The following is a 70,801-nucleotide window of genomic DNA, read 5'->3' as shown; positions in this document are numbered from 1 at the left end:
CCATTGTCCTGCATTAGAAGATGATATGCAATACTGTGTTAGTTACTGTTTTTCCTCCTGTACTTAGCAGATCGAAAACAAATCCTCCTTTTGCTGTAGGCTCTCTTCAGGTGTTCAGTTAAGCCCAACACGCAGTCCATACAGGTTCCACAGCCTGGACATGGTGGATTTTTGTCAGGAATCATCACTGTTGGAATGTCCTAAGGCATCTGATTAATATGTTCCTGGCATGGGTGGGGATATTGCCAGCATGTTGTTCTCCAGCTGAGGAGGTGATGTTTCCATTGTGCTTTCTCTCTCATGCTCACCACTTTTTTCCCTGTGGTTAAGCACCAACAGCTCATTGGTCCTCTGGAGACAGTTGTCTTTTCCCACACTTCGATGACGTGTAAGATGTTCATACACCTCTGGCAGCCTGGTCAAATTCTCCCAACTTGTGGACAAGTGAACACATTCATTCGTTTCAAACACTCTCTAGTTATAAAATTCCTATGTCACCAGTTTGATTTCATTTTCCACCAAATCTAAGGGGGCAGATGGTAAATTTGCAGACAACAGGTGTACAAGGGGTCTAATTTCAAATGTCTAGATCCCAGATCTACTCAGTCAGAAAGGCTGGCCTGGGTGCAGGTTGATACCTGGAATAAGCATACCAATGGCCCCATTTTACAGGTCTAGAATTTTAGTTTGTCGCAAATTAAGGAGAGGAAGTATTAGATTGCTAGTGGAGCCCCTGACCACTTGATGGTCTTTGCCCAGTACAAACCCATGGGCCAGGTTTTGGGACAGAAGCTATGCAGCTCTTAAATTTGTTTCACTTCATATCTGGACATCATTGGCTGGTGATTCCAACAATACTTTCACAGACAGAATCACTAGGTTGGAAGAGACTTTTATGATCATGAAGTCCAACCCGTGCCCTAAAACTACCTCAACTAAATCCACAACACTGAGTGCTACATCCAGTCATTTTTAAACATATCCAGAGATGGTGACTCCACCACCTCCCTGGGCAGACAATTCCAGTACTTTATCACTCTTTCAGGAAAAAACTTTTTGTAACATCCAACCTAAATTTCCCTTGGTGCACCTTGAGACTGTGTCCTCCCATTCTGTGAGTTGTTGTTTGGAGAAAGAGACCAACTCCCACATGACTACAACCACCTTTTCAGGTAGCTGGTAAGAGTGGTAAGCTCACTTCTGAGTCTCCTTTTACTCCAGGCTAAACAACCCCATCTCCCTCAGTCGTTCCTCACAGGGCTTGTGTTCCCAACCCCTCACCAGCCTTGTTGCCCTCCTCTGGATGTGCTCCAGCATCTCAATGTCCTTCCTAAACTGAGGGCCCAGAGCTGGACACAGCACTCAAGGTGCAGCCTCAGCAGTGCCCAGTACAGGGGCAGAATGAGCTCCCTGCTCCTGCTGGCCACACCATTCCTGATCCAGGCCAGGAGCCATTGGCCTTCCTGGCCACCAGGGCACACTGCTGGCTCATGTTCAACCGGCTGTCACCAGCACCCCCAGGGCGCTTTCTGCCTGAACACTGTCCAGCCACACTGTCCCCAGCTTGGAACATTGTAGGGGGGTTATTGTGGCCAAAATGCAGGACTTGGCACTTGGACTGGTTAAACATCACTTTCTTGGACTCTGCCCATTCATCCAACCATTCCAGGTCTCTTTGCACAGCCCTCCTGCCTTCCAATAGCTTGACACACACTCCTCCCTTAGTGTCATCTACTAGCTGGCTAATGGTAGACTTAACACCCTCATCCATGTCATCAGTAAAGATATTGAACAGAACTGGCCCCAGTACAGACCCCTGAGGGACACCACTGGTGCCTGGCTGCCAGCTGGATGCAGCACTGCTCACCACCACTCTCTGGGCTAGGCCGCCCAGCCAGTTCTGAGCCCAGCACAGAGTGCTCCTGTCCAAGCCATGGGCAACAGCTTTTCCAGGAGTATGCTGTGGGAATGTCTCAGTTTGAAAAGACAGGTGTCTGCTGAGGAAAGCAGGAGCCTCTCTTGAAATGGAAAATGCAAACCCCCTCTCTCTGAATTATTATAATTTTGAAATTAAAGGGCTCTCAGGCAAAGATATGGCAATAGGAATAACAGCTACTTATTAGGAAAAATAAAAATAAAAATGCAGTAATACAAAACAACACTGTCAGAGCCAGAATACGACCTGACACCCTGTTGGCTCGCAGTGTTGGTAGCAGTCCTATTAAATGGTGGCTGAAGTCCTCCTGAAGTGACAGATGTGGTTCTGTTGGAGCAGTGAACCTGTAGAAGGGTGTAATTTTCCTCTGAAGATCCAGTGGTGGTGTAGATGGGCCTGGTCTTCCTCTGGGAATCCAGTGGAAAAGGCTGCCTGTCATGTTCCAAATTTCAGATTATACCCAGATAGGAATTCTTGGCTCCTCCTCCTGGGCAGAGCATCTCCCAATGGGATGATGTAATTTTTATCAGTCATGCAGTGAGACTCAATGGCCCATTAACAGAAGATACCTCCCTGGAGGGAGGATTGGGTTGGGAAGAGATAAAGAAAACTGCCTCACCTGATTTTAGCAGGTGGCCCATTAAGAGAGAATATCCCCTCCAGAGTTATGAGAGATGGGTCTGGAAGAGATAAAGAACACTGGCTCACCTGATTTCAACCGATGATGATAGAATAAATACTTCTGGTTACATCTTGCATTTCAGCCCAAGACACTCTGGGATACCAGGGATATCTCCTAAGGGGAATGGGCTGCACTGGTAATTTTCCTGTTCCTCTGCCTTGGAGCAGAATATTCTCTTCTCCCCATCATGACCTATGTCTGCTCTGTCTCCATCTGCAAAGCCTTGTGGTCACTCTGGTACCCTCCTGGGCAGCAGAGCTTGGCCCCACACAGCAGCAGCTGCCTGGGCCAGTGGGTTTCTCTCTGCTCTGCTGCTCATAGCCAGGACATTTTCCCTGCCCCTCTGCCAGGGCAATGCCCTGCACCAGTTCTGCTGTGAGGCTTCCCAGGGCGGTGCCAGTGGCAGCGGCTCCCTCAATGGAGTAACTGGAGGCACAGAAAACCAGCAAGCCCTTGGTTAGCATCTGTCACAGCCGGTGACAGCCGGTCTCCTTGCCCACTCTGAAACTGGTCCTAGTCCCACCAGAGCTGGGCAGAGCAGTGTTGCCACCCTCACATCTCTGTGTATGGCTGCAGCCACACCTGACCCAGGGACCGGGCAGGCCTTGCAGCCGGCCAGTACCACCCTCCCGAGCTGGGCACACCTGGGCCCCAAGGAACATCCAGATCAAGTAGACCTGGCATCCTTCTTCCACCCTAGACATGGGAAAACCCCAGAGTCCCATTCCACTACAGAACCGGGTAGACCCAGCAGCCCCATCCAACCCAGAATCAAATTTCAACATCAATAAATTTATTTTTGACAAAAATAAACTGTTTTAGTTTTTTTTTTAAATAGACACATTTCTACATTGAAGAAAGAAACTCCTTCAGAAATATATTTTGTAAACATTTTTTATATCGGACCCACAACACCACAGTGGTGATCACAGCCAGCATCTGCTCTTGACTCTGCCTGCACACCCACTCAAACTGCCACCACCAGACCCCACACAACCCACAGCAAACAACCTGGGTGGGGGGATGGTGTAGGGGCAGCAGAGCCTGGCATGAAGTGACCAGAACCTAGGCCGAGCTCCCCTGCACACCGGGAGAGAGAGGGAGAGCAGAAATCCAGACACAAGGACAAACGCACGGAGGGAGACATAGAGACATAAATACAGAACACAGCGTTGCTGACAGGCTTTTTTGATTATTCAGGGGAAATGACCGTGGGCTCAGAGGGATCCTCCAGGATCAATCATCTCCCCTTGCCACCGGAGGAGGACAGGACACAGATGTCAGCACCACTAGAATCCTAAAAGACAAAGCCCAAAACGTCAGCCCTCTGTTTCCACTGGGATGTGAGAGGGGTCTTGTCCCCACCCCTGTCCCTGCAGGCCCGGCTCACCTCCTCATCGGTCAGGCGGGTCCTGCTGCCCCAGAAAAGAACACACCTGCTTCAATACTTAACACAGAGTGGACTGGGAATAAAGACAGTGTTATAGACACACTCAGGGCATTGGACTGGACTGGGTGGCAGGGGAGAACAGGGGGGGCCTTGGGGAAGGGGCTGCAGCAGCAATGGGGTGCAGGAGCTGCTGTGCTGCTGCCCAGAAGCACTGGGCTCCTGGCCAAGAGGCACAGCTGGGGCAGGGGCTGCGTCCTGGCTCATCCAGGGGGTCCTGGGGTGACAGGGATGGAATGCAGCAGGGCCCTGGGCAAAGGCTTCCCTGGGGAGGAGCCCTGGGGCAGGGCATTGTCTGGGCTGTCAGGAGGCGTGCACTGGGCTGTGGTGGGACACACTGGGATGGCCTGGGCTGTGGTGGCCATGCAAGGGGAGGGTCTGACACCGGCAGAACTCGTGGTACCCAACAGAGGCATCTCCAGGACCGTGACATTGTCTAAATCCAACTGCAGAGAGACCAGGAGACCTCGCTGGTCACTGGGATGTCCCCAGTGCCAGCAAGGGATGGGAGGACACCACTGCCCCCCAGTTCCCTGAGGGGATGCCCTGCAATGCCAGCAGCCCACTCACCTCCCACAGATCATCTTGGGTTCCTTCCAGGAGTGCCTGGAAAGGAGAACAAAGGCTGGGTCCGGACTGGACCTTGTGGGGCTGGAGTGACACACAGGTGCAGGGAGCAGGGCGCAGGCAGAGGGATGGGAATTCAGGGCTTCCAAGGAGATCTGTTTGAGGTGGGGGGAGACCCAAAAACACTGATCTGGGGTCAATGGAGAGTCCAGGGGACAGGGCTGGGGGTGTGGAATGAGCAGCGTGTGAGGTACAGGGGAGGAGAAAGGAATTGAGGTGTAGGGACATGGGAGTGCAAGGGAGGGGCTTGGTGGGGACCGAAGAATGAGGACAGGTGGGGACAAAACCAACAGGACTGGGAGATGGTGTGGGAGTGGGGGGTGAGTCAGGGAATTGTACAGGGGGACCCCTCTGCAGTGGCCAGGAAGAAAGACAAAGGATTGAGGGGGGGACATGAAAGGAAAGGCCTCAGGAATGGTCAGTGGGAGGGCACTTGGGGACCCTGAATGGGACACAGAGGAGGGACCAAAAGGGTGGGATGGGAGGCCAGAAAGGGCAGTACTATAGATGCATATTATATGATTGGGTCTTTCCAAATATTTAAATGAATACTATATGTGTTATGTTGAGAAATTATGCAGTAATAATATCTTTTAAGTAATGCAGCATTAATTTCTTATAAGTAGTATGGTAAATACAGTTTTTGGCTATAGCATAATATAAAAATATAAACTATGTGATGTAAGATACTTTTTGAAACTAGCTCAAGGAATAGAAATGATAATCAAGAAATTCTTCTCATTATCCTATCTGGATAGATATAACAGCAACAGACACCAAGATCTCAAGAGAAAAATTATTGCCTCCTAATCGGGAAAGCTCAGACTTCGATGAATCAAGAAGACTGATTTACAAGATGAGGGAGGGAAGGTAAAATTAGGCAGAAACACCCTAGTTTGAAAAGAATGTTTGAATCTTGTATGCGATCTATGAATATGCAATAGGCTATTGCTTTTAAGGGGTAATCCTTTGTTAGCAAGGTAAGCTTTTCGGCAGAGTGCCAGAAACGTGCATTTCCATAATTCTTATAATTGTCTCTTATAGTCCTAATTTTTATTACTATTTTCATTACTATTAAATTCTAAAATTTTAACACAAGTGAATGCCATTTTTCACAGGCAGGATGTGGGGACAGCATTTGGCTGGTGCCTCACCTTGGCCTGTGCCGGGGGGCACAGCAGGATGGAGAAGAGCAGGGCCACGCTGAGCACAGCCACCTTCATCTTCCTCTGGCTCTGGGCAGCGCTGCCTGAGGCTGCAGCAGGTGAGGAGCACCTTTATCCCTGCCGGGACTCCTCCCTGCACCCTCCCTGCCAGCCCCCAGGCGAAAGCCCGGCTTGGCACAGCCCCCAGCCCTGGCCACAAGCCCAGCCCTGGCACAGAGCCCATCCCACCCGACCTGAGGCACGGATCCAGCCCCCTTGCCCGGCATCCCTCCAGCTTCCTGCACGGGGCAGCTGCCCCTGGAATGGCCCAGGCACCTGTGGGGCCAAGGGGGGCAGGCAGGGAGCCAAAGGCACCTGGGCACCCTGTGGGGACAACCCCCAGTCCAACACAATCCATCCTCCAACAGCCCCCAGTGCCAGATCCCCCATCTCCTACTGCCCCTCCCCTCCCAGAACTTTCCCTGGGGGACACCCCAGAGCTGAGCCCGGCCCCAAACCCTGCAGGGCTGAGCAGAATTGTCCCTGTTCCCATTCCAGTCTCACGGGGAAACTGGGGCTGGACTGACCCCACTTCTTGGGACACCAGCACCCCAGAATCAGGAGAATGGGGAGGGGGGGGCCAGTGTGTGACTGTCCCATGGGGACACCTGGGTGACTGGGATCTCCAGGCTCTGGAGGCACTGGGGAGCACTGGGTAATGGTGGCCCTGGGACACCAGGGCTGGGCTTGGGCTAGTGCTGGAGTGGTCACAGTGCACACCTCCAGCCCATTCTCAGCACTGCTGCCCCTAACAGCTCCAGGCCCCCGGGGGAAGATCCCCTGCCCATCTCCAATGTCCCACCCAGCCCCACGGTGTCCTGCTGGATCCCCCCAGTCCTGCTGGATCCCCCAATCCTGCTGGATCCCCCAGTCCTGCTGGGTCACCCCAGTCCTGCTCTGCTGAGCTGTCCCACACATCAGGTCCCAGCAGAGCTGTGGCTCCAGACTGGGCTGGCACTGGGACACAGCTCCCACAGAGTCCCTGGCCCCAGGGATTGCCCTGCCCTGCCCTCAGCCCAGCACTGGCCCTGAGCAGGGCTGACCTTCCTGCCCGAGGCTCCCGTGCTCCTGTCCCAGCTCAGAGCCCCTGTCAGGGTGACCCCCGAGGGCACAGAGCAGGGACAGTCCCTGGCAGGGCCTTCCGTGAGCTGCCAGTGCCTCCATTCTCCACTGACATTCCGTGACATTTCCAGGAGATGTTCCCTCCTCACGGGCCACTGACCACGCAGAAGGGACCTGTTGTGGCCACCTGGCAGAACCCGTCGAGCACCTGCCCTGACCGGGCACGCTGTGTTTGCCTCCAGAGCTGCCACTGACCTGGAGGATTTTCCTGCTGCCCTTTGTGTTTGGGCCTCCCTTGTTGGGGAACTGGGGGGTCTTGACCCAGGAGGGTCCAGGGGAGGTGGCCCACTCCAAGGGAGGAAAAGACCAGTCCCTGGACATCCAAGTTGCCATTGGGGACCTCCCAGCTGTCGGTTGGTGCTCAGGGTGCCCAGAGCAGCTGTGGCTGCCCCTGTGTTCCTCGTGGTGTCCAAGGCCAGGCTGGACATGAGGACTTGGAGCAGCCTGAGATATGGGAACGTGTCCCCTGCCCACGGAAGGAGTGGAATCGGATGTACTTTTTTCTTTTGTTCCTGCCTTTGCCCACCCAAACCATTCCAGTATTCCCAGATTCTGTGCTTAGAGCAGGCCAGGCCAGGTACTGTTCCCCAGCTGGTTCTCTCTGTCCAAACCAGTCCAACACATGGAGCCCCTTTCTGAGTCCCCTCTCCCCCAGCCCGCAGTTCCTGGGAATTAGGGGGCTCTGATGCCCATGATACCAAAAAGCAGGAAGAACAGGGCCTCCTTCCCTCCTCCCCTTTCCCTCTGTGACCCCCTCAGAAACCCTCCCTGAGAAGGGCCAGGCTCCAAATGGATTTGGAACCCCAGAGTGAGAGAAATCCCCTGCAAGAGGCTGCGGGAACAAGAGGGATTTCCCCAGGTGTTTGGTTTCTGGATGCTGAGAATTTTAGACTTTAGACTGTCTGTGCTGACAGACTCTGATCCCCAAGAAAGCACTGCATTTGACCTGAGGCCGTGGAGAAAGTTTCCAAAATTTAGTTACAGAACTAAGATTATAGGTGTGTAGTTTGATTAAAAGCATGTAATATCATGTAGTAGAAAACTTAAAGTTTTAGAATTTAGAAATATATATACAGCAAAATAGAAGTTATAAGACAGAAGCTAGTCCTTCTTCTTCATGAGTTTAGATAGTATTTTGTAATTAAACTAAAAAGGCCTCATTAGGAGACACAAATAATTAGTTATTAAGTTAAAAGTAAAAATAATTTAAGGATCATTTCTCAATTGGATAGTTTTTCCTTAAAAGACCTTGTAAAAATAGATACGAGGCCATTTTGTAGCTTATTAGTAAAATGTTACAAAACTCACAGCTTGTAAGACTATAATATTGATTAAAAAAACCAAACATCTAAGTCTAAACACGAAATACTGTCTCAAGCACTAACAATCACCCAGGACAGCTCCCTGAGAAGGGCCAGGCCCCAAATGGAGTTGGAATCCAAGAGGGGGAAAATCCCTTGGAAGGGGCTGCAGGAACAAGAGGAATTCCCTGAGATGCTGCCAGCCCCACTCGGGGAGGAAAGGGGGACACCCAGGTGGCACCTCAGCCTTGTGCCCCCGCAGCCCCAGTAACATCTCTGATGCCTCTCTCTGTCCAACATCAAAGTGGGGACATTTCCCCATTCCCAGGAGCTGCTGATCCGCAAACAGGAGCTTGGCCATGCCCAGCCTCTGGACCCACAACCGGCATGGTCCTCAATGGCAACTTGGATGTCCAGGATATGGACTTTTCCTCCCTTGGAGTGGGCCACCTCCCCTGGACCCTCCTGGGTCAAGACCCCCCAGTTCCCCAACAAAGGAGACCCAAACACAAAGGGGCAGCAGGAAAATCCTCCAGGTCAGCGGCAGCTCTGGAAGCAAACACAGCGTGCCCGGTCAGGGCAGGTGCTCGACGGGTTCTGCCAGGTGGCCACAACAGGTCCCTTCTGTGTGGTCAGTGGCCCGTGAGGAGGGAACATCTCCTGGAAATGTCACGGAATGTCAGTGGAGAATGGAGGCACTGGCAGCTCACGGAAGGCCCTGCCAGGGACTGTCCCTGCTCTGTGCCCTCGGGGGCCACTCTGACAGGGGCTCTGAGCTGGGACAGGAGCATGGGAGCCTCGGGCAGGAAGGTCAGCCCTGCTCAGGGCCAGCGCTGGGCTGAGGACAGGGCAGGGCAATCCCTGGGGCCAGGGACTCTGTGGGAGCTGTGTCCCAGTGCCAGCCCAGTCTGGAGCCACAGCTCTGCTGGGACCTGATGTGTGGGACAGCTCAGCAGAGCAGGACTGGGGTGACCCAGCAGGACTGGGGGATCCAGCAGGATTGGGGGATCCAGCAGGACTGGGGGGATCCAGCAGGACACCGTGGGGCTGGGTGGGACATTGGAGATGGGCAGGGGATCTTCCCCCGGGGGCCTGGAGCTGTTAGGGGCAGCAGTGCTGAGAATGGGCTGGAGGTGTGCACTGTGACCACCCCAGCACTGCCCCAAGCCCAGCCCTGGTGTCCCAGGGCCACCATTACCCAGTGCTCCCCAGTGCCTCCAGAGCCTGGAGATCCCAGTCACCCAGGTGTCCCCATGGGACAGTCACACACTGGCCCCCCCCTCCCCATTCTCCTGATTCTGGGGTGCTGGTGTCCCAAGAAGTGGGGTCAGTCCAGCCCCAGTTTCCCCGTGAGACTGGAATGGGAACAGGGACAATTCTGCTCAGCCCTGCAGGGTTTGGGGCCGGGCTCAGCTCTGGAGTGTCCCCCAGGGAAAGTTCTGGGAGGGGAGGGGCAGTAGGAGATGGGGGATCTGGCACTGGGGGCTGTTGGAGGATGGATTGTGTTGGACTGGGGGTTGTCCCCACAGGGTGCCCAGGTGCCTTTGGCTCCCTGCCTGCCCCCCTTGGCCCCACAGGTGCCTGGGCCATTCCAGGGGCAGCTGCCCCGTGCAGGAAGCTGGAGGGATGCCGGGCAAGGGGGCTGGATCCGTGCCTCAGGTCGGGTGGGATGGGCTCTGTGCCAGGGCTGGGCTTGTGGCCAGGGCTGGGGGCTGTGCCAAGCCGGGCTTTCGCCTGGGGGCTGGCAGGGAGGGTGCAGGGAGGAGTCCCGGCAGGGATAAAGGTGCTCCTCACCTGCTGCAGCCTCAGACAGCGCTGCCCAGAGCCAGAGGAAGATGAAGGTGGCTGTGCTCAGCGTGGCCCTGCTCTTCTCCATCCTGCTGTGCCCCCCGGCAGATGCTTGGCCTGGGAGACGATGTTCCCTGGACCTGAGACGGGGCTGGGTTTGCCACCATGACTTCGGCTCCGGTGGAGGGTTCCATCGCCACGGTGAGCGGGAGACCCCTTGGGTTGTGATATCTAGGATTTTCCTTTGGGTCAGAATCATTGGGATTTTCCCTTCTGGGATTGTCCTTTGGGTCAGAATCTCCGGGATTTTCCTTTTTGGGATTTTCCTTTCTGTGATTTTCCTTTGAGTCAGAATCTCTGGGATTTGCCTTCCTGGGATTTTCCAGCCATGGGATGGGGGTTTGGGGACCCTTTCTGCCACATAAGGTCCAACCTTGAGGTCCCTCTGCTCCCCTTCCCCAGGGCACCTTGGACGTGGTGGGTTGTTCCATCCTCGTGGTAAGATCTGGAATTTTGGGGGAACTGGGAACCAGTTTTTGCGGGAACTGTAGGAACTGGGAACCAGTTTGTCCAGCCCACTCCAGCGATGTGTCACCATCTCTCTGCAGGGGGGAGGCACAGTCAGGAAGAGCGAAGTGGGAACTGGGAACTGTGGGGCCAGACTTCCCCTCAGAGGGCAACTGCCCATCCCATTGCACCCCATAAATCCCAGTACACCCCAGTAAATCCTAGTACACTCTAGTACATTCCAGTGCTTCCCAGGGATTCCTCCTCATTTTATTCCCATGCATCCCAGTAAATCCCAGTACACCCCAGTATATCTCAGTGCTTCCCAGAGGGCCCCATTGTATTCCCAGTTGTCCCAGTGTCCCCCAGTAACCTCCACAGTGCATTGTTCCCCATCCATTCCCCGCCCTCTTTCTCACCTTGCCCATTCCTATTGCTCATCTGTATGATGTCCTCAAATCCCAACCCCAAATCCCAAACCCAAATCCCAAACCCAAAGCAAAATCCCAAACCCCTTACCAAGCCCAAATCCCAAACCCAACCCAAATCCCAACTCAAATCCCAAACTCAAATACCAAAGACAAATCCCAAACCGAAATCCCGAACACAAATCCCAAACCCAAATCCCCTTCCCAAACCCAACCCAACCCAACCCAAAACAAGAATCCCGAATCCCAAATCCCAAATCCCAAATCCCGAATCCCAAATCCCAAACCCAACCCTTTCCTTGTCCCCCTACTCCCATAGCCCTTCCCACAACCCTCAGATTTTTGGATTTTGTCCCCTGTCCCATTTTCTCCTGTCCCTGTCCACCCCAAGTTTCAGGCCCATGTCCTCCCCCATTGGAATTCCTTCCTCCTCCTCCTCCTCCTCCTCCTCCTCCTCCTCCCCCTCCTCCTCCTCCTCCTCCTTCTCCCTCATCCCACTCCCTTGGGGTGCCCAGTTCCCCATTTCCCCATCTCTGAGGGCCTCCCTTCACCCCAACCCTCCCATCCCTTACTGGAACTGGGGGCACCTTACTGGGAGGGGGGACTTTACTGGGAGGGGGGACCTTACTGGAAGGAGGGGACTCATTACTGGGAGTGACTGGGGGCACCTTACTGGGACTGAGGACACCCTGGTGACATCTCTGGGTCTCTCCACAGGGGACAGTGAGAGCCTCTCAAGCGAGGAGATCTGAGGTGAGCACCCTGAGTTCTGTGGGGCCTGGACCCTCCCCTGGCATGGACATCATCCTTGGGGTCACTCCAGAGTGCCCCAGTACACCCCATTGCCTCCCAGTCCCCCCCAGTACCACCCTGACCCCACCTCTTGGGGCAGCATCATCTGGCTGCTCTTGGGAGGCTCCATGGGGCCAGGACCAGCTCCAGGTCCTGGAGCTGGTGAATCTGTGGGGTCAGAAACTGCTCCAGATCCTTCCATGGGGTCAGGAACTGCTCAAGGACCATCCATGGGGTCAAGAACCTCTCCAGGTCACGGTTTGGGCTCTGGCTGTAGGATCGGGCCTGCTGGTGACACCCGTGTGCCGACCCCTCCAGTGGCAGGAGGAGATCGCCGTCCCTGGAGAAGCCCACCCCAAACTCCTGGGAACTCCCCTGGAACGATCAATAAACTCTCAGCAGAGCTTGGTGTCTGTGTGTGGGAATGGGACTCCAGGTCCATTCATGGGGTCAAGAACTCGTCCACGAGCTTCCATGGGGTCAGGAACTGCTCCAGGTTCATCCGTAGAGTCAGGAACTGCTCCATGTCCATCTGATGCCTTGTGAAGGCTGACGTAGAATAGAGACTGGATGGAGCTAAAGAATAAAGTAGGTATTTATTAAGAGGCCTCAGTGGATCCATCTTGGGCACCACAACCCAAAATGGCCACAAAACGGACAACTGGTCACAGGTCTCACACTTCTAGAAGTGTTGTTCCATTAACATATTGGAGCTAATTGTCCAATTACAACTTTGGCCCATGAAGTCCCATCCTTCTTGTTTTCTCTCTTCAGTCCACCATTGTTTGTGCTCTTGGGCCTGAGATCTGGATCATTTGTCCTTGGTCCCCAGCTAGAGAAGGAATTGTTTTGTCTCCCTACTCTGTGAAGAGAGCTTACTATCCCCTAATATGAAGCCTAGACTTACACAGTAAAGCAGAACAGAATCTGAAAAATATAAAAGCTAAAACCTGAGGCATCATTTCCCTCCTTTAGAGGCTTGACAAGGCCTTTACATTATTGAGTCTGTAGTCTAAATATTTACTAATAATAGGTATTTAATAACAGATGAGTATCTAACAATAATAAACAACTATCAATACAAACATCTAATAATAAGCAGAAAAATATCTAACAGTAAATGTCTAACAACAGTAATGTGTTGGACAGGCAGTTATCCTGCAAAGAATAATGATTATTGTGAACAGTTCTTTGGGCACAGCAAAGGAATAATTTAAACCAGGTTTTCGTCTGCATTTAGTCTCTCTCTTTACAGTTGTTTCAGGAGCAGATTTTTTAACTCTGGAGTAGTGAATCCAGAGTCCTTTGCCAGCGACTTTGACTGCAGTGAGGGTGATCAGCAGACCTTGGAATGGTCCTCTCCACTTGGCTTGTAGAGGATCACTGTCCCACCACTTAACATAGACCCAGTCCCCAGGTTGGAAGGGATGTGCAGGTGTGTCCAGTCCCATGGGTCTGGATAGCACAATGTAATTCTGGAGCTTCTGCAAAGTGGAACATAAAGTCATTAGATATTTCTGCAAATCAAGTTTTGCCTTCATGTGAATTTCACCCGGAATATGTGGAATCTGATAGGGCCTGCCACACAGTATTTCAGAGGGATGGATGTTATCCCTTCGCCTCAATTGAATGCAAATTCTTAGTAAAGCCATAGGTAAGGCCTGAACCCATCTCAGGGATGTTTCCTGACAAATTTTGCTAATTTTTGTTTTGAGAGTCCCATTCATATGTTCAACTTTACCACTCTCTTGGGGTCTATAAGGTGTATGCAGATCCCAAGAAATTCCCAAAATCCAGCTAACTTCCTTAACCACTGTTGTAACAAAGTGAGGTGCCCTACCTGATAACATTCGCAAGGGAACTCTGAACCTCAGAATTATATGATTGAGCAAAACTTTCATCACTTCCTTGGCTGCCTTAGTGCGACAGGGGTAAACCTCTGGCCATCCACTGAAGGTGTCAGCTAATACCAGTATGGACCAGTATCCCTCCTTGCATGGTAACTCTGCAAAATCTATCTGCCAGTAATCTCCAGGAAGATCCCCTGCTTTTGTTACTCCTAACACAACTCCTTTCCTCATGTCAGGTTGATTTTTAAAGCAGATTTCACATTTGCTCACTACTGATTGTATATCAGTAATTTCCTTTCCTATTACTACCTTTTTCAGATTTTCAGAAGATTTTCAACCTCAAAATGTGTATTTTCATGTTTCCTCTGGGCTAGCTCCTGAAGGATCAGGGGTGGGACTACAACTTGATTTGCTGGTGTGACAGCCCATCCACTCTCTGTGATCTCAGCTTTAGGGAACTTAATTAGTTGTGGTCTCCTTGGTCATATTTTGGAGTGAACCCTGACAATTCAACCTTTTTTTGTGGAATTACTGCAAGAATCTGTTTTTCTGCAATCCCTCTTGCTGCTTTATCAGCAAACTGATTTCCCAGTTCTGGAGTGGTTTTCCCTTTTTGGTGACCTTTACCATTTTGGTGACCTTTATACCATTTGGTGACTGACCATGATAGTTACCACTGTAGATTTCTTAATGCCTTCTAAGAGAGTGAGTATTTGTTCAGCATGTTTGATTTGATTACCTTGACTGTTCAGGAATCCTCTTTCGTTCCAGATGGCTCCATGGGCATGGACAACACTAAATGCATATTTAGAGTCAGTCCATGCATTTACCTTCTTTTCTTTGCTCAGACCTAGTGCTCTTGTCAGTGCAATCAGTTCAGCTTTCTGTGATGATACATCTGCTGGCAGGGCCTTTGTCTTGATGCCCTTGTACTGTGTAGTCACTTCATAGCCTGTCATCCTTTTGCCATTTTTCATGAAGCTGCTCCTATCTGTAAAAAGTTCCCAGGCTGGATTCTCCAGGGGCACGTCTTTTAGGTCTGACTGACTGGAATAGACTTCTTTGATTGTCTGTAAACAATCATGTTCAGGCTTACGATCAGTTATGGTGGAGGACAGAAACATGGCAGGGTTAACAACAGAAGTGGTTTTCAGAAGGCAGCATCATCCTGCTCTAATAACAGTGTCTTGTGGTTTGAGAGGAAGTGAGTTTTTTGGGATGCTGTGGTCAAATGAATGGGTGCTCAGATTTGAATATTGGCACCTAATGTCGCCACTAGGGACATTGGATATGCCTCTGAGAACACGGGGGTTAAAAGCAGAGAACTCCCAGGAAACCTTCGCTTGAGTTCCAGAGGGGAAATAGGTCAGAGCTCCCCTGGCCAGCTGCGGGCTGGGCAGGGGAGGGGAAGCCATGCGGCCAGGTGAGGTAGGGCCCTGGACAAGAGGGGAGATGAAGAGGCCCTTGAGGACAGAAGGGTGGAGGAGAACTGAGAGGGCATCAGGCAGCACCCCCCTCTCCCAGGAGAGAGAGAGAGAGAGAAACGGTGTCTGAATTTGATAGCGGCTGGCTGAGAAGGAGAAGGGGGTGGTGCGGCGAGCAGGTGCCCAGCAGGGCATCTGTGGGAGTTCTGGAAAGGCAGAGACTGAGATTTTTAACCCTTTTCTTGGATGATGAAAACCTGACAAGTGTTGATCCTCCTGGAGCTGAATAAGGAGATAAGAGATGAGATAGGAGAAAAAGGGCCATGAGAGAAGTGGAGAAGAATCTTGTCACCAACATCTTTTCATAAAAATCCTTTCTTTAGGATTTTTCCCCCTTTCTGAGAAGCTGCGGCCTCAGCAACAAAATGTAAACAATGGTTATCTGCTGCTGTGGAATGCAACAGGTCGATCCGTGATTGGTCTTGGGTGAATGTTTGGATTTACTGACCACTCAAGGCAGAGCTGTTCTTGCTTTCTGCCTGGACACAGAACTTTGTTATTGATTCCTTTTCTATTCTTAGCTGGCAAGCTTCTGAGAACTTTTGTCTCTATTCCTATTAGTATAGTTATAATGTAATATATATCATAAAATATTAAATCAAGCCTTCTGAACATGAGGTCAACATTCTCGTCTCTTTCTTCACCCTGAAAAACCCTTGCAAGCCTTGTAAAAGAATCTTAGGTGGGAGGAGATGATGGAATGGCCTTTGGGCTGGACTTCTCTTGTATAGCCATGGACGGAACCATTTATTTTCCCTGTGACACAGAGACTGCATTTAGGGGGGAGGCAATGGCTTGGAGCCAAGAGGGTGCAGTGATGTATAGGAGTGCATGAACAGAGACAGAGGATGAGGAGGGTGGTGTCTGGTGTCCTTGATCTTCAGTGGAGAAGATCCCTGTTCTTGAGACCCGTCGGGCCCAGGGGGTGAATTTGGGGGCAACAGGCCCCCAAAAGTCCCAAAAGTGAGAGACTGTGCTTTTTTGGAACTGGGCAAAGCATCCTTAAAAGGAGAGCCCTAGAGCAGCTCAGGTCCATGTGCAGTGGTGAGAGCACTGGGCATGGAAAGAAGATGTCACCATGGCAAATGATCTCTGGGTGGTGCCACGTGTAACATGGAAACACAAGAGGTCTCAACTGTGTTTCCGGGGGAAGCCTATGGCACAAGAGGGACTCCTCACCCCTTGATGAACTGAGAATTGATTATCTAAGGGGTGGTGATGGACTGAGAGTTGGTGATCTGAGGGGTGGTAACTGAATTGAGAATCCAAGGTTTTGCTTACTGTGATGTATTGGAAATTTGGTCAGGGGAGGAGGAATGTTTGGAAGGTTTTCATCCTGAGTTCTGTGTGTTTCTTTTATATATTGTAAGTTAATAAAGTTTTTTTTTCCCTTTTATTCCTAAGCTGGAGCCTGCTTTGCTCTATTCCTGGTCACATCTCACAGCTGACACCAGGGAGAATGTATTTTCATGGGGGCATTGGCATTGTGCCAGCTTCAAACCGGGACACCTTTGTAGCAGATGCCTGGCCCGTCTATAACTCAGAGCTCCTCTGCACCACAGGTAAGAGACCCAGCCTGGCAGATACTTGGGACAGGTGGACAAAAATGCTGCCCAATGCTCTAGAGGAATCCCAAGAACTGGACCTGTTGGGGTCCTCCAAGGCCACATCCTGTGTCAAATTTTACTTTAGACGTCTGAAAAACAATTGGCCAGAAACTGACCAGACACAAAACACATACCAAAAAGACATATCAGCAATTAACAAAGCCTGTAACTATCCCTATGGATAACTATCAACTATATTGAAAAGTGGTAAATGCAATACCTTATTAACTATCAAATTTTAACATGGTCTGATTTCTTTAAAAAGAATGCTAACAAATGTGCCATATAAAATGATGCCAGATACAGTCACAAAAAGCTGTTAGGTTGTTCAGCAATATGTTAAATTGCACATTATTATATTTATTTTCCAGTAAGCCTGCACTTTAAAAAGTCTTACTGAATTTCTCTTTCCATGGAATTTGCAGTTACCATGGGTTTTTTCTCATAACTGATTTACTTATAATTCTAATATGCTTGTTACAACTTGAATCCCTCCAGTGCACCATTATGCTGTTATTTCACTTATGGCTTATACACCTTGAAGTGGTCTTTTTGTGTTAATAACCTTGGACAAAATTACATCATGTCATATCTATAACTTTTAAGGATGTTCATTTTAATTCTGTTAAATTAAAGCCCAATATTGTGATCCTCAGTTACCTTCTGTTAAATTAAATAAGGCAAAGTTTTATTTGGTTAATTTTGGTAGATTTTATTTCTGTTAGGTTTCAGTATTACTAAGTTTGAACAATGTTCTATTCCAGGTTTTATGGATCCAGTTATGTTTGATATTAATAGGAATTAACTTTGAGTTCTCTTGAGTGCGCTTTTTGTTCTACCAAGGTGATAATGAGATTATGTTTATTAACTTGAAATCCTTTTAGGGCTGAGTTTAAGTTCCTCTTGTTAAAATCTAGCGCTGTCCCAATAAATTTCTATCAGGTTTGAGTGTTATTTAATCTGATTTTACTAGTGAGATGTTCAGTGTTTTCCTTTGATGCATTTATTCTGTCATAAATACATAAATCTTTGTATTACTGTTTTTATAGCCAGCTTTTAATAAGCCTTACCATCTTTTGGTGTAATTATCTACAAGACACATGTCATTTCAGGATCCTCCTTTTGTTCCCTAGCTACTTATGTATCTCTCAGACCAGACTACCCCTCTAGCTGGGCTTCACACTGTGGCTCTATGGTTTGACCCAGTGCTGTCTCATCATTTTTAAGTATTTTTCAGAGTTCCAAGAAATGAGATCTCAGCTTTGTGGGAAGCCTCCTCTAAACTGAAGGTATTGTGACATCTACTCTCACTAATCAGATGCAGCCCCAATTATTATTAAAGAACCACTCCAACAGTTTGCTGGGTTTAAAGCATCTCTCTGCTGAGGGAATTTTGGAGGAGACAGCTCTTGGATGGTTCATTAGTCTGTCACCCCTAGAACTTTACTCCTAAGTGCTATTCCCAAGAGCCTTGTTTTAAATTACGTTTAAGGAATTCTCTCCCACTTAGAGCTTGGGTGGTGGCCAGGCCTCAGCTCTACCTGGATGGGAATTTGCCAACAGACCCAGATGTTTTCTGCATCAAAGCTAGATTTGAGTTGCTTTGACTTGGCAATTTGACCCTCTAGACATGACAGTTGGACTATTTTTAAAGGGAGCTTGGGACTTATTATCTGGAAATAATCATCCAAGTCCCCACTGACTCAAGGTTTGTCAGCTGTTTGCAGACTCTGGGATGATGGTACATTATTTCAGAGATTGCAATTTACCTAATTCCACCTATGTTGTCAGCTTTGTCTGCTATTTGAAATATTCCTGATTGTTGTATCCAAATTATTCCTAATTGCTGTAAGTTTCTTGTCCACTGCATGTATTATTTTGCTATGATATTTCGTCATACTCATAACAAAAGACATGCATCTCATTCTAAGAAAACAAAAAAGAAGAGGAATGAACACCTTAAGAACTTTCAAGTAATGCAATATGTACATGAGAAATTTGGACAACTAATCATTTTGAATAATGCAATATTTACATGAGAAATTTGGAAAAAAGATCATCACATCTAAATCCCAATTGAGTGTACCACAGTGAAGCCTCATTGATTCATTAACTTCAGGAGAAGGTGTGCCTGTATTTAACATCAGCAGCTCAAAGCAGTCACCTGTTTATTCCATCAGATACTGATCAGCTCTGAAAAAATGAGGCCCAGTGAAAGGAGAAATAACCTCATCACCTTGAAGCCTTTGTGGCCAGAGCAGGAGCAGAAGGAGGACTGCCAAGAGATGGCTGTGGCTGGAAACTGACAGAGGCAATTTGCCAACAAAAGCCTCATGCCATCCTCATGGTACAGTGCTCCTACGAACCTTCTGCAGTTATTCCCTGTTCCAGCTCCCAGGAGGACATTCAGTGATGTCAAAGATCAACATTTCCAGCTCACAGATTTTCTCATACTTCTCAACTCATTGGAAACAATGGTCATTTCTTTCCATTTCCCTAAGAGACACTGGATATTATTCTTTTGTTTTCTCATACTGCAAAACCCTTGTGTCAATGAATTGATAGAATTTGCTAAGTTTTGTTGATTGTAATTGCTCTTTTATCTATTTTATCCCATATCTAACAGATAACCAGTGATAACCTTGATGAGATAATACCTTCACAAGAGTGAGCTGTTTCAACATCAGAACATAGGAGCCATTTTTAAACTAACGAAAAGGGGGAGATGTAATAAACAGGTAGAATAATGATAAAAGAAAGGCCTTTTGAAATCAGGCCTTGTTCTGCCTTATTAATAGCTGGCCTGTCATCTCTTCTGAGTGCAGCTAAACAGTTACAAGTTCCCATGTGAAGATATTTTGAGAATGAGAATTTGTGACCAATCTATTCTGAGGGTGAAAAACAAATGCACCTGCAACAACAAGGGATTTGTCCCATGAGAATCAGTGAAGAGGTAAACAATACAATAGAGAGATTTGATGCAAAAGCAAAATCTATTTTATTAACCAATAACAGAATTACAGGCAAGAAATCTCTGAACTAACTAAAGTGGAACACGAGGTCTGTTAAACTGTGTAAAATGAGTTGTATGAATAAAGAATAAAGAGTTCTCCATCTAAGCTGTGTCCTCTGGGATTTGAGTTCCCCCCTTCGTTGGGGCTTGTGTTCCCCCTTCTTTGGGGCTTTGGGTTCCTTCTTCTGTGGGATTTTGGGTTCCCTCTTCTCAGGGATTTTGGTTTCCTTCCTCTCTGATGATTTGGTTTCCTTCCTTTCTGATGCTTTGCTTACCTTCCTTTCTGATGCTCTGCTTTCCTTCTTTACCAGGATTTTGGTTTCCTTCTTCTGTGAGATTTTAGTTTACTTCCTCTCTGATGCTTTTGTTTTCTTCTCCTCTGGGATTTTGGTTGCTTTCTTCTCTGGGATTTTGGTTTCCTTCTTCTCTGGGACCTTGATTTCCTTCTTCTCTGAGATTTTGGTTTCCTTCCTCTCTGATGCTTTAGTTTCCTTCTTCTCTGGGATTTTGGTTTCCTTCCTCTCTGGGGATTTGGTTTCCATTTTGGGGATTTTTGTTTCCTTATTCTTTCTGGTCTTGGTTTTCCCCTTTGCACGTTTTGGAGGTTGCTTCCCAACAGAGACACCCTTCTTTTCCTTCTTCAGCCTCTCTTTCTCCTTCCCCCTCTCTTCCTCCTCTAAGACTTTTGCCTCCTCCTCGACCTTTTGAGGTGGCTGCTTCAGCTGCCTTCTGCAGACAAAATAGAAAACAAGGCTGAGAGTCCCCACCAGAAACTTGGGCTCCCTAGTCCTGGCTGGCCCTGCACTTCATTCCTTGACCCTGAGGCCATTTCCGTGAATTCTCCTCAACCCACAAAGGTTGGGAAAATCCCAAGTGAAGACATTGGTTCAAGGGGACCTCCAGGGCCAGCCACACCTCAGCTTTGCCATCATAAGGTCTTGACTGTGCAAGCTCCCTCTGAAGGCACAGCCAGACCCCTCCAGCCCCTGCCAAAGGCTGATCCAGCAGCTCTCTGCACTGGCGCCTGGAAACGCCCTTTGTCTCTTGGCTTCCCAGTTTAAAGCAGAGCACAGATTGCTGACATCTGCTTAGCTCTCCTACAGTTCTTACTCAGCTCATTCAGCCCCTTCTCCCTGGGCATAGCTGAAAGATGATTTTAAAGAGTTCAGATTTCAGCTGAGGGTTAGAAGAAATTCTCATTGATGAGGATGTAAGTTAGATAGGCAGACCATTGGTTAATGATTATGAGATGCTTCAGCTGGAGCTGATTGTTCTATTGCTTACCATTAGGAGCTTGTTTGTAGAAGGAAGTGGAGGAAGTGAACTGTTATAAGAACATCTTGAAACCAGTAGAACAATGGTTAGCACCTGGGCTTGATGTCAATCAATCACTAAGCAGGGGACCTTGGATGGTGCCAGAGGGTCACAGAGACCTGATGAAGACATTCCTGACTTTATCCCTAAAGACCACTGACCCAATTTGAGACCATGGACCCAATTCAAGGGAGGAATTGCACAGGAGTGAAGGACCAATGACCTCATTTGAATACAGAGCAGGGATGGGAGGTGTTGGGGTTGTGCAGATGTATTGTATGTAAGATCTTGGGAAATAAAGAGAGGGCAAAGAATCTTGGATAGCGTGGTCACGCCTTGTAGGGATGGCTCTGATGCCGCCCGTCGGTATTAATAAACATCCCACTGTCTAACTTTAATTAGTTAGAGAGTCTTTGTCCGTGATCTTCGGTTTTAACGACTCCTAGCCTGCTCCTTCATGAGAACAATCCTATCAGTCAGAAAGCAAAGGCTGCAGGAACTCCTCTCCTGCAAGACAGGCTCTTGTCAGGCAGATTTCCTGCTGGAACCCAGCTGGGACCAAGCAAACCAGTGCTGGCTGCCATGGAGACCATTGGAAGCAGCCTCGTCCATCTCCTCCCCATGAAACCAACTTCAGCCTGGCCTGAAGAAGTCCTGATGCAGAGGCTTGCTTTAAGCAGCCTCCACTCCCAGCTCCACACTTGGCCTGTGTGTCCTGAGCTGGGCTGCCTTGCTGGAGCTGAGCTTCTCCTGTGCTTGCCTACGGCTGCAGCTGCAGGGGAGCCTAAAGGACAGGAGCTTTTCTGGCTGCTGTGCCACCATAAGGAGAACCCTGGCAGATCAGCAGTGCAAGGACTTCATCTGTGGCAGGAGCAGGACCCAAAGCAAGGTTTGCTCTGTGCCCCACGCCTGCCCACACCACAATCCCACTGTTCTGGTGAAGAAGGCAGATGACGAAGAAGATGCCACTCAACACCATGGACTTTCAGACTCCTCTAGAGGGGGTGCCAAGGCAAGCCCAGAGCCCAGCTCCCTGCAGACAGCAGCTAAGCCAGCAGGGCTCAGCACTCAAATAGAGAAGGAGAGGTTCTGTCTCAACAGAAGAAAGTCCTTCCTCTCTTGGCAGCCAGGGAGCTCAGAGTGGCCATCTCTGTGTTGCTGCTGGCCTTTGCTCTGCAGCTCCTCTAAACTCAGAGGCCTTGGAGCAGGCAAGCCCTGCAGGGACAATTGTGGGTGACGGGACAGGTATAAGTCCAATGGTGTCAGGAACCCACGCCTTAAAAAAGGAACCCACTAGGCCGTGGCAAAATATCCAAATATGGATAACATTGTAACCAGAGCAGTAAAGAGATTTTTGCTTTTATTTCCAGCACATCAGTCTCAAAATACAAAATGGAGACATGACAGCTCACTGATCCACACCAAAAAAAATGTCTCCTCCAACAGGGCTCATACAGCAATACATAAAATCATCTCAGACTAGAATTCAACTAATCAGACACAGAAAACACATATTGACAAGCATTCTATCCAATCTTATAAAACATACGTAATCGTAGCTAAAACAAAGACTAGTTCATAAGAGATAAAGAACAGAGTTCTATTCATGCTAACCTTCTAAAGAGATACATTAAATAACCTTGTTGCCATCCTAAAGCCAGTTCCACAGAGACCTATTGTTATTTTGTCATGTCTACTGCTTGGGAAACTTTTCTGCTTGCATGGGAAACTTTTCTGCTGTATTTGCAATGCTAACAAAACTTCAGTCTGAGGCCTACATACTTTTTTTAACCATTTCTTAAAAATCCTCTAACCTTATGGATTCCAACATTTCCCCCTCTCTGTTTGACCCCGAAGCTTTCATTTTCTTGTCGCTTGCTACTTGTGTTTCATAGCTCTATTGCAAAATTTCTGCTTATCATCTGTTGAAGACCTATTTTCACTAAACTGAAGCATTGCTATATTATGGCACAGCAACTTAATGCTGTGAAGACCCAATCCCTGAAAGAGATATGAATCACGTTTGACAACAGTCACAAGTCATCGTTCAAAAAACTCTGGTCGATTCCAAGGCCTTAATTCAAAACCTTCGTTCATGTCAATACCCTCATCTACTGCTTTTGTGAGATTTCGTACACTCTCTGTGCTTCTACTTCCTAATTCTCCTGCTTGTATGACAAAAACTTCTCGGACTGTTTTGTTCATCATTCGCCGAACACAACAGAGTATACAAGGTACCACTATCAATATCAGTATTAGAACACCTAATATGTAAAGACCTATCTTGCAAAGTTGCCTTAGCCAAGGTGCCAAACTCCAATTTTGAAACAAATCATCCAACCAGGAACCTCCATCTTCTTTGATTTGGGCTGTCAGATCCTTTAATTTTTGAATGCTTTTGTGAATGGATTCAGAATGATCAGACAAATTCATACAACACAATCCTTCAAATTCCTCACAACCATGTCCTTGTGCCAGTAAAAGAAAATCAATGGCTGCTCTGTTTTGAAGAGTAGCATGTCTAATACTATCAACATTGGTCAACATATCACTGATTGCGGAGGATGTGGCATTAGCTTGTTTGCTCAGCCAACATCCAACACGACCTAATTGTCTCCATGCCACAGCTGAAGCCAATTGGGGTAAAAATATACCTGCTGAAACCCTTCTGGCGGCATTCCAAGGCATAAAATCACTTTGACAGTTCTCATCATAATGAGGAACAGCTCTCGTTTTCCTTTGTTTCTTTTTCATCACTGCTTTGGCAGTGGGGGCAATTATGGTGAGCATACCAATGCTACAAGGACCACCTTCAAGGTGGGCTGGAATGCCTTGCCAAGCTCTGTCTCCACAAATGAACCAATACCCTTTTGGCAATTGCCATGGATATTGATCCGTTTCCGGAACCACATCCCAACTGTTTGAAACATTACACCAAAAACTCAAATTTTTATATGCAAAATAATGAGGAGTAACACTGAACTTTGGGGAATCACCTTTTCGCTAGGCACGAGTCATGAAAGTAAAACAAAAATCCATGGTCAAAGAACCAAGGATTTCTAATTCTTGAGGTTCAGATGCTGCCCTAAGGAGTTTTTTGGAGCAAATGTTCCAATTGAAGGAAGGACTGTTTCCTTTGTAAATTCCACCTGGTTTACCATTGGATTGTTTTTTGACCAAAGGCAACTCTTTCACTGGCACACCAACCAGACAGGTTGAAAAAGGCTTTTCTGGTTCTGAATTAGACAGACATATAGTATCCGATCCGGCAGCCTTGGCTAAGGTCACCCAAACATTCGTTTTCAGTTGATCCACAGGCAAATCTGCACGACAAAAAACAATTAAAATCAAGCAAAACAAGTATACCATTTGAATTTGCCCCATCTCTTTCAGGAACTAAGTTTTGGCAGAATTCTTTCTAAGCAAAAACAATAACCTAAGTTTTCAGCCAATAATTAGCTTTGTTAAACAAACATTCAGCATTCAATTAGTATACTCATAAATAACATTGGCACAAAATCAGAGTTCATGGGTTCCACCGATGCACAAAGAACGTCAGGCACAAGAGGCGTCAGGCGAGACCTGGGATCCTTCGATTCAGTTCACGTCTGTGTACTTGCTTCCTCGGTTCTGGGCTCGACAACAGGTTCTGAAGTGCGATACGGTTTGACATTTTTGGCAGGAACCCATTTAATTCCAGCACCTGTGGAGACAAAAGCATATCCTTTCCCCAAATTATTAATCAAAATGGACCTTCACTTGAACTGTTTAGAAAATTAAAAACATACAGAGCCTTGCTCAGTCTCATCTGTGGGGTGATCTCTGTTCCCCCTCTCTGTTGATCTAATATGCATTTTAGGGTTTGATGTGTTCTTTCAATGATTGCTTGGCTTGTGGGAGAGTGGGGAATACCAAAAATGTGTCGACATTTTTAAATGTGGCCAATTTTTGAGATATATATGCGGGACCGTTGTCAGTTTTTACTTCTTGGGGTACACCCAAGGAAGCAAAAGCTTACAGGAAATGATGACAGGCATGGCTGCCAGTTTCACCTGTGGGGAGGGAAGCAAAAACTGCACCAGAGAACGTGTCCACGGAAACATGAATACCCTAATGGGAGAAACAAAGCATGGATTAATTATATATTGCAAAGTTGTAAAAAGACAGGAAATCCAACGTTGTAAAGTTTCATTACTAACATCCTTTAAAACTGAACTTTCTATTCATTAAATTAAATTAAAAGATTGAGGGAAAAGCTGAAAAACTCGAACCACGGTCAGAGTCCAGTGATGAGGTTGTCTTCTTTGAAGAGTTGATGGTCTTCTTTGAAGAATTGATGTCTCAGTCTTGAATCTTTGTTGCATCCTTGGAATTTAGTTGTAGAAATGTCAAGTCCAGCACTTTTGGATTTCAGTCCCAACACCAGCACAGGTTTGCTGCATCTTTGTCTGCGTTGAGGCTGTGATGAGCAGATCATCCATGTAGTAGTAGAATCTTGAATCCTGGAAAATTCTGTGAACTGAGGACAAAACTTGTACAACAAGATAGTAGCATATTATATATATCATGACAATCACATCCTATGACAGGTAAAAAGTCACTTTGATTGGAATCTTTACACATGACAATCGTTTTGTGACATGACCAGCCCAGTGAGAGTATTCACCCATTGCCAGCAGGTACCACAAGTTGTGTCTGAGCGCGGTGGAATGCGCTGTTTCTGAAGTTTAACGACAGTGGGTTGCCATTGATATCAAATAGTGAGTGACAGAATATAGCAAGATGCCTTTCTTTTCAGCCTCGAGGGCAAATAGAAATTTGATTTGATGCCCCATGACAATCCTTTTTAAGGTGCCCTAGTTTACCACAACCAAAGCAGACAGGCTTTTTATTAGGATCTACTTGTACAGCATTAACAGAATTTTCCCAACGTTTTTCTTGTTTTTCTAAAAGCTTTTCAATTTTATCCATTCGTTGTGTCAAATTGTGTTCCAGTGTTTTTTCCAAAGCATTGACCTGTGAATTTGCAGCATTTTGTGAACCCATAAGTCTACTGCAAGCTGTTAGCATCTGTGTAATTGTTGGAGGCTGATCAGGCAAAGCTAAAATAATTTTTCTACATTCATTATTAGCATTTACAGAAGCAAGATTTTGAATAATATAAGAGTGGGCTTGTTCATTTGGACATTGCCTTTCAACTGCTTGAGTTAATCTATCCAAAAAAGAACCATAAGATTCAGTTTCACCTTGTTTGATCAGTGGATAAGACTTCAAATGTGAGCCAGGAGGCTCAAGTGAAAACAAGGCCTTTCTAGCAGCATCTTTAATGTCTGTTAACACAGGCCGAGGCAGTTCAGCTTCTTAATTTTCAGGCCTATTGTAAGGTGAATCACCAGCTAGTTGAGCAACATCTAGATTGGCATAATCAGTATTTGCATATCCTTCAACCAACTTGTTAAGTAGTTTTTTCCATTGTAATTCCCATAGTAAGTACTGTGAATTGGTTAAGATCGGAGAAGCCACATTCCTGCAATCAGCAGGAACTAAGTCATAAGAGTTAAAAGTATTTTTCAACACACTATTAAAATAGGGAGAAGAAAATCCACTCTCTTTCAAAGCCTGTCGCAACTCCTTTATATCATGATGATCAAGTCTTTCATATTTTGGATTTCTATCATTTCTTCCATATTATACTGGTAAAGCAAGGTATTGTTCCTTTAAATCCGAATCTTTTTCCAGTTTCTGATTAATGTATGAGCAATCAGGTAAATTTAATGGAAAATCAAAATTGTCACTTCTATCAATGACAGATTGACCTTTACTTCTAACCAATATATTTTCTGATTCTGAAAAATCACTAAATCCAAACCTTCCAGGCACTCTGCCCAAATCCAAATTCCTGACAGGGACACTGTACTCTTGTCCAGGAGTTCTGCCAACTCTGGGAACTCGGCCAGTTCTGGGAACTCGGCCAGCTCCGGGAACTCGGCCATAAAAAGCAGGGGTGGACTCCCACAAACAACACGCCTCCTCTGAAGCCCGACCCAAAGGGGCCGGGACAGAGGCATGTTCCTCTCTTCTGGGAACAGTGCCATTTAACCTTGATTTCGATACTTTACTAGAAGTTTCACATTGTCTCCCTGCCAAGAAAAACTCAGCTTGGGAGTCCCCAAATCTAGGTTTTAAACTTACATGGTTTCGTTTTAAAATACAAGAATTAGGATCATGACATTTTAAAAACTCAACCCGTGTTTTTTCAGGTTTTTGAGAGTTATCCATCCTTTCAAAGGACTCCACCATTAAAGCCAATTTTTCTTTCTCTGTATCTATAGATTGACAAACACCAGAACAACCATGTTTTTGCTTAACTGAAAAAGAGTTCCCCGGAACCACAATTTCCCAAGTGGAAGCAGCCACCTCAGCCTCCACCCCAGGCCCAACAGAATCCAATTCAGGTTTCAGTGTCCCTACACAAACAATTTTAGGAAGTACAGTCACTTTTCCATTCCCATCTTTTACACATTTTTTCCCATCCCCCTTACAAGAGCCACATATTTTTACATTAACAGAACAACGCGAAGAAAAGTCCAAAAGAGTCTCATTTTTTCCCAGAGAGACAGAAGGAAAATTTTTTTCAACAGAGTTCAAAGCAATACTTTCAGCATTTGCAACAACACTTGCAACATTCTCCAATACACACACACAGTCTCCGGTTTACTGGAATTTAATGAGACAAAGCCAGAAGCTTTGTTTTCTGAGTCCAAGTTGATCTTATTATTATCAGTTTGTTTAAAACACTCCAACAGCGCTCTACAAACCGGCATAAATTCTCTTAAGCTTTCATCTTTTTTGAGAGAGACTAGATTATAGATTCTCCAGTTTATCTGATCCCAAAAATGAAAAGTAAAAGCAGACTGCAGATTTAAATCTTGCGTATTTGCTTTAACCCAGACAAGTAAGTTTTTAAGCTCCGTTTTTGAAATTTCAGAGTGACCTTTTTTCTTGTAACATTGTCTCTAATTGATGAAAAACATCCCATTCAACTTTTGATAAATTCGTTCCCATTTTTGTGTTCTTTTAATAATTTTCTTTTTCTCTATTTTTCCTCCCAACGTCACCCAAGCGCTCTCCCGAGATAAGTTACTTACAATTTTCTTGGCTTTGGCAGGAGAGATGATACAGTGTCCTCCTTGCTAACACTTGGGTCTCCGCGGCCGGGACATCCACGATTTTTCTTTTTTTCTTCTATTCTACATCCTCGGACGGGGCACCAAATGCGGCGGACGGGACGGGTATAAGTCCAATGGTGTCAGGAACCCACGCCTTAAAAAAGGAACCCACTAGGCCGTGGCAAAATATCCAAATATGGATAACATTGTAACCAGAGCAGTAAAGAGATTTTTGCTTTTATTTCCAGCACATCAGTCTCAAAATACAAAATGGAGACATGACAGCTCACTGATCCACACCAAAAAAATGTCTCCTCCAACAGGGCTCATACAGCAATACATAAAATCATCTCAGGCTAGAATTCAGCCAATCAGACACAGAAAACACATATTGACAAGCATTCTATCCAATCTTATAAAACATACGTAATCGTAGCTAAAACAAAGACTAGTTCATAAGAGACAAAGAACAGAGTTCTATTCATGCTAACCTTCTAAAGAGATACATTAAATAACCTTGTTGCCATCCTAAAGCCAATTCCACAGAGACCTATTGTTATTTTGTCATGTCTACTGCTTGGGAAACTTTTCTGCTTGCATGGGAAACTTTTCTGCTGTATTTGCAATGCTAACAAAACTTCAGTCTGAGGCCTACATACTTTTTTTAACCATTTCTTAAAAATCCTCTAACCTTATGGATTCCAACAGACAATTACGCATGGCAGAGCAGGAACCGATGGAAGGCTGACTCACCTGTCCCTGAGAGGGGCCTGAGAGCCACAGTTGATCTCCTGGGGGCTCAGGGAGGAGCTGACACGTGAGGCCTCCCCGGGCACCAGCACCTTGGAGGTGGAGCCTCCCTCCACATGGCACAGCTCCGGGACATTGCAGGTAGTGGTGAGGTGGCCAGAGAAGGTGGAGGAGACCTGCTGGCTCTCTCCTGGTGCAGCACACCTGGCAGTGGCAGGATACTGAAAGCCTGGATGGAAGACAGGAGAGATTGAGATGCTGAGCATGGAAATGGATGCAGAAGAGCATCTTGGGGCAAAGTGCAGCTGTAGACAGATGGGCCTATTCCCCAAACACTGCCAGAATCACCCTCACCTCATCCTGCATCCATGCCTGTCGCAGACATTTTTTCATAGAAATCCTTTCTTTGGGATTTGTTCATCTTCTGGGAAGCTGAGGCCCCAGAAGAAGAATGTAAACAATTGTTATCGGCTGGTGTGAAATGTAGCAGGTGCAGTGGTGATTGGGCTTCTGTGAGTGTTTGGATTTGCTAACCACTCACAGAAGAGTTTGTCCTTGCTTTTTGCTGGACACAGAACTTTGTTGTGCACTCTCTTCTATGCTATTCTTAGGTTAGCAGCCTCTGCAACTTCTCTCTCCTTATTCTTTTTAGTATAGTTATAATGTATTATATATCATATATCAATAAATCCAGCCTTCTGATCATCAAACAAGATTCTCGTCCACTTCTCTCACCCATGAAGATCTCATCAGGTCGCTGTAATACATGCCACTGACAAGTGCAGGGACCATGGGGAAAATCTTCTCCCACACTCACGGGGCAATGGGTTAATTAGTACATGATATGAAAGTCAACTGGGATGGCTCCTGGCCGTAGGAATTCTCTCTGATGCACAACTTGACTTTAAAAAGTTTCAAAACTTCCTGCTTTTAGAAAAGGAGGAGACTCAGAGTGAGAGATCTTGGAGCTGAGGGAAGGAGTCCAGCCCAGCTCATCTGACTCCTGAGGCTCTTCCCCTCTCTCTCTGATTTAAATGCTGCTTTCTCAAGGTGCTACAGCAAAAGCTCCTGCCAAAATTTCCTGTGGAGCACCTGAGGAGTTCCAGGGGGAGCAGTGCCCTCCACAGGTGCTGCACAGCGTCCTTGGACAGCCCTTCAACATGCCCTGCATGGCCTCTCCAACAAGCAGCTGCTCCAGCAGCACTTTGTGATGGGCCTGCAGGGATGGGAGGCCCCTCTACGGCCAATGCTGAGGGCCCCCAGTGGCACTGGCAGCTCCAGCCCTGCTTGCCACACTGACAATGGGCAAGGGAGACAGATTCCCTCTTGCCTTCTCCGCTCCTAGGGCAGTGTGCGCCATGTCCAGGGAGCACCTGAATCCCTCCAAGCCTCGCAGCAGGTGAGGGTGCTCAGCAGTTGGTGCTGGCACCCGAAAAACAAGCCACTTTCTGTGCTGGGAGGAAGAGACAGCCCCTCTGCAAAGTCTGCCTTTGTCAGACAGCTCCAGGGCCAGCAGTGCAACAGCAGCTCTGGGTGAAAGCAGAGCCCTGCAAACAGGGAGTCTGGCTGCTTTGGGAAGAGGGTCCATGGAGATCAGGATCATCCCAGCTTGCTCTGGGAGGGAAGCTGGAGGTGTTACCATGATGATGCAGAGAAAAGCCTCATCTTACATTGGGAAGGAAACAAGGCAAAAAATCCCACACTCAGCACAGGCCTGTAGGATCTGAGTCAGCTTCTCCAAGGAAAACTCTCCTATTTCTCCCTCCCCCTCAGCCCATGTCCAGCCACTGGCCCTGCTGCCCAGCCCACTGTCAGGGCACAGCACAGCAGGGCAGCAAAAAGGGAGCTCAGCATGAGCAGGACTTGGTGCTGGCAGGCTGGGGAGGCAAAGCAAGCAGTAGGTGTACAAGAAAATCTACCTCTGCTCCTGAAGATTGGCTAAAATCCTGCACTTGTTTCAGGGCTGTCCTGGGTTGACCATATGATGCTTTTATCCCCAATTGTCTCATTCTGTTTATGTTGAATAATAAGTTTTGCACCTTTAAGAGTGTTCCAGAGAGTGAAGGGGGGGAGAGAAGAAGCGCACAGTTTTTTTTCAGACACTGCACTCCACTCCCCCACATTCCTCCTCCTGGACTGTTGTTGTCTGCGGACGGACAGACAGCAGGACAGAGCTCCTCTTTTGCTTTTTAGTTAGTGTTAGCTAGCTGAGGCAAAGAAGTTCCCTGGACTGTGTATTTTCTTTTCTTTGGACCTCTTGAAACCTGCTCTGGACTGAACACCCAAGAGTGCACTGGCAGCTGCACCTGAGGCCCACCGGGCCGGGCCTGGCCTGAGACAATTCCAGCACCGGAGGGACTGATCAGAGACTGAGTGAGCTGAAACCCAGGGACGGGCTTTTCTCAGTTTGTCATCTCTTTTAGAGTGGCAAGGGGTCTCATTGTTTGATATTGTTATGGCTTTATTGTTTAATAAACAGTTGTTTTCCACCTTTCTCCAAGGAGGTATTTTTTCCTCCTGGACCAGTTGGGGGGAGGGGCCAATTGGATCTGCTTTTTTCCCACCGGAGCTCCTTTGGGGAATTATTCCACAAATTTGCTCGAAACCTGGACAAATATATGGATTGGTGCCCAATGCAGGGCTGGAAAAGGTGGAAAAAAGCTCTATTAATTGTGTGTTTGTTGTTGTTAAAGCAGTCAGTAGCCATGCTGCTGGAATCCATAATGTCTCTGGGGGTGAAAGCCTTTGCGTGGCTCTGGGCTCTAGACCTTTTTGAGGTTTCAATACCTTTCTGGTCACTAGGATTATTGTCCGTAACACGCAATTTTTACGGTAGAGGGGTATGGATTGGAATAGCTGTTGTGCTGACCTTGGGGATAATGATTTATAAAGCGTTTACAAAGATACTGGCGTCTGTTTACGATATGTATGGTTTATGGTTTCTTCATACTACCCTGCATCCCAATTCCAGTAGTACGTTTTGGGAATTTATTTGTAAATGCACCCAGTTTGTCAGAGGAGGAGCCGAGAATGAGGCTTTCCAGGCGTTCTTTTCCTTCTTCTCCTTTGGATCTGCTATGTCACTTTTTGAGAATGTTCAGTTTCCCCTGAATGTTAAAGAGACCATCTTTCTGGTATTTAATCTTGTAAGCTTCCTCTATGTGGTCTGCAGCTTCTCTAGAATGAGGGCTGAGATATCCAGAGGAGGTGGTGAGACCCCTGGTCCAGAAGCAGATGCAGGCGTGAAAAATCCTGAGTGGTGTGGAAAATGGGAAAATATAGGCCAAACCCTGAAGGAATTTTTTGATCCTGTAGACTGGGATTTTCCATGGGAACAAATTCAGAACCCAGCTGAGGTGGGGAAATACCTAAAAGAGAAGTACCATGACGATTCTAAGGAGAAAAGGCTCATTGCAATAAGCTGGGCCCTGGCCTATGCTTATCCCACTCTGTTAGATAGTGTAGGACAGCAGAAAGAGGCAGGGGGGCAGGGAGATAAATCAGCTATCCCAGTCACTCAAGCTGTAGCCAACAGCCCAGGCTTGAAGCCAGCACCCAGACCAGATAGTGAGCCTAAGCCAGCATCTAAACCCATGGCTGTTGCTACCAGTACTAGAAGTGGGAAATGCACGGAAAAAACTGATCGACCAGTGGATGATGATGATGATGGTGATACAGGAGAAGAAACCTTGATGCCTCCTGACATAAAATCAGGAGTCAAAGCAGCAGGTGCAAGATCAGATGCAAATATTGAGTCCTTTTCCCTGAAGGACCTTCGTGGCTTACGGAAAGATTACACCCGACGACCTGATAAATCCATAATTAGTTGGCTGGTCCATCTCTGGGGTGCTGCAGGCGAGGCTACAATTCTGGATGTCACTGAAGCCAGGCATTTGAGATCCCCGTCACAGGATCCTGTCATTGACCAAGAAATGATGAGGGGGGCTAATCCACACAGCCTCTGGGAACGGGTCCTAAGAAGTGTAGCACAAAGATACCTGTGCACAGACGACCTCTATATGCAGCAAACCCAGTGGAAAACCATAGAACAAGGGATTCAATGCTTGAGAGAAACGGCAGTAGCTGAGATTGTCTTCTCAGATGATGGAAACACTGTAAATCCAGACTTGGTACCATGCACATCTCTGATGTGGAGAAAACTTGTACGACTTGGGCCATGAGAATATGCTTCTGCTTTAGCCATAATGAAGCGGGATGATGGTGAGGAGACTGTGCTGGATAGGGCAAGGAAGCTCCGAGCATATGCAGACACTGTGCATGGCCCAACACATGCCAGAATCACAGCGGTGGAAACATGGCTGCAAAAATTAGAAGACAAGATGGAGGAGGGTCACAAGAAACTGAGGGAGGAGATTGAAGAGGGCTTTCTCCAAATCTCGGCAGTACAGATCAGAGGTTCTGGTACCCAACGCAGACGTTCCCCCGATGGCGAGAGAAGGTACATCCCATGAGCTGAGCTGTGGTTCTACCTGCGTGATTGTGGAGAAGACATGGGGAGATGGCATAGAAAACCTACCGCTGCTCTGGCACAACGGGTGCGTGCACTGAAGATTTAGAGAGGAAGTTCCAAAAGGGAAGCAGCTCCGGTGGCCAGTAACCGAACTGTCACATATGACGATAATGACAATATTTTTGATCCCCTTGAAAGACCCTCCAAGACATATGCCCAGGGAAAGAAGGATAACCAGGCTTAGAGAGGCCCTGCCTCTAGCCAGGTAGAGGCTGGGGAAAACTGTATTTTCTGTACTTTGTGGATTCGTCGGCCTGGCACATCTGAACCACAAGAATACAAAGCTTTGGTTGACACTGGTGCACAATGTACATTAATCCCATCGAGACATGTGGGGACAGAGTCTGTTTGTATTGCTGGTGTGACAGGGGGATCACAGGATTTTACTTTGGTGGAAGCTGAGGTGAGCCTGGCTGGAAATGAGTGGAAGAAACATTCTATTGTGACTGGCCCAGAGGCCCCATGTATTTTAGGCATAGACTTCCTCCGAAGTGGGTATTTCAAAGACCCAAAAGGACTTAGAGGGGCATTTGGAATAGCTGCTGTAGAGAGAGAGGGTGTCAAGCAGTTGAACAGCTTGCCTGGACTGTCACAAAGCCCATCTGCAGTAGGTCTCCTGAAGGTGGAAGGGCAACAAGTGCCAATTGCCACCTCAACAGTGCACCATTGACAGTACCGAACAAATCGAGATGCTGTGATCCCCATCCACAAAATGATCCGTGAGCTGGAGAGCCAAGGGGTGGTCAGCAAGACCCACTCACCCTTCAACAGTCCCATTTGGCCTGTGTGAAAATCTGAAGGAGAATGGAGATTGACAGTGGACTATCGTGCATTGAATGAAGTGACTCCACTGCTGAGCGCTCCTGTGCCGGACAGGCTGGAACTCCAGTACGAGCTGGAGTCCAAGGCAGCAAAGTGGTATGCCACTATAGACATTGCCAATGCATTTTTCTCCATTCCTCTGGCAGCAGAATGCAGGCCTCAGTTTGCTTTCACCTGGAGGGGCGTGCAGTACACCTGGAACCGACTGCCCCAGGGGTAGAAGCACAGCCCCACCATCTGCCATGGACTGATCCAGGCTGCACTGGAAAAGGGTGAGGCTCCAGAACATCTGCAATATATTGATGACATCATTGTGTGGGAGAAGACAGCAGCAGAAGTGTTCAAGAAAGGGGAGAAAATCATCCAGGTTCTCCTAAAAGCTGCCTTCGCCATGAAGAAAAGCAAAGTCAAGGGACCTGCTGGAGAGATCCAGTTTCTAAGAGTGAAGTGGCAAGATGGACGGCGTCAGGTTCCCACCGATGTCATCAACAAGATCACAGCAATGTCTCCACCATCCAGCAAGAAAGAAACGCAAGCTTTGCCATAGGTTTCTGGAAAATGCACATTCCCAAATACAGTCAGATCGTGAGCCCTCTCTACCTGGTCACCCGTAAGAAGAACACTTTCCACTCGGGCCCTGAGCAGCAACAAGCCTTTGCACAGATCAAGCAGGAGATTGCTCATGGAGTAGCCCTTGTCCCAGTCAGGACAGGACCAGAGGTGAAGAACATGCTCTACTCTGCAGCCCGGAACAGTGGCTTGTCCTGGAGCCTTTGGCAGAAGGTGCCTGGGGAGACTCAACGCCGACCACTGGGATTTTGGAGTCGAAGCTACAGAGGGTCTGAAGCCAACTACACTCCCACACAGAAAGAAATCTTGGCTGCCTATGAAGGAGTCCAGGCTGCCTCAGAGGTAACAGGCACTGAAGCACAACTCCTCCTGGCACCCCGACTACCAGTACTGGGGTGGATGTTCAAAGCAAAAGTTCCCTCTACGCACCATGCCACTAATGCTACATGGAGCAAATCTATTGCTGTTATCACACAGCGCGCCTGTATAGGAAACCTGAATCACCCTGGGATTCTGGAAATAATTACAAACTGACCGGAAGGTGAAAACTTTGGTCTCGCTGATGAAGCGGAGCAAGAAGTGACACGGGCTGAGGAAGCTCCACCATACAACCAACTGCCAGCAGAAGATACACGATACGCTCTCTTTACTGATGGTTCTTGCCGCATTGTGGGAATGAACCGGAAGTGGAAAGCAGCCGTATGGAGCCCCACACGACAGGTGGCAGAGGCCACTGAAGGAGAAGATAGATCAAGCCAACTTGCTGAACTCAAAGCTCTTCAACTGGCCCTGGACATTGCTGAGAGAGAGAAGTGGCCAAAGCTCTACCTCTACACTGATTCATGGATGGTAGCCAATGCTCTGTGGGGATGGCTGGAGAGGTGGAAAGAGGCTAACTGGCAATGTAGAGGGAAACCAATTTGGGCTGCTGATGAGTGGAAAGACATTGCTACCAGGGTAGGGAGGCTACCTGTGAAGGTCCGCCATGTGGATGCTCATGTTCCCAAAAGTAGAGCTAATGAGGAGAACCAAAACAATGAGCAAGTAGACCAGGCTGCAAAGATAGGGGTGTCAAAGATAGACTTAGATTGGCAACATAAAAGAGAATTATTCCTAGCTCGATGGGCCCACGATGCCTCAGGCCACCAGGGCAGAGATGCCACCTATAAGTGGGCACGAGACCGAGGGGTGGATTTAACCATGGACAGTATTGCTCAGGTTATCCATGACTGTAAGACGTGTGCTGCCATCAAGCAGGCCAAGCGAGTGAAGCCCCTGTGGTACGGTGGGCGGTGGTCCAAGTACAAGTATGGGGAGGCCTGGCAGATTGACTACATCGCACTGCCCCAGACACGCCAGGGCAAACGCTACGTGCTGACCATGGTGGAAGCCACCACTGGATGGTTGGAAACCTACCCTGTGTCTCATGCTATGGCCTGGAACACCATCCTAGCCCTTGAAAAGCAAATCCTGTGGAGACATGGTACCCCTGAGAGGACTGAGTCTGACAATGGGACTCATTTCAAGAACAGCCTTACAAACACCTGGGCTAGGGAACATGGCATTGAGTGGGTGTACCATATTCCCTACCATGCACCAGCTGCAGGCAAAGTAGCGAGGTACAACGGACTGTTAAAAACCACATTGAAAGCATTAGGTGGGGGAGCTTTCAAAAACTGGGAGCAGCATCTGGCAAAAGCCACCTGGTTAGTAAACACCTGAGGCTCTACTAACCGAGTGGACCCTTGTCGCAGACATTTCTTCACAGAAATCCTTTCTTTCGGATTTCTGTGTCTTCTGGAGGCCAGAGGCCTCGGAAGACAAGGTAAACAATTATTATCAGCTGCTGTGGAATGTAATGGGACGCACCTTGATTGGCTCATTTTCTTTGTTTATAATTAAGGGCCAATCACAAAGTGTAAGCCAGGGACTCAGTCCTTGAACACAACTTTGTTGTGGATTTCTTTCTATCTATTCTTAGCCTAGCCTAGCTGCTCTGCAAACCTCTCTCTATATTCTATTAGTATAGTAATAATGTATTATATATAATATCTTAATAAATCAAGCCTTCTGATTCAAGAAACAAGATTCACCGTCTCTCTCTCACCAGCTGCGACCCACTCAGGTGCAGTAATAGACCCTGCCCAATCTGAGCCTTTGCAGAGAGTAGATGGAGACAAAGTCCCAGTGGTACATGTCAGAGGTTTATTAGGGAAGACAGTTTGCATTATTCCTGCCTCGAATACAGACAAACCCATTCGTGGGTTGTTTTTGCTCAGGGACCAGGTTGCACATGGTCGATAATGCAAAAAGATGGAAGAACATGACGTGTACCTCAGGGAGATCTGATTGTTGGATAAAACCTGTGTAAATATCACTGTTTGCTGAATGTTATTACCATTGTCTGTGTATAGCTGTATAATGGAGGTATCATGTATCTACTTGTAGAGTTAGAATTTATATTAGTTTTAGTAGTAGGCAGACGATATGGGGATAAGGGGTGGAATGTCCTGGGTTGACCATATGATGCTTTTATCCCCAATTGTCTCATTCTGTTTATGTTGAATAATAAGTTTTGCACCTTTAAGAGTGTTCCAGAGAGTGAAGGGGGGGAGAGAAGAAAAGCGCAGTTTGTTTTCAGACACTGCACTCCACTCCCCCACATTCCTCCTCCTGGACTGTTGTTGTCTGCGGACGGACAGACAGCAGGACAGAGCTCTTCTTTTGCTTTTTAGTTAGTGTTAGCTAGCTGAGGCAAAGAAGTTCCCTGGACTGTGTATTTTCTTTTCTTTGGACCTCTTGAAACCTGCTCTGGACTGAACACCCAGGAGAGCACCTGCAGCTGCACCTGAGGCCCACCGGGCCGGGCCTGGCCTGTGACAATTCCAGCACCGGAGGGACTGATCAGAGACTGAGTGAGCTGAAACCCAGGGACGGGCTTTTCTCAGTTTGTCATCTCTTTTAGAGTGGCAAGGGGTCTCATTGTTTGATATTGTTATGGTTTTATTGTTTAACAAACAGGTTGTTTTCCACCTTTCTCCAAGGAGGTATTTTTTCCTCCTGGACCAGTTGGGGGGAGGGGCCGACTGGATCTGCTTTTTTCTTACCAGAGCTGCTTCGGGGGATTCTTCCCCAAATTTGCTCTAAACCTTGACAGGCCTCTGGCTGCCTCCTCCTGTCCAGTCCTGAAGTGCCTCCATCGAGTTGCCGGGCAATCCAGACTGGTTCTCATCTCCTTTGGTGGTTGGGGTTTAAATTTAGGTGGGTGGAGCTCATCTCTGGAAAATAAATAACTATGAACAGGGACCTGCAGTGGGAGGGAGGGAGGGACACCTGCACCAGCAGCTCCTGGCCAGGATGCAGCCCCTGGCTGGGTGCTGGCTCGTTGAACTGAGAAATGGTTTGATCCAGCACTTCCCAATCCAGGCTGGGGCAGGTCTGTTCTAAAGGCAGCCCAGGGATGGCACTGAGATGCTGCAGCAGCTGCAACTGCTTGCACTGAGCAACTACAGAGGACAGGCATTAACACCTGGTGGGGATGCAAAAAGCACAGTGGGAGAGGAAAAGACAGAGAAGGCAGCAAAAAGGTGAGATTTGAGACACCGAGGGGCAGACCCAGCCAGTGCCCAGCCAGCACAGCCCACCCAGTGCCCAAGGCCAGAAACTCTGCAGCTCCACCAGGGATTTATCAGGAATGTTCCCCTGACACTGCTGGGAGGTTGGTTGACATTTTACAACACTCCCAGGTGACTCAGGTCACATTCCCCATCCATCCATCCATCCATCCATCCATCCATCCATCCATCCATCCATCCATCCATCCATCCATCCATCCATCCATCCATCCATCCATCCATCCATCCTTCCATCTGTACATACACAGGCTGTGGTGCTGGGATCCTGCCAAGCTCTGCCAGCCTTGGGCTTGGGGAGATTTCTGCCAGCCGTCCTGAGCTCCGTAATTGTGCTCTCTGTTCCAGGAAGCAAGCAAGAAAGATTTAAAAAAACCCAAAACAAACCACAACAGAGAAACCTAAAAAACCTTCAACAGCTCAACCCTGCTCAAGTGATTTCTTTAGGGACAGCTACCACTCTCCAGCTGCAATGCTGGGCTTTTGGGAAAAAAGAAAATTACATGTTCACCTCCAAATTGAAAAGGATTAAGGTAAGAGAACCTTTCAAACTAAAAATTATTGTCCCAAAGCTTTTATCTTTGCAAGAAATCTCTAGGTAAGACCAGCCTGACAATTAAACAACTGGTTCTTCTGGTGGGGAGAAACCCTCCTCTTTAAGGGAAGCAGCCTGATAGGTAAAAGCAACTGTTTGCTCAAACTTCAGGCTCCCTGGCACAGCCTGCATTGCCTTTCCTTCCTGTTCACTGATTTACAGGCAGTGCCACGATGGCCCAGGTTCAGATATTTGGTGCCATCCAGGGAATTTGGCATTGCCATTTCCATATGTTTTAATCGAAGTTTCAGTCCTTGCAAACACTCTTCAAATGCCAGCTTTCCTTTCTTTTACAGAAAGCTCAAGGTTCTCACAAGTCTTCTGACATCCTCTTTTGTGCTCAGAGAGATGACATTTTCAAACAGATGTTTCCAAAGTTAACAGCATAAGAATAATGACCTCAAATGCCCCTGGATTCCAGCTTAGCCCAACTCCATTCTGTGTCAGACACTGAGATTCCCACCTTTAAGGCAGGAGCTGTTTGTGCCCCCCATCCCTCCTGTCCTTCTCCCCAGCAGCCTGTGCCTGTTTTCCCCGGCAGAATCCCTGTCCCCGTGCACCCTGCCAGGAGCAGCTGCACACAGGCTCACAGCTCCCCTTGCCCTCACCAGGGGGTTTCTCTCATCCCCGAACACGCCGATGAGAACGTCGGTGCGATGAGTGCCCAGGGCCTGCACTGCCACCACAACTGGGATCTCTGCTGTGCTCTGGGGCTGCACAATCCCACAGGGCTTGGGGCTGGAGTAGAGCACAGCAGAGTCCTCCTTGCGTTTCTGGAAGGGACACAATGAAACGCAGATTCAGAGGGACCTCTCAAGAAACTTTAGGCTCCTTAACATCCACCACAACAGCAACCTACACACACCTTTAAAACTCCCCAGGACAAAGGTCAAAGGCACAAACAAGATGCAAGAATTGTAGGTTTAGCACTCCCAGGGCATCCTGCAAGGAGGCTGCCAACACAGGCACTGGTGTCTGTGGGTGCAGCAGCTTTTCACAACCCTCTAAGATCTCCCACAGGAAAACACCCTGAGGATTAGAACATCAACTGTTTTCCTCAGGAGCTTAAACTGCCTTCTCAAGTTTACAGTTGGGTAGGATCCTGTTCTCAGCAGATCTTTAAGACTGAATAGAAACCAGCAAGGTCTTATCCAAACTCTTTTCCCCCCTAATAATCTCCTCAGGAATATTTGACAGGAGGAGGTGGATGTGATGCCAAACCTGGGGAATAAGCCCGTAGCAGCCAGGAAGGTGGCTGGGATTCCTAATGAGGATCTTCCTCTCATATGGCACCTTCAGGTGGCACTCATCACACAGTAGCACTGGGGAGGACACTTGGAGCTCAGGAACGAGACACCTGGGCAAAGAGATGAGCCCAGGACAATCAGAGATACTGAGAGAATGGAGAATGCTTACCCCCAAAGATTGTGAAATGGAGCAGAACACATTGGTCACTGTCAAATGCACACTGAAGAGCCCTACAGGGATAAATTGCCTTCTACCTCTTCCCACTCCCACATGTCTTGTCAAGGAGGGGCAAACCCTGAGAGGCAGCACCCAGAGGCTGCCAAGTGCCCCAGGCAGAGCGCTTTGCCCCACAGCTGCCTCAGCCCCTCCTTTACCCAAGAAGGTTTGCAAGGACTCCTGGAACAGTGCCAGTGACCCATGAGCTCTGGGGAAGCCTTCCCAACAAGGATCAGTGCTCCCTAAGGCTCAAGGAACACACAGCTCCAGTGTCTCAATAAAAATGACTCCCTTCTCTGCCATGGTGCTGTTGCCCTGCCTGAGAACTCAGCTCTTTGCCCCAGCCCTGGAGGGCACGAGACAGCAGCTGCCCCACAGAGGGGCTGATCAGCCCCTGCCAGGCCCTGCAGCTCCCTGGCTCCTTCACTGCACAGCTCCAGGCACTGCCTGGCCCCAGCTCCACCTGCTGTACACAGTGGCAGCCCAGGCACTGCCTGGATGGCTCTGCCTGGCACAGGGAACAGCACCAGGGAGCTGCATCCCTTTGGGCATCACACTGACACCCACAGCAGCACAGCAGCATGGAATTCTGCTGCAGCAACAACGACTTTTGCTCTCAACTCTGACAACATTAAAGCTCAAAATGGGAAGCAGAGGGAAGGAGAAAAACTGGAGCTGACCTGCCACATCAAGGGCTGCTTTCCCCTTGTCAGACCTTGCCCTCCCCACTCTTGCTGGGAGCCACTTCCCCCCTGCCATGTGCCCTCATGGACAGAGCCAGAGCCTGACTCTCAGCAGCTGCTTGGTGTGGCCCAAACCATGCACGGTGCTCACAGCCAGCACAACTCCACCTCTTGCAGCCAGAAGGAGAGGAGGCCCTCAGGAAATTTGTTCCACCTCAAGCACCAAAAACCAGGCCAATCAATGATATCATTCCTGGTGCCTTTAGAAGAGGGCCCAGGACCGTGCTGGGCTGTGAGCAAACGTGCTTTTCACCATGGGCTGCTGCCCAAGCACTGCTGTTCTCGTGTCCAGCTGGCACAACATGAGGGCATTCAGCAGCACTTCTCCTTGGCAGCTGCAGCCAGCACAGCCTGGGCAAGGCAGTGCCTGGGGGAGGCCAGGCAAGGGCTGGTACCTGGCTGTGATGATCAGGGCTGCCACTCCCTTGCCAATACCCTCCAGGTCCACCAGCAATCTCCGGTAGAACTCCATCACCGTGTTGGAGCACAGGGTCACCTGGTGGAAGAGAAGAACAGTCAATGCTTCCTTCCAAAAGCTCATTACCCACGGGTGATATCCTCCAGTTCCTGAGGGAGGATTTGGCCTTAATTCTTCTACTGCTCCATGTGTAGAGCACAGTCTCAGAGTAACAAAAGCCTTCTGGCAAAACCACATTTGTTAAACACACCTTGCTATCAGGGCACAGGTCAGCTACATTAAAACATTAGACTACAGCTCCATGCACCACTGCATTCAAATTAAGGGGCCAATTTCTCATCTCATTACAAAGACATCCATGCAGAGGAAATCTGACTTAAACACAATGAGTTCAACTTTACAGCAGGAGGCTGAGGGCAAAGTGTGGCCCAGCAGGTGCTGGGCAGTTCATGGCTGCCCTGGGACCCCGAGCCCGGGCTGGCTCTGAGAACTCCAGCCCCATGCCAGGAGTGGGGAACTGCCCCAGGCTGGGCATTGACCACAGGCAGAACCCTCAGAGCCAGAACTGCCCCAGGGTGGGCATTGACCAGAGGCAGAACCCTCAGAGCCAGAACTGCCCCAGGGTGGGCATTGACCAGAGGCAGAACCATCAGAACTGCCCCAGGCTGGGCATTGACCACAGGCAGAACCCTCAGAATTGCCCCAGGGTGGGCACTGACCACAGGCAGAACCCTCAGAGCCAGAACTGCCCCAGGGTGGGCATTGACCAGAGGCAGAACCCTCAGAGCCAGAACTGCCCCAGGGTGGGCATTGACCAGAGGCAGAACCCTCAGAACTGCCCCAGGCTGGGCATTGACCAGAAGCAGAACCATCAGAACTGCCCCAGGCTGGGCATTGACCACAGGCAGAACCCTCAGAACTGCCCCAGGGTGGGCACTGACCAGAGGCAGAACCCTCAGAGCCAGAACTGCCCCAGGCTGGGCAATGACCACCGGCAGAACCCTCAGAACTGGCCCAGGGTGGGCATTGACCACAGGCAGAACCCTCAGAGCCTCTTGCTCTATGCTGCAAGAGACAAGCCACCAACGGGACCAGGCAGAGGAGAAAGGAGGAGGATCTCTGTCTTGAAGTTCCACAAGGAAGGGTTTATTCCAAGCAAAAGGATCAGAGCCAAAAGAGCCCTGTACACTCCTGTGCAAGGGCTTTTGTACAGACACAAATCAGGGGGTGAATACAAACAGCAAACCAAAAGGGAATCCTCAGGGGAGCACTGAGGGGATTACATCAAGTGTCTGGGGCCTCTTTGGGTAGGAGGGTGGGGAGGATGGCTCACTTGGGCCAATGGGGCCTCCAGGAACAGGGGAATTCCAAAGGGGCGTTGCAGACAGGGATTGGCTCCAGGTTAAATTGGCAAAGAAGGTTGGGGAACAAAAGGGGCTGGTTTGACAGGCAGGGAAAGAGCTGGAACAAGGGGCAGGGAATGGCATGAGGGACAGCTTTGAGGGAGGGTAAAACCCAGGGGTAAACTAACTCGGGGACAACACGGGGTACAACAGAACAAACCACTTAACAAGGAATCAATACAATAAATTTGAACCACTACACATGGCTGCAGATTTTTTTGTCTCCACTGGAGCTTCCTGCAGTGAACACAAATCATTCTGCTCCCCAGGAGGGGGGAAATGAGACCAAGAAGAAAAGCTAACTGCTTGATACAATGACATCTCTCTAACAGCCACCTTCTGCCCTCATCCTTGCTCTGCCCCGTTGCAATCAAATCAATCACTCTCAAAAACACAAGAATGGTTTCACGCCTTGACCATAAGGTCTGTGAGCTCAGCATATGATTTTGGAAAGCAAACAGTGCTCCTTGAGGAACATCCCGACTAAGCCAGCCAGCAGAGGCCTCCCAGCAGGGCAGATCTCTCAGTGCCAGGATGCTCCAAGCTGGCACCAGAGCTAAAGCCCTCCCACCCTGCAGTGCAGCTCCAGCCCTGGTGCTGCAGTGGCTGTGGCTGGGCTCTTGCCGTACCTCGATGTCCTGGTGTCTCTGGGGGAGGATGGTGCCTCCGCTGGGATTGATGGTGAACTCCCTGGGATCCACATGGAAATGGATTCCCTTGCTCCAGGCCGGGTCAGTGTCCCTGCGGATCTGATCCACGCTGTCCACAGCCGGCTGCGTGCCATCGTCCAACATGCGGAGCTGGAACATCAGGGGCACCGCGGAGCTGTTGGTGAGGCAGCAGCGCTGTGTGTAGGGAAAGCCTGGGCAAGGACACAAACAGCCATTCAGGCACCCAGCAGGGCATGATCCTGGGGGCAAGTTCCTGGCAGGATCAAAGTGGGATTGGAGTTGAGCTCTTTATGATCTGAACTACAGCTCACCCAGAAGCTGCGTGAGGAATTAATCGTCACTTAGTTCCCTTTGACACAGATTCCAGACTGCAGCCTTGAAAATGCCCACTCCTAGCCCTGCTGAACACTGCAAGCTTCTCTCTTTGTGATGGGGACGAGCTCCCTCACCTGCCCCAAACCAGCACCAGTTCTCTCTCAGTGAAGAGTGTGCACCCAGACCCAGAATTTACTCTGAGAATTCAAGCTGTCCAATTCCCTGCTCAGCCTGCCAACATTCCCACCTTTTTCAAGACATATAAAGAGCGAATTGTCAGTGAGAAGAAACTACAGCAAAAGAAAGTGAGGATGGAATCAGGAACTAGAACGTGATGCAAAGCACCCTAATGCAGCTTCTCTCTGCAGGATTGATGCCGAATTTTGCCCCAAAAGGCGAGAATAACTGCTTAAGAGACTCAGTCTAAGTCAGATAAGCAGGAGGTATTTTATTGCGACGCGTCGGAGAAATCACAAAATGGATTTCTGAGCTATGCACAGCAAAAGCGGGTTTTTATACAATTTTAAACAAGGATTACATCATTTGTTACATGCATATTCATAGGCAGGCGGGGTCTTCCGGGAATTCCTGGTCTTCCTTAGTTAAATTTTAAGCTTTTCCTAATTTGGACTTCTTCCTGTTATCCTTGGCATGTTTTTCCATGGCTTGGCTGAAGTTACTGTTGTACTTGGCTTGATCCTAACGGCTTGGCAGGTCACTTTAACTTATTGGCTTCCACTTCTGCTTCTTCAAATACTCTAATTCCAAAGTTTCTTCTGTGAGTGTATTTTAGATTACCTTATCCAAATATTGTGAGTGTATTTTACATTGCCTTATCTAAATATCTGATCAAAGTTCTTCCTGAAAGTGTATTTTAGGTTATTTATTAACTGCTGCGATTCCCTTGATGTATTTTTGAGTGTCTTTTAATTCTTTTATTTTTCAGAAGCTATTAGCCATTATAATAAATGGCTTCAGGATCCTTAAGGCATCTCTTGCTTTGGGCCAAACAGACTGAGCACATGACAGCTCAGAGCCCACTCAGCTGGGGGCACAGCCAAGCCTTGCTTTGAGATTAGCAATTAGGAACCAGGTCCCACCTCACCCAACAAACAGGGACATCACAGCCATGATGCTCACTGCGAGTGCTGCCTGCAAGCGTTTACCCCACTTTGGCTCTGAGATTTGCTTTCCATCCTGCAAAGCCAGAGATACAGCCACTCATGGTGGGGATGTCCTGCAGAGCCCACAGAGCAGCCACAGCCTGCTCTGCACTGCACATCTGGCTGGGCTGGCCAGCTCTGTGGGGAGGAGACTTCTCCCCAGGCCTGCTCACCAAGAGTCACTGGGACACAGATGGGGAGGAAAAACAACTGCAGCTGCAGCCCAGAGCTTATCTGTGCCCATCCAAGTGACCACTGCCAGCTCCAGCAGGGACTCCAGCAGGGAGGCAAGAGAGGCACAAAAAGGACAAACCCAGATGTCAAAACCTCCAACGTGACTGAGGCCAGCACATGCAGACAACAGTCAACAGTTACAAAGAAGCAAAGATACAACAGCTGCCTTCAGCCGAAGAGCCCTTAGGCAAGAAATTGGATTCAGCAGGATCAATCTCCTGCTTCAGAACCATATTTCCATCTGTTGCCTTTTGTGTTTCATTCCTTCCAAAGTCAACTTGACAAGTGCCTCCGTGGTGATGCAGGCTGGGGAAGAAGCAGCTCAAGAAAGGCAATGAGTTTCCTTCAGAAGTTCATAAACTTCATTGTTCTGGCTTTAGGCTTGACAGTGAACGTTGCCCTTGGTCTGGGAAGGGGGACAGGGGTTCTGGGGGGTTTTGGGCGGTTTTGGCCCTGGGCTGGGCTTTTCCCTTGGGGGTTTTTGGGAGTTGTGGCGTGATGCCGTGGGCGGCTGTGCAGTGGGAGCTGAGGCTGGGCAGGGAGCGGAGCTTCCCTTCCTCCCGCTCGGGGGTCGCAGCTCGGCCGCTGCTGCTGCGGGAGGGTTTGTGCTTGGCCCGGGGCTGCCCTGGCTGCAGTTCAGCGCTAGCACCAACCCTGCCTGCCTGCCCCGCTGCTGCTGCGGCTGCTGGGCACTGCCCGCATCCCCCTGCCCTCTGGGGCTTTGCAAAAGGAGCATTTCCTCCTTCCCTTCCCTTCCCTTCCCTTCCCTTCCCTTCCCTTCCCTTCCCTTCCCTTCCCTTCCCTTCCCTTCCCTTCCCTTCCCTTCCCTTCCCTTCCCTTCCCTTCCCTTCCCTTCCCTTCCCTTCCCTTCCCTTCCCTTCCCTTCCCTTCCCTTCCCTTCCCTTCCCTTCCCTTCCCTTCCCGCACCGGCTGGGGGGGGGATCACTGCCCTGCCAGAGCCCACAGCTCCTCCTGCTGTGACCAGAACTCCACCAAAGGGGAAAAACAGGACTTGGCATCTGGGAAATGTCTGTTCTTGCCTTCTTGTCTGTGCTCTCCTGAGATAGTCTAGCAAAGAACTGCTATTCCTTTTCCCACAGTTTTGCCTGGGAGCCCTGTCATTTCAAAGGGATAATCATTTGGAGGGAGGGGCTCATCTTTCCATTGCAGGAAGATTCCCCCCTTCCTTGGCAGACATCTGTCTTTTAAAGCAGCACAGACACACCAGAAAATACTGCCTTTCTATTCCTTGCTTCCATTGGATCTCACAATGGCAAAATGCCCCCTGAGGCAGCAGCAGCAGCCCTGCAGTTCACAGCCTGAAGAGGCTGCTGGGGCAGAGCAGGAGTGAGGGATGCTTTTCTGTTGGAAGGCACACATCCCTGAGGCTGTGTCCCAGCCCAGGGAACATTCACCAAAGGAGATGTCCCCGAAGTCGAGCTCAGCGAGGTCGAAGTGAAAACTCGGTGCAGTGACGCTGCCCCTGCAGGCCGAGGACAGAGCAGGCAATGGCTCGGTTAAAGGCATTGCAATGGTCTGGCTGTTGTGGCTCGGGGGCACAAAACCCGGGCTCGGGGCACCCGGGGTTTCAAACCAACACAGCCCCGTGTGCTCAGCACAGGGCCCTGGGCACAGGAGGCAGCTCCAGCCAAGGGGCAGCAGCCAACAGCCCCTGATGGGCTCTGGGCCCAGGGCAGGCAGGAGAAGACCCCGGGTTGCTGGGGGTCCCATGAAGGACCCTGAACACACACCCAGACATGGCTCCGTGCCTCAGTTTCCCCATCTGCAATGGCATGGACATCAAGGTGTCCGCACAAACTTCTGTAAGCAGCCCTTCCAGCCACAGTTTCCCTGCTTTGCTCCTTCTGAGCTGCAACTGCTGTTCCCATGCAGGAGCTTTCTCAAGAGAGTTTGACCCACAAATTCATTACAGACACAGTTCTGAGACACAAGTCCAGGGCATTCCCAAACATCCTCTGAAAAGAGCAGCAACAGTTCTACCCAGGGCACAGATGAATCCTAAAGGAAAGGACCAGCTTGTCAGCAGTGCACCAGCTGGCACAGCCAAGAGCAAGAGCTTCAACAACCAAACTTGGCTGTCCTGAATCTAGCACAGCACCTCACCTGCCCTTGAACTCAGCAGACTGTAGAAGTCCATCCGAAAATCCTTCATTTTTTGCCTCACAATTGTCATGAGAAAAGACTACCGAAGGGTTAAAGCTGCTGAGCCGGTTGGGAAAGAAAGTCTCCTGCTTATCTAGTGTGTTCACAAGTGATGTTTGCAGAACACGCCATGCTGTACTCGGAGGGGGCATGCTGTCCTTTTCTGGACAATTGAACTGGACTTTCTTCCAAACTCCTGACCTGGCTAGACTGAGCTCTGGGGTGGTTCCCCTCCGCTCCATGAGAAGACCCCTCTTGCCTGTCTTCAACCACCATGACGGACCAACAGAGATGCGAATCCCCTCATCAAGGAACCAAGAACCCCTCTGGCACCCTATTGACACCCCCATGGCACCCCCATGGCACCCCCCCTGGCAACCTCCTTCCAGAGACTGGGACTGTACTCCCTCCCAACTCAGGGAGGGGGAAAAACCCTAACGTACCTGTGAGCATTCGGCCATGAAAACAATGGACTTCTCCCCTCCATGGAAACCTAATTTCAGTTACCTTCCCCCAACCAAGAACAGTATATATATTTGGGTTCGGCCCGACTGTCCTTTGAGATCTCCCCAAGACGTGTACCAGCGAGTTTCGGCGGCGGGACCCTGAAGACATCACGTTTTGGTAGCTATACCCCATTCCCTGACCTTCTTTCCTCCCCTTTTCCTTGTCTTACCCTTCTCTTCCCCGGATCCCTTAACCAAATGCATATTTAGCTGTGGTTATAATCAATAAAACTGCACCTTGTTGATTTGTTACTGCAAAACCCCTGTGCCTCTTGTTGGTTATTTTTGCACCCAAAAATCATTCGTCACCCATTTATTTCGGGCGGACCTTCACATAATTGGCGTCACGGACAAGGATTCCAGCAGCCAGTGAGATTTTTCAGGTTTTGTGTAGTTTTTAACCTCTCACAGACTACACACGCCAAAGCCAAATCTCACGCTCGATTGAGCACAGAGGCTCCAGAATTGACACAAAAGATTTTTCGGTGCAAAAGCAGGGGAAATTGTTACTGTCATTTCTGATACTGATTTTACCGGCACGGACACTGACACTGATACTTCTCCTGATCATGATATTGATGCTGTTACTGATATTGATACTGATATTGATACTGTTGTTGTTGTTGTTGTTGTATTTGAATTTAATCTGAACCTGTTACTTTTGTTTTTGAGCTGAATTTGAACCTGTTACTGTTTTTTTTTACTGCTTTATTTTGTGTACCTGGACTGTCTAAAAGGGAAGGGGCAGACTTGAAGTAATTAAGCAGTGCCTTTTAGACAGATATTGTCCCTTCACCTACACAGGGAGCGAGGGGCGGCCCAGCGAAGGCTGAGTGGCTTTTCCCTGTTCTAGGTTTCTGGTCCCCTCACAGAGAAAACATTTGTGTGTGTGTGAGTGTGTGCGTCTAGACTGTCTGGAAAGGAAGGGACAAACTGAAGCAATTAAAATAGTGCCCTCCAGACAGATTTGGTTTCTTCAGCTATCTAGGGAGACAGAGTGGAACAGAACTCTGTAGGATTGTGTAACTTGAGTTCACAAATCAGCTCCCTGGTATAGTCCTAGTCCATTCACACAAAATGAGTGAAAATCTCAATCCTAAAGCAAAAGCTGACTTTTACACGTTGCTTGCTAAATACCATGCCAAACGGTCATCTGGAGGAGAAACTTGGGCAGAGAACAATTGGTTTAATTTGGAAAATGTCATTGATAGAATATGTTCTCTGCATATGAATCAAAATTTAAAATGGGTAAAAATAAAAACATTCTTTGCTCAGTTCTTGGAGCATGTCTTACTGCAGCCATAGAAAACCGCTGTAAACGGAGAACTGAGGAAATGGTAATTATAGATTCCCTTCAAAATTTGGTTGAAATTTTGCAAAAACAGTTAAATGAGGACAGAAATGAAATTTACATGCTGCAAGCTGCTCTTAGGGAAGAACACACCAAAGCCATACACAAAATCAACTCCTCTACAGAGGAGGAAGAAAAAGTAACACCTTACATTAAAAAGATTTATCCTTACAAAGAACTCGAGGCAGTAAAACAAAAAGAATCTGAAACAGCTAAAAATTGTGGGGAAAAATTGTTGTCCTCATTTGAGACCTTTTATTAAAACTGAATATAATTACATTAATGATGAAGACATGGATCCCCACATAACAACCAAACAAACACCATTCAGTGCTACCGAATTAGCTAAATTGAAAAAGGAATTCGGTCGCCTTCCCCACGAATCAGAAATGGAATATGTGTTCCATGTGTCCCTCACTGGCGGAGACCAGATTAAGTTAACTGAACAAGAAGCCAGTGGTTACTGGGGACACGGTGTTTTCCTAACAACAGGAGATAAGCGTGACTCCTGGTCTCTAACACAACGTGCAGCCTATTGGGCCGGGGGAATAAATCCCCTGGAAAGGGGTGATCCCTTAGCAATTGCCGCTACCCCTGACCAAATCCTAGAAAGTGTACAAAAAGCTGCATGTTTGCAAATGATTCATGAGAAAAAATTAATTCCTGGTTTTGAATCCCCAATGCAATTGCCTGTGAAGCCTGAAATTATGACCCCTTTAATTCGTGGGCTTCCAGAAACATTGAAATCAACCGCAATCACTATTCAGAAAACAGTTATGGCTCTAAGCCCAACAGATAGATTAGAAAGACTTCTTAACAACTCCACTGATCAGTCTGAGTCCACTGACACTGCACCTTCACCCTACACACCAACACAGACTCACACAACACCATCTGATACATCTAACAGTAACCGCAAGACTTGGACATGGAGTGAGGTAGCAGTTGATTTAATAAACTATTGTAGACAGTATAGGCCTGTAAAAACCCTGGAAGAAAAATCTGAAAAAACAAAAGATGTCCAGTTTATGGGAACCCCTAACACTGAAAACATAGAACCAAGAAAACAGATTTCCAACAGACAACGCTGGTGGATGCTGGGAATAAAGAAAGGGGTTCCCCGGGACATAATGGATGGTTTACCACTTGAAAAATTGCAGAAAATCATAACTAACTGGAATTTTATGAGATCAAATACCCAGCCCAGTGCACCGATCCCCCTCCCTCACCAGAAATTAACAAACACTCCTACTAATACACAGTTCAGTACACAAAATACATCACAGTCTTTCACACAGAACACAGGCAATGAGCCAAAGTTAACCCTGCCTCGGAATCTGGGCAGTGAGGCTGCATCTCAGCCTCTCCCTCAGAACACAGCCAGTGAACCAAAATTAACTCTTTCTCAGCTTCTTTCACAGAACTTGGACAGTGAAACCCTGGCTGCGTGTCTCCTGAAAAGCACCAGCAGTAAGCCAGAAGTAACTCTTTCGCAACTTCTTTCACAGAATCTAAGCAACATAACTGCCCACCCGCCCATACCCCAAAACACAAACAGTGAATCTTCACCAACAGAGCTTTCAGGAAACTAATATCTCCACCACTTACAGGTGAGCGAAGGGGTGGAGGTTGGGTTTACTTACGAAGGCTCACAAAAAATAAATCAGGAGACATGTTAATCACAGCAATCACGGGTCCCAAAAAAGTTCTGATAACCTACATTGTTGATACGGGAGCCCAGATCTCTGCGCTAACACATAGAGATGCCCAGAAGTGTGGAGTTGTTCCAACAAAAAAGCAATGCTGCGTTCTTAATGCTTTAGGAACCATAGAACCCATGAACGTTGCTTTAGTCAAAGTAACACTCCCTGGAGAAGAAAATCAATTGATTATCAAAATGGTAATTGGGGACATCCCGAATAATCTGCTAGGAATGGATGTCCTCTCAGGAAGGCAGTGGGAAGACACTGAGGGTTTCCTGTGGTCTTTTGGCAGTCCACAACTTAACATTAGACTGCTTCAGACCGCACCTGCACTGCCTTACAGTAAAACAATCAATGTGAAACAGTATCCCTTGCCTTCTGGAGCTAGAGAAGGCATCAAATCAGTTATTCAGGAATTGTGTGATCAAGGAATAATTGTTAACACACACTCCCCATACAATTCACCCGTGTGGCCTGTCCGAAAGCCTAACGGGAAGTGGAGGCTTACGGTTGATTACCGTAGGCTGAATGCCAACACTGACCCTCTGACTGCAGCAGTGCCAAATTTAGCTGAACTGATAACATCAATACAAGAAAAGGCTCACACAATCATGGCAACCATAGATGTCAAAGACATCTTCTTCATGATACCTATACAGCCAGAGGACATGGATCGCTTTGCATTCACATGGGAGGGACAACAGTACACATTCACCAGACTCCCTCAGGGGGGATACAAACACTCTCCAACACTAGCACATCATGCTTTAGCAAAAGAATTAGAAAAAAACTGACACTGTAGCTGTGTACCAATACATTGATGACATTTTGGTAGGAGGAGAGGAAATTAAAGAGGTGGGGGATCTCCAGCAGAATATAATATCTCATCTGGAGAGCATTGATTTAAAGATCCCCTCAGAGAAAATCCAAAAGCCTTCTCAGGAAGTGAAATTCCTGGGAATTTGGTGGCGATCTGGCAGCACATGCATCCCACCTGACACTTTAACTTCTCTAGAACAGATGAAAATGCCTGAAAACAAAAAAGACCTCCAGCAAGCCTTAGGACTGTTAGTATTCTGGAGGAAACACATCCCAGATTTCTCAATCATTGCTAGGCCCCTTTACAATTTACTGAGGAAAGGAATCAAATGGGATTGGACTCCTTCTCAGGAGGAAGCACTGCAGTTATTGATTTTTGAAGCCACTGTACATCAGGCATTGGGGCCCATCCATCCTAAAGACCTTTTCCAAGTGGAATGGGGATTTGCCTCCTCAGGGCTATCAATACACATCTGGCAGCGAGGTCCCGAAGGCCCAACAAGGCCTGTCAGCTTCTTTTCCCATGGTTTTAAAGATGCTGAAAAAAGATACACTACCTGGGAAAAAGGATTGTTTGTTGTTAGCTTAGCTCTCATTGAAGTAGAAAAAATCACACGGCAGCAAGCTATCATCTTGAGAGGTCCCTTCAAGGTAATTAAAACTGTCACAAACGGGACCCCTCCACCTGACGGCATAGCTCAAAAGTCATCAGTCAGGAAATGGTATGTTCAAATAGAGTATTTCTGCAATAGCTTTTCTGTCACAGAAGGTGCTGCAAAATTCTTGGCAATACAAGACACTGAAAGCCTCGATAGTAGCCAAGACAAACCTGCTTCTGTAATAAAAATAGCACCACCATTCTCACCTGAAATAGCAGCAAACTGTTGGTTTACAGATGCTTCCTCAAAGCGGGAAGGAAAAATATGGAAATATAAGGCGGCTGCCTTACATATTTCATCTGGTGAAAAGATTATCACAGAAGGGGAGGGCAGCGCTCAGGTAGGAGAACTCATAGCCCTCTGGAGTGTTTTCCAGCGTGAGGCACAAAACACTTCTCCTGTTTACATCTATACTGATTCATATGCGGTATACAAAGGCTGCACTGAGTGGCTCCCTTTCTGGCAACTGAATGGCTGGGAAGTTAACAGAATCCCAGTGTGGCAGAAAGATAAGTGGAAAGAAATCCTAGAAATCACCAGTAAAGGAAACTTTCTGGTTGGTTGGGTAGCTTCTCATCAAACAGATGGGAATCAAGCAGGTGAATGGAACAACAAAGTTGATGAACTAGCAAGGCTTAGCCCCCTGAAAAAAAAAAACTATTTCAGAGGATTGGAATCAACTGTTAGAATGGTTACATGTAAAAAGGCAGCACACAGGTGACAAAGATCTGTACCAAGAAGCACACGCCCGCGGCTGGCCAGTCACCAGGGAAATGTTTAAAGCATGCATATCGGCCTGCGAACAGTGCCGCAAGCGACTGGAAAGGCATCCTTTAGAGGATGACCCTCTGCATTTGAGGAAAGGTAAAGGCTTGTGGGATGCGTGACAGGTCCTTTTAAGAAATCAGGAGATAAACATTTTGTGTTAGTAGGAGTGGAAATTGTATCTGGGTTAGTAAAAGCTGATGCTTTTAAAAGGGCCACAGGTGAAAATACAGTTAAAGCTTTGCAGGGGTGGTTTGGAACTTTTCCAAAGCCGTAAGAAATTCAGTCTGACAACGGGTCTCACTTTACTGCCAAGGTGGTTCAAGATTGGGCCAAAGCCGAAGGCATAAAGTGGATTTTTCACACTCCTTACTACCCTCAGGCTAACGGGATTATAGAAAGGACAAATGGCCTTTTAAAGCGGTTCCTTAAGCCCCACAAAGCAAGCTGGGACTGTCGACTGTGGGAAGCTGTTAAAGGGGTAAATAGCAGGTGGGGGGTGAATGGCTGCCCCAAAGTCACTGCTTTTTACCCCACACCTCCAAGCATCATCCCTTCGCTGGAAGGTCCCGACGATGCAAACAATCCATCACATTACCCTGGACAACCTGTCTTAGTGGACCTCCCCTCGGTGGGTGAGGTACCACTTGTGCTGAAAACCCCTCTGAATAAATATGCATGGGTAGCCTCTGACGCTCTTGGAAAAGAGCACCGCATACACACACGCTGGATAATCCCCTCATTTTAAACTCCTTTCTGCCTCTCAGTGGCAGGATTTTTTGTTGTTCTTGCTTTTACAGGTGAACCCCGAGGGACATGAGAATCATCTGAAAACATGATAACCTTGCTACTCCTTTTCTGTATTTTACCGCAATTTCATGGACAACCCCCTGGTGAGCAGCTGTGGCTTGAAGCCATTGTTCAGCACACCAGTGCCCTCGGAACCTATCCTAAGGGCCGTTACCCGAGTCTGGCAACCCTAGTGCATCATGACTCCAAGGTGTACCGCCCGAATGAGTGGAGGTGGGACCAGAATGAGTTGATGAGAACCCTGATGGGAATGGTTGGTGAGTCAATTCTGGTAACATGCCGAAAAGTGGAAGGAACCCTCCATGAAAAGGTCACCTCCATCATAATTGCTGGAAATTTTATGGAAGCAGGCGGAAAGAATTATCTGAACATCCCCTCAGCAAGATTGTGTCCCACAAAGAAATGCGGGTGTTCCAAAATAGAAAGTCCCCTTACTCTGTGTTGTCGCCAGGAACATGTTGGTAGTTATGTTTCTAGTACCAAAACCACCAATGTTGCAATTACAAAAGATTGTAAAGATGAATCATTTGATTGCTGGTACAGTTTTACTTTGGCCAAACCCACTTACGTGACATGTCGCTGGGAGAATGACACAGCTAGTCCATTAGGACTAAGAGGCTTGGTTTACACATTTAAGATAAATACTGTACCAAAACCCACACCGAGTGCTGTAATTACACTCTCTCAGACCCTAAGTGAGAGCCTTTTTTCTAACTTCACATCCCGAATGGCAGGAGCAGCAGGGAACTCCTTCGAGTGGCCCTGGTCTCATGCCTTCCTGCAAACCACCGGATCTATGGGAGATGTCACGGGTCTGAACTTGCTAACAGTAGTTACACATGAGGATATGTTGTACACCAGACAAAATGGGAAAGACACAAAACCTGGCAGATTCAAGGAACAGTGGGTGAGAAAATTAGTGTTGGGTGCCGAATGGTTAATGGGTCTAATTACAGCAAAGCGAGGTCAATCAGTGTTTCCACAGATCGGGAAAACGAACAGCAGCAAATCTGCACGCACCCAAGCGTACGGGATTGCTGGTACAGTTTCACATTAACCGGCACTACAGAGGTAATTTGTCTCTGGGCCAAGGATACTCAAGGCCTTTCTTTTAAATTTGTAATTAATGTTGAAACCACTGCTCCCACTGTCGCCACTGTTACCACTTCACCCATACCACCAGTCACACTCATCCCGATAATTTTCGAGATTGGACCTTATGTGATCAGGAAAACTGGCCAACAACAAATATTGTTCAATCCGGCATGGTCTCTCAAACAGGTAAAATTGCTAATGCAGAACAATGTTTCAGACATTGAACCAGCCTGTTCTCCGTTCCTGCAAACCTCTTTTGAAGGCTGGACCACTTGGCTTGGGAAACGAAGCTCCTTTAAGAGGACACCAAGGGATATGACCGGTGTTGTGGGTACAGGATTGGGAATTCTGAATAGCATTGACTCTGAAGTACTAATGAACAAATTGGCTGCTACAACTAGAGACCTGACCGGATTGCAGCAACCACTGAGGTCATCTCTGTCAGCCTTAGGGACACACCAGTGGCTGCTGTCAAACATTTTGCCAAATTGGGAAAGAGTGAATGTGAATGATCACAAATTGGTAATTGATGCACTTAGTGCTACACAGAACAATGTTTCCTTAGCCCTCAGCTGTATCCAGGCACAATTGTGGATGCAATCTGTCTCTGCTGCAATTATAAGAGAGGGCGAGGAAGGCACCTTCCCCACAGAAATTCGGAAAATAATCTGGGACAGTGCCACTGAATTTGAAAGAGAATTCCAATCCTGGTGGAACCTGGTGAACTTTACCTATGATCCCATTTCAAACACAGCCACTGCTTTTGTTCTAACCATACGCAATGCCTCTGTACATTTGGTCTTCCCTGCTATTGCATTAGGATTAAATCATGACGGAGATGTTCTCTATCCTACTGAACATAGGGGATGGGCCCATCAGGTCGATGACAAATGGCAAACTGTTAACCTGGAAACTTGTATTGTCCGAGACAAGCAAGGGTTTATCTGTGAAAGCAATGCAATTGTAGCTCAGGATATGTTTGGACACAGAGCAGAACATCTGTCATTTCGAGATTCGTCCACATGAGGATACCCAGACAGTTCTTATATACATAGGCAATGGCTGTGCATGCTTTAGAAGGACATGTGATTCTGTCTTTGTAGAAGATGTTGTGGTAGATGCAAAGAATCATTCAAACTTTTGTGCTTGTAACTTTACTAAGATAGTAGGACGCGATTTCTCTTATGAAGCTCCAGTTACTTCTCACCACCTACTGCAATCCAACTACACGCTGATCCAGAAGCTGATGCCCACTCCTATCGGAATGAATCTCACCCTCGTGAGACAACTATTGCTCCATCAAGACCTGATTGACATCCTCGAGAAAATCAAGGAGAGCGGACAGAAGACCCTGGTGACTGTTCATCACAACGTGAGACAAATACACTGGGTTATGGAGAGGGTAAAACAGGATGCTGAGCATAGGTGGTGGGATACTTGCTTTGGGTGGTCACCTACTGCCACAGGTATTCTGAACAGTGTGTGCCATCCAATTGTTGTTCTTTTGACCCTAGTTACGCTTGGCTTTATCTTGTCAGCAGCCCTATTCATTTTGAATTGGAGAATGATGAAAAAGCTTAAGAAACTGTCAGCTGTAGTCAATGCACACCGCTTAGCTGATGTACTCTATACAATAGATGTCCCCAAAACACTTGATACGAAACGGTTACGAATCAAGCACATGTGCTTTAGAACAACTTCTTAAATATCAAGTATGACTTACAGAAAGTTACTTTAATTCTTAGAAAATAATTTTAAAAGACGATGATTATATTATGATTTGTTTGTTATTTTGATTATTTGTGATTTGTTTTAATGATTTTAAAATTGTTAAACAAATGATATTGCTTTAACTGATTAATATTTTTTGAAATTGTTAAAATTAATCATAATTTTTTGAAATTGTTGTAACAAATAACCACATGTGAAGTGTTATGATGATCAATAATAATTATGTTTATGTTTGTTGGTTCCCTTTTTCCCTCTTTCTTTTCCTTCTCTTCCCCTTTTACCCCCTCTCCCCTGTCATCCCTACTTTTCCGGGGTTATGCTACCGACGTGCAACGAGTTTCGAAGACACTCTAGAGCTCAGCTGATGAAGATTCCTCAAGACAATCGTGAGTCACGGGGTCGTGTAGAAGTCCATCCGAAAATCCTTCATTTTTTGCCTCACAATTGTCATGAGAAAAGACTACCGAAGGGTTAAAGCTGCTGAGCCGGTTGGGAAAGAAAGTCTCCTGCTTATCTAGTGTGTTCACAAGTGATTGCAGAACACACCATGCTGTACTCGGAGGGGGCATGCTGTCCTTTTCTGGACAATTGAACTGGACTTTCTTCCAAACTCCTGACCTGGCTAGACTGAGCTCTGGGGTGGTTCCCCTCCGCTCCATGAGAAGACCCCTCTTGCCTGTCTTCAACCACCGTGACAGACCAACAGAGATGCGAATCCCCTCATCAAGGAACCAAGAACCCCTCTGGCACCCTATTGACACCCCCATGGCACCCCCATGGCACCCCCCTGGACTGTACTCCCTCCCAACTCAGGGAGGGGGAAAAACCCTAACGTACCTGTGAGCATTCGGCCATGAAAATAATGGACTTCTCCCCTCCATGGAAACCTAATTTCAGTTACCTTCCCCCAACCAAGAACAGTATATATATTGGGGTTCGGCCCGACTGTCCTTTGAGATCTCCCCAAGACGTGTACCAGTGAGTTTCGGCGGCGGGACCCTGAAGACATCACGTTTTGGTAGCTATACCCCATTCCCTGACCTTCTTTCCTCCCCTTTTCCTTGTCTTACCCTTCTCTTCCCCGGATCCCTTAACCAAATGCATATTTAGCTGTGGTTATAATCAATAAAACTGCACCTTGTTGATTTGTTACTGCAAAACCCCTGTGCCTCTTGTTGGTTATTTTTGCACCCAAAAATCATTCGTCACCCGTTTATTTCAGGTGGACCTTCACACAGACACACTCCAAAAGCCAGCAACATCCACTGAAATCAGCACTTGAAGCTGCACAACATTCACCAGTTGATTTCATGGCTGATGCCAATCAGTGCCCACTCTGCCTTTTGGTTCAAAATCAAGAACCAGTGAGCTGTGTCCTCTATTGTATTCACAGGACTGTCCCTGGCTCTGCTCTGCACATCTCAATAAGAGACACCTGCCCTTGCTCAAGGAGAAAGCTGCTTATGCAGAAATATCCCATGGCCACTTTGGGGGACGGACAGAGGAGAATCAATTATTTGATGGTGAAAGGTTCCCTCTTGATTTCCAAATGAAAGAAGCAGCACTTTTCCTCCAAAAACAAAGGCAGTGTCATTGTTTCTCCACTATGGGCACACCTACTCACCACTTTTCTCTTGCTAAGGAATATATTCCTTGTTCTTCTTTACCCATCTCCCTTATCTCTTTGGTATCATCCAGTGCAGATTGCTTTCATTTCTTCACTGCCTTGAGCCAGTGCTGCCCAAGAGCAGCAGCCCAGCTCCAAAGCTGCAGAGCAGCCAGCATCAGCTCTCCTGCTTCCACTCCATTATCCTGGCAGCACATAGCTCAGGCTGGCAGGGAGAAGGCCTCACGCTGCTGTGGTGCTGAGCACTGAGCTCTGCCTCCCCTATGATCCGCCCTTCTCCCTGTGCCTGGGCCAGGATTGTCTCTTGCCATGGCACCAGCCCACGGGATGGTGCCCAAGTCCTTGGCACAGTTCCTGACTCCCACATCAGCGCTTTGCTGGCTGTGCAAAGGAGGCACCAGAGCCCTCTGTGCACAGGAGCTGGGGGCACAGCTTGTGCCCCACAGCATGGCCATGAGAGGTGAGCTGAGGCTGCTGCTGCCCATCTGGCATGGATTATTCACACAAGGTTTTACAAACACTGCTGCTGCTGCAGAATCAGCCAGGCTGGCCCATCTGCAAAGCCCTGGGGGCCTTGCTGGGTGTTCAGGTGGGACATCCCAGAGCAGCTGCTGCCCAAAGCTGATCCATCCCACTGCCTGCCATGGCCCAAGGCACAGGGAGATCCCTGCAGGGAGGAGTCATTCCAGCTCCCGGCTACCACACAGGGCAGGAGGCAGCCTGACACTAAAGCAATGCCAGCAGCAGAGCAGAGATTCAGACCTCAGGAAACACCTTTTTTCTCTGCTCCACCCCAAAAGGAGGCAGGTGGGGGATGTCCCAGAGACAGCCACAGATGTGCCCACCCAGCTCCCAGGGTCCTTACTTGGTGGTCAGGATGGCAGGCACAGGAGATCCAGCCACACTGAACTGGAACTCCTCCTCAAAGCTCCCCAGCACGGTGGCACTGAAGGAGATCTGCACAGCCTGGCTCCCACCTGCTGCAATGATGCCCTCCTCGGGGGCAAACTTGAAGAGCAAGCCCAGGTTGGTGGCTGAAGGGAGACAGGTGAAGGGAGCATCAATAGCTCCTTGGTTCATCAGTTTCACCTGCAGCAGCAAGAAAGCAAAATGGAAATACATGTGGAATCTTCCTTTCTTGTGAGTTATTGTCTAATGATGCAATGAACACCCAGAAAAGGCAGAAGATGCTTTGTGCTGCTGAATGGCAGAAGTCAAAAGATACAACAGGCAAGTTCTGCCTTTGGGTTTTCATGTAGAGCAGTGGCAACTCCACAGAACTGCAGTCACCCTGGGCTTATCCCATGGACACAGAGCAGTGCCCCTCTGCTCAGCAGCACCAAGCGCATTGAGAGCTGGCGCTGAGAGCAACGTGGGCTGATTGCAGCTGCCTAGGGAATCACCCCAGAGCTGCTGCTGCCCCAGTGAGCACAGCTCCAACAGCACCATCTGCTCATTCACCTTTTCCCAGACCATGAAAACAATACATTGAGAATGAGGCATCAGCATCAAAATGTACAGAGAGCACCATGTTTTGGTGAGAAAACTCAGCATGTCTTTCCCATCCACAGCCAAGATTTTGAAAGTTTCTGCCATGATGCAGTGCCTCATGAAGTTTTTGCAAGCTTGACTCTACTGGGAGGGAGGCAAATAGGTAGAAAAACCCTTTGCTTTATTCCCAGGAACACTTTTCTCTTTCTAGAGCCAGAGATGCACCAAGGTTGAAGTGCTGTGAGGGACTGGTCAGCAAGGGAGAGAACTCCCAAGGATTTCCTGTGATTGCAGCAATAAGCAGAAGACACTTGGCTGGGAGCTGTTGGCAGTGGGCTGAAGCTCAAAGGCAGCCAGTTTGTTGCAGCTGCTTCTGCAGAGCCCAGTCCAAAGGTGCCTTGTGTCTGGCACTGCCACAAAAACCTCTGAACATGCAGCTTTTGGAGCCAGTGTTGGTTTCATGTGCCAAGGGGTTGTTTTGCAGGAAGCCTCCCAGCTGATCCCTAAGGAAGGCTGCCCAAAAGCAGGGACTGGGGCTTCAGGAACAACAGACACACCTTTGTGACCCCCAAGATTTCAGCAGTCCATCAAATATTCCCTGCTCACAGCTGCCCAGGTTGGCAGCAATTCCACAGCTGCACCGGGCTTGCTGCTGCCTCAGGAGCCATCAGGATCCATCCCAAGCCCTGCTGTTCACCTCATAGACATGGGGGGTGTTGACGAAAACATTCCCAAGGTTCAGAGTAGGAGAGCTGAGTTCAACCAAGGGTCCTTGGCCTTCCCCTCTGAGCTGCAGGGGCAGCCTGCTCTCATGGCCTGGGGAGAGATGTCCATTGCAGTACAATCATTCCCTCTGCTACACTGGATTTTCCAGGCTGCCTCAGTGCTAGTCCCCGACTCTGAGCTGAATGCAACCAGCTCCTGATGCTGCAGGAGAAGATATGGACCCTTCTCTTCCCTCAGGACATATCCCCTCAGGCTGACTTGCAATTTCTAACCCATTCCTTGGGCTGCTTTCCAATTTGAGCCACCAGTTTGCTGAGTTTAAAACATCTCTGGTGCCTGTAGTGACAGGTAAAGGAGTAACGGGTAGAAATGGAGAGAAAGGAGATGTAGGTGAGATATTAGGGAAGAATTTTTTCCTGTGAGGGTGGTGAGGCACTGGAGCATGTTCCCCAGGGATGTTGTGGAGGTTCCAGCCCTGACAGTGTTCCAAGCCAGGCTGGATGGGGCTTGGAGCTCCCTGCTCTAGGGGGAGGTGTCCCTGCCTATGGCAGGGGCCTAGGGACTGGATGATCTTTAAGGTCTATTCCATCCTTACCATACTGTGATTCTGTGGTTTCCTTCCCATGCACCTAGAGGAGCTTTGAAATCCATTCAGTGCAGGCACAAAGCTCCTACAGAGTTTGGCAATTCCCAAACTCCCTGGCCCAGGAGGACTTTGTTGCCCAAGTGCTCCCCTTGTGACACTCAGCACTGTGTTCAATTGCCACAGACTGAGAGCTGCAAGGTGACAACTGCCACACAGGGAGAGAAGCAGCTGCTGGCCAAGGCTGCTCCCTCTACCAACAGCCCGGGCTCAGTGGGGCTCAGCCCCCTCTGCTCTGCTGCTCTCTGGGCACTGGGAGGTGGTCCAGGCTCAGGGAGCCCATTTCTAACTCAGCTCCTGCTTCCTGATGATGGATCCATGGCAAATGGAGCCATCCTGGAGGCCAGGGGCCTGCAGGGGCTGAGCGCTTGTTCACTAAAGCTGTTCTGCTCTGGAGCTCTCTGGCCTTTGAGGGAATGCTGGCAAAGCCATGGCATGAAAACCTCTCCCTGCACTGCCTGGGCTGTTCTGGGATCACTCAGGCACACACAGCATTCTGAGCCCTGGCCTGGCACGGGAGACTCCCTGGGAGCTGCAGGGCCAGAGGGGATGTGCCAGCACTGCCCTGCTGACCAGGGACCCTTCCCAGCACTTCCATGGGAGCCCAGTGGGCTCAGGCTGGCACCATGGCTTCACTGAGGGGGAGAGAGGCAGGGCAAAGGAGCTGCACCTGAGATGCTGCAGTAAGCCACACTTCCATACTCCAGTGCTTCCAGGGGTTTGAAGGTCACCTTGATTTCAGCTGAACAATTCGGCCCGATTTCTCCCTCCTGCAGCAGAAAGAGACAGCAAAACGTTGCTCTGCAAACTTCACATTGCTTGTTTTCACCACCCTCCTGTAAGCCTTTGTTTAGAGCATCAGTGATGAGTGAACAACACAAGGAGCCAAGGAAACACTTCAAGCCCAGCTCAACACAGCTCTCAATGCTCAGCTGATCAGCTCCCACTCTCCATAATATTCCTGCTGCTCTGACACAAGCTCTTGGGCACATCATGCTGCTGTCAGCTACAGTGGGATGCAACTGCCACTGTGCCATTCTGGCTCTCAGCCTTAGATGGGCCATAGGAGTAAACAAGAAGAGAACATGATCCCCTTCCTTGAAATGCAAATATTAGTTAAGCTGTTTTGAAAGAAAGCAGAGGTTGGGATATTCTGGGCTTAAGTCCAAGATGAGAAGGGATGTTGCACTGTGCAGATACCAGGCATTCATCATCTCTCCAATGCCAGTACTCAGAATCAGGGCTCTGTTGATGGGAGCTCGTGGCAGTTTGCTTGCATCACCAGAAAAGGAAAAGGTTTTCTGTCCCTGTGTGCAGGACAACTCCAAAGGCCCATTTCAGCCTTGCACCCTTGTTTCCAGGCTCACAGATGACGCTGGAAGGGACACTCAGAGATAGTGCTAGGCGTGCTTACAGGAGGGGATTGGCATTTCTGTCATTAACCTTGGGCTGAATTTGGCCTCCTTTTGCCAGGAAACAATTGCAAGCTTCAGGTCAGTGTGTGAGCTGGCAGTGCTCCAACAGCCTCTGCTGAGCCCCACATGTGGGGGGAGCCCCTGCCTACAAGAACTGCTCCCTGGGACACTGCAAGGACACGCAGGCAGTGCCTTGAGCTCGAGCCTGGCAGCAGAGCTGGGCTTTGTCAAGCTCCCAGCCCTGCCTGGAGCCTGCAGGGCACAAATGCTTTCAGCAGCGAGCCCTGCAGCCTCACCAGAAACTCCATGTCCCCCCTGCCAGCACATGGAGCCAGCTGAGGATCTGCCCAATGACCGTAGCCGGGGAAGGGGAGGAGGAGGAGGAGGAGGAGGAGGAGGAGGAGGAGGAGGAGGAGGAGGAGGAGGAGGAGGAGGAGGAGGAGGAGGAGGAGGAGGAGGAGGAGGAGGAGGAGGAGGAGGAGGAGGAGGAGGAGGAGGAGGAGGAGGAGGAGGAGGAGGAGGAGGAGGAGGAGGAGGAGGAGGAGGAGGAGGAGGAGGAGGAGGAGGAGGAGGAGAAGGAGAGTGTTCTCAGCTATCACTTACCATTGGCTCAATGAAAAAATGTCATCAGAGAACAGCGTGGGGTCTTGTTGCACCTTTGCCATCTTCTCCTGGATCATGCTGCTCAGAAGGGCACTGTGATCCCCACATAAGCCCTTCACCTTCTCTGTTTCTTTCTCCTCTGGGAAGTTTTCCTGGGACACATCTTTGGGCGGCCGCAGCAAACACTGCCTGCAGCCCCAGGGAGAGACAAGGCCAGCAGATGGTTTCATGAGCCACAGATTTGCAGAGAGAAGTGTCAGCACAGGAGAGCAAAGCACTTGAGGAGCAGCAGCAGCAGCAGCTCCCCAGCAAAGGCTGAGCCCAAGCCACGAGGGTCCCACATGGATCAGAGGACAACTTGCTGTTCCCTGGCCCAGCAGGGAGTTTCACTCCACACTTGCAAGCTCAGCAGACGTTTCTAAAGCCAGCATCCCTCCAGAGAACCTCCTGCCTCAAAGCCTCCGCCACAGCTGAGGGAGAATCCAGCGGCCACCTCAGCTGGCTTTTCCTCCCACTGAGCTGCTCGGGGGGGGCACAGAAAGATCACAGAGCACCCACTGCAGCACTTCCCTGGCAAGGGGAGACCAAGCTGGCTTGCAGCTATGTGTTACCAGCATCACTCTTTGTTTCTTCCATTTTGGACATACCCAGTTCCCTACTCTGCCTTTCACAAGAGCATCCCAGAGCACTTCCAAAGGAAATTGATGAATGAAGACACCCAACCCCTTCAGTAACACTCAAGGTTTCATATGCATGAAAACAGAGGCTCTGAGAGGGGAAGGAACTTTGTTGTGCAGGAGGGAGACATCAAAATCCTGGAGAGACCTTTTCATGAGCCAGAGCTCCCATCCCTGCAGGCCCATCACAGACTGCTGCTGGAGTAACTGCTTGTTGGAGAGGCCGTGCAGAACATGTTGTAGGGCTGCCCAAGGACACTGTGCAGCACCTGTGGAGGGCACTGCTCCCCCTGGAACTCCTCAGGTGCTCCACAGGAAATTTTGGCAGGAGCTTTTGCTGTAGCACCTTGAGAAAGCAGCATTTAAATCAGAGAGAGAGGGGAAGAGCCTCAGGAGTCAGATGAGCTGGGCTGGACTCCTTCCCTCAACTTCAAGAGCTCTCACTCTGAGTCTCATCCTTTTCTAAAAGCAGGAAGTTTTGAAACTTTTTAAAGGTAAGTTGTGCATCAGACAGAATTTCTACCACCAGGAGCCATCCCAGTTCACTTCCATGTAATGTACTAATTAATGCATTGCCCCGTGAGTGTGGGAGATTTTCCCCATGGTCCCTGCACTGGTCAATGGCATGGATGCAGGATGAGGTGAGGGTGATTCTGAAAACGGCACTTTGCTCCAAGATGCTCTTCTGCATCCATTTCCATGCTCAACACCTCAATCTCTCCTGTCTTCCATCCAGGCTTTCAGTATCCTGCCACTGCCAGGTGTGCTGCAGCCAGGAGAGAGTCAGCAGGTCTTCTCCACCTTCTCTGGCCACCTCACCACCACCTGCAATGTCCCGGGGCTGTACCATGTGGAGGGTGGCCCCAGCTCCAAGGCGCTGGTGCCCAGGGCGGCCTCACGTTTCAGCTCCTACCTGAGCCCCCAGGAGATCAACTGTGGCTCTCAGGACCCTCTCAGGGACAGGTGAGTCAGCCTTCCGTGGGTTCCTGCTCTGCCATGGGTTATTGTCCCTGCAGGGCTTGCCTGCTCCAAGGCCTCTGAGCTCAGAGGAGCTGCAGAGCAAAGGCCAGCAGCAACACAGGGATGGCCACTCTGAGCTCCCTGGCTGCCAAAAGAGGAAGGACCTTCTTCTGTTGAGACAGAAACTCTTTTTCTCTAGTTGAGTTCTGAGCCCTGCTGGCTTAGCTGCTGTCTGCAGGGAGCCGGGCTCTGGGCTTGCCTTGGCACTGCCTCTAGAGGTGTCTTGAAGTCCATGGTGTTGAGTGGCATCTTCTTCATCATCTGCCTTCTTCACCAGAACAGTGGGATTGTGGTGTGGGCAGGCATGGGGCACAGAGCAAACCTTGCTTTGGGTCCTGCTCCTGCCACAGATGAAGTCCTTGCACTGCTGATCTGCCAGGGTTCTCCTTATGGTGGCACAGCAGCCAGAAAAGCTCCTGTGCTTTAGGCTCCCCTGCAGCTGCAGCCGTAGGCAAGCACAGGAGAAGCTCAGCTCCAGCAAGGCAGCCCAGCTCAGGACACACAGGCCAAGTGTGGAGCTGGGTGCAGGCTGCTTAAAGTAAGCCTCTGCATCAGGACTTCTTCAGGCCAGGCTGAAGTTGGTTTCATGGGAAGGAGATGGACGAGGCTGCTTCCAATGGTCTCCATGGCAGCCAGCACTGGTTTGCTTGGTCCCAGCTGGGTTCCAGCAGGAAATCTGCCTGACAAGAGCCTGTCTTGCAGGAGAGGAGTTCCTGCAGCCTTTGCTTTCTGACTGATAGGATTGTTCTCATGAAGGAGCAGGCTAGAAGTCATAAAAACCGAAGATCACGGACAGAGACTCTCTAACTAATTAAAATTAGACAGTGGTATGTTTATTAACAACAACAGGTGGCAGCAGAGCCATGCCTAAAAGGCATGACCATGCTGTCCAAGGTTCTTTGCCCTCTCTTTATTTCCAAGATCTTACATACAATACATCTGCACAACCCCAACACCTCCCATCCCCGCTCTGTATTCAAATGAGGTCATTGGTCCTTCACTCCTGTGCAATTCCTCCCTTGAATTGGGTCCATGGTATCAAATTGGGTCAGTGGTCTTTAGGGATAAAGTCAGGAACGTCTTCATCAGGTCTTTGTGACCCTCTGGCACCATCCAAGGTCCCCTGCTTAGTGATTGATTGACATCAAGCCCAGGTGCTAACCATTGTTCTACTGGTTTCAAGATGTTCTTATAACAGTTCACTTCCTCCACTTCCTTCTACAAACAAGCTCCTAATGGTAAGCAATAGAACAATCAGCTCCAGCTGAAGCATCTCATAATCATTAACCAATGGTCTGCCTATCTAACTTACATCCTCATCAATGAGAATTTCTTCTAACCCTCAGCTGAAATCTGAACTCTTTAAAATCATCTTTCAGCTATGCCCAGGGAGAAGGGGCTGAATGAGCTGAGTATGAACTGTAGGAGAGCTAAGCAGATGTCAGCAATTTGTGCTCTGCTCTAAACTGGGAAGCCAAGAGACAAAGGGCGTTTCCAGGCACCAGTGCAGAGAGCTGCTGGATCAGCCTTTGGCAGGGGCTGGAGGGGTCTGGCTGTGCCTTCAGAGGGAGCTTGCACAGTCAAGACCTTATGATGGCAAAGCTGAGGTGTGGCTGGTCCTGGAGGTCCCCTTCTACCCATGTCCTTACTTGGGATGTTCCCAACCTCTGTGGGTTGAGGAGAATTCACGGAAATGGCCTGAGGGTCAAGGAATGAAGTGCAGGGCCAGCCAGGACTAGAGAGCCCAAGTTTCTGGTGGGGACTCTCAGCCTTGTTTTCTGTTTTGTCTGCAGAAGGGAGCTGAAGCAGCTGGCTTAAAAGCTCGAGGAAAAGGAAAAAGCCTTAGAGGAGGAAGAGAGGGGGAAAGAGAAAGAGAGGCTGAAGAAGGAAACGAAGGGTGTCTCAGATTGGAAGGAACCTCCAAAACCAGCAAAGGAGAAAACCAAGACCCCAGAGAATAAGGAAACAAAAATCCCCAAAATGGAAACCAAATCCCCAGAGAGGAAGTGTTGGGAATTTAGCTGACTAGAGACTGGAAAAGTACAAGGCCGTGGCTAATTCCAAGTCCTGCACCTGCAAGATAGCGTGTCCTTGGGCCTAGCTGGGTATGATAACAAGTGGACAAAGAGACGTGGGAAATAGAGAATGTAGGCCCAAAGGAATGAGGAAGAGTTGATGGCATAGTTTAACCAATAGATCGCTTGGCTTACAGAATATTCATAATCTTATTACTTGCTGTATAAGTGTCTGATGCTCTCTTCAATAAACAGAACTTGCTTATGACTCATATTGAGCCCCAAGTTTTCCCTGCACCTGACAAATGGCTCATCCCCGACAAAGGCCTTGTTCTGTGACAAATGGCGCCCGAACAGTGACCCTATGGACCCCTACGAGCCACAGCCTGGTGCAGTATTTGCGTGTCAGTCTCGACGCAGCCTGGGAGGCATAAAAAGCAGGCCCGGCCTTAGGCGACCCCATATGGGAGACCTGGAGAAAGGCAAAAGGGCAGGCTTCGGTGCCCTGGTGACCTCACAGGAGAGTCCATCTGACTGAATGCTGCCGGCATCCTGGAAAGGCTGCAGCGCACTGAATGAATGACAGGTTAAAAGGTAATACAGGGAAAAGCGCCATATAATCCTTTTTAAATGCTTTTTAGAAAAGTGGGGACTATAGACTGTTGACTTGGGAAAAGAATTCCCAAGATTGCTGCATATAGACTTGCAAAAACATGCGTTGTAGTGCTGGCACTGCAAGTATACGCACAATAAATCAGCAACCCTGCTGTGATGGCGGCAGCAGCCGCGGCTCAGGGCGCCTGCGGGGCTGTGCCACTCCGAACTCGGCATGGGCGCTGCGCCACGGGGAGCAGCCATGGCGAGCGGCCACCTGAGATGCTGTGCTGCAGCGGCGGTAGCGGCGGCAGCCGCGGGGGGAGCGGAGCCGCCGTGGGGGGAGCGACCCACGCGGCCTGAGGTGCAGCGCTGGGTGCGGCGCACGCAGTGAGTCAGCCTGCCAGCGAGTCTCGCGAAACAAGAAGCCCAGCGCGGGGGGTTCGCCTGCTCCGACACAAGCGGAGCAGGACCAGAGCGCTTTTCCAGCGCGAGCGCTTCTCCCTCCGCCCTGCGGTTGGCAAAAGCTTCAGTTTTAGACCTAATAGCCGTAATAAATGTGACTCAAAAGAATCCCTACTGCAGTTAAGAGACCAGTGATAATAAATAAGTGACACCGAAGAGCATTACTATCAAGACGTTCCTCACCTAAGTTAAAAAGACTTTTTGTTCTTCCTGGCAGAGACTGTGAAAGAGAAATCAGCGTAGTGAATGCGTGGGCCAAATTTTGGCCGATTTGGCTTAGAATCCGTTGTGCTGTCAAAATCACCTGTATTAACATAGACTTTAAACATTAGAAGCACAGACAACTCAGTTGGTGGAACATCAGACTCTGAAATTGTATTTTGAAAAATTTAAAAATGTTACAGATATGTTAAAGCGATTGTATAAGTAAGATGCAATAAGTGTGCTTTTTGTATTCTTTGAGCTTTGCTTGGACGTGGTAGAGGTAAAAGCAAGCACTGAATTCAAAAGAATTTTTCCACAGGTATACCTTGAACAAACTCCTTATGTTTAAGTGCATTCAAGTGTAAAAATGCTGTAGCAAACACATGAAGAAAGTTGTTTTAGCTTAGTATTTTAGAGTTAGGCCTGTAAGTAAGTTATAGTAAATTCCATATTCTATTCTATTTCTATAGTAAGTTCTATCCGTTGCTAAGTAGTTTAAGTTAAATTGTCTATTAAGTGCCATTAAATGTTAAATACTGTTAAGGTTAGTTTTGTTAAGTTTATCTCCTGTTAGGTTTAAGTGCTGTTCAGTTTAATTTCTGTTAAGTTTTAGTGCTATTAAGTTTAAGTGATGTTAGATAGATTTATGCTTTTATGATAGGTGTTTATTTTATGACTTGTGTGCAAGGTGTTGTTGTGAACATCAGAGAAACTTTAGTTAAAAGAGACAATCAGAAGCATTTGTGAGTAGAGCCATTCTTATTTGAAGTATATCTGCTGTTTGAAGATGGAAAGCAAACTTGCCAGACAATCGACGCAAATGAAACCTGCGCACATGTTGCTCCTTTAGCTTATTTTTGTAGGTTGTATTAGCACACCTGAGTTTTGTTTGAGCCTTGTAGCACAATAGAATCCTTTTTGTATCTGTCGTATAGCATATCCTATAAACAGTGATAGCCTTTTCGGTTTGTCTCCCTGGATTAGATCCCTTATAAGAGAGAAACCTTGCTAGCTGAGAATACTGCTTGTAATGTAATAGTTGTTAGAATTGCCTATTTTTGTGTTGCAAAGAGTGTGACACAGTTAGCCCATAGAACTTTGCTTCTTCCAAAAGAAAACAGGGGAAATGTTGGGAATTCAGCTGACTAGAGACTGGAAAAGTACAAGGCCGTGGCTAATTCCAAGTCGTGCACCTGCAAGATAGCGTGTCCTTGGGCCTAGCTGGGTATGATAGCAAGTGGACAGAGAGACGTGGGAAATAGAGAATGTAGGCCCAAAGGAATGAGGAAGAGTTGATGGCATAGTTTAACCAATAGATCGCTTGGCTTACAGAATATTCATTTGCTTATCACTCATATTGAGCCCCGAGTTTTCTCTGCACCCGACAAATAGCTCATCCCCAACAAAGGCCTCATTCTGCGACAAGGAAGGAAAACAAAATCCTAGAGAAGAAGGAAACAAAAGCATCCGAGAGGAAGGAAACTAAAATTCCAGAGAAGAAAAAAACCAAAATCCCAGAGAAGAAGGAGACCAAAATCCCAGAGAAGAAAGAAACCAAGGCCCCAGAGAAGAAGGACACCAAAGCATCAGAGAAGAAAGAAACCAAAATCCCAGAGAAGAAGGAAACCAAAATCCCAGTGAAGAAAGAAACCAAAGCATCAGAGAGGAAGGAAGACAAAATCCCCGAGAAGAGGGAAACCAAAGCCCCAAAGAAGGGGGAACCCAAAGCCCCAAAGAAGGGGGGAACTGAAATCCCACAGGACACAGCTGAGATGGAGAAGGACCCTTTATTTTTTCTTCACAGAACTCATTTTACACAGTTTGACAGACCTTGTATGCAACTTTAGTTAGTTCATAGATTTCTTATCCGTTATTCTATTATTGATTAATAAAATAGATTTTACTTGAGCATCAAATCTCTGTATTGTATTGTTTACCTCTTCACTGATTCTCATGGGACAAATCCCTTGTTGTTGCAGGTGCATTTGTTTTTCACCCTCAGAATAGATTGGTCACAAATTCTCATTCTCAAAATATCTTCACATGGGAACTTGTAACTGCTTAGCTGCACTCAGAAGAGATGACAGGCCAGCTATTAATAAGGCAGAACAAGGCCTGATTTCAAAAGGCCTTTCT

At 48.3% G+C, this 70,801-nt stretch overlaps 2 protein-coding genes across 7 annotated transcripts; one reads left to right on the top strand and one right to left on the bottom strand.

Annotated features, from left to right (window-relative positions):
• Positions 1 to 22,445: 22,445 nt before the first annotated feature.
• Positions 22,446 to 44,655, bottom strand: LOC134413852 (hydrocephalus-inducing protein-like). Of its 4 annotated transcripts, none has more exons than XM_063147894.1 (9): positions 44,183 to 44,655; positions 43,830 to 44,062; positions 41,775 to 41,875; positions 40,394 to 40,529; positions 39,781 to 39,945; positions 38,825 to 38,916; positions 38,053 to 38,223; positions 29,026 to 29,251; positions 22,446 to 28,426 (listed from the first exon to the last, which is right to left on the bottom strand). In XM_063147894.1, the coding sequence occupies exons 2-9, from the start codon at positions 44,007 to 44,009 to the stop codon at positions 28,349 to 28,351; spliced, it is 1,149 nt and encodes a 382-aa protein (XP_063003964.1). In that variant the 5' UTR covers positions 44,010 to 44,062; positions 44,183 to 44,655; the 3' UTR covers positions 22,446 to 28,348. The 4 variants fall into 4 exon arrangements, with proteins under 4 accessions (XP_063003964.1, XP_063003963.1, XP_063003965.1 ...); XM_063147893.1 differs by having other exon boundaries at positions 44,434 to 44,655; XM_063147895.1 differs by having other exon boundaries at positions 44,532 to 44,655.
• Positions 44,656 to 47,261: 2,606 nt separating this feature from the next.
• Positions 47,262 to 58,345, top strand: LOC134413832 (uncharacterized). 3 transcript variants are annotated; one of them, XM_063147873.1, is made up of 2 exons: positions 47,262 to 51,213; positions 54,317 to 58,345. In XM_063147873.1, exon 1 carries the CDS (start codon positions 49,897 to 49,899, stop codon positions 51,193 to 51,195), a length of 1,299 nt encoding a protein of 432 aa, XP_063003943.1. In that variant the 5' UTR covers positions 47,262 to 49,896; the 3' UTR covers positions 51,196 to 51,213; positions 54,317 to 58,345. The 3 variants fall into 3 exon arrangements, with proteins under 3 accessions (XP_063003943.1, XP_063003945.1, XP_063003946.1); XM_063147875.1 differs by having other exon boundaries at positions 47,505 to 48,370; positions 54,350 to 58,345; XM_063147876.1 differs by having other exon boundaries at positions 47,505 to 48,370.
• The last annotated feature ends 12,456 nt before the right edge of the window (positions 58,346 to 70,801 follow it).

The sequence above is a fragment of the Melospiza melodia genome, unplaced genomic scaffold, assembly GCF_035770615.1.
Source record: "Melospiza melodia melodia isolate bMelMel2 unplaced genomic scaffold, bMelMel2.pri scaffold_54, whole genome shotgun sequence".
NCBI lineage: Eukaryota > Metazoa > Chordata > Aves > Passeriformes > Passerellidae > Melospiza > Melospiza melodia.
Note: the sequence above shows the minus strand (reverse complement) of the source record. Positions and strands in the feature narration are given on the sequence as shown.

Excerpts from the sequence above, each read along its gene's own strand:
- LOC134413852 (XM_063147894.1), bottom strand. The coding sequence starts at position 44,009 with ATGTTCCAGCTCCGCATGTTGGACGATGGCACGCAGCCGGCTGTGGAC. Across the intron at positions 40,530-41,774 it reads GCCCTGATCATCACAGCCAG|GTGTCTCGTTCCTGAGCTCC; the intron begins GTACCAGCCCTT and ends CTCTTTGCCCAG. Across the intron at positions 39,946-40,393 it reads GCTACGGGCTTATTCCCCAG|AAACGCAAGGAGGACTCTGC; the intron begins GTTTGGCATCAC and ends TGTCCCTTCCAG.
- LOC134413832 (XM_063147873.1), top strand. The coding sequence starts at position 49,897 with ATGGATCCCCACATAACAACCAAACAAACACCATTCAGTGCTACCGAA.